The sequence below is a fragment of the Protopterus annectens genome, chromosome 3.part1 (genome assembly GCF_019279795.1).
Source record: "Protopterus annectens isolate FY-2018-M chromosome 3.part1, PAN1.0, whole genome shotgun sequence".
Lineage (NCBI taxonomy): Eukaryota > Metazoa > Chordata > Ceratodontiformes > Protopteridae > Protopterus > Protopterus annectens.
In genome coordinates this window covers 493,681,630-493,753,718 of record NC_056732.1, presented here as the reverse complement: position 1 = coordinate 493,753,718, position 72,089 = coordinate 493,681,630, and positions in this window count along the sequence as shown.

Here is a 72,089-nt window from a genome sequence, read left to right as displayed (position 1 = left end):
TATTTTCTGTTACCCATCCACTCATCAAGGATGCTCTTGAAGAGTGTTAGTGAGGGGCTCTGCCTAATGTAGTTTGAAATTTTGTTCCAAAGCATGGGGAGTCTCTGTGACAGGAATCTATCCCTCCAGCATGTTCTATTTATTGTTGTGGCGAGGTTTAGCTCACTAGAGCGCGTGGCTCACAGTGACTTGGATTTTTTAGGTGGAGCATGTCCATCAATTCTGAGTGGGACATGGCTTTGTAAGTCAGGCAGAGATCGCCTCTGAGTAAGCGATATGCCACTGAGTACAGCCGGAGCTTTTTCAGTCGGGCTACATAGGACATATGTTTGAGGCCAGTAATCCTCTTGGTGAGGTACTCTTGTGGTCATTCCAGCTGTTGCAAGTGTCTGATGAGATACATCCCAAATGGGGCATTGTACTTTATGATGGGTCTGATGAGTGATGAGTAGAGGGGCACTATAACCTCTTTATTTCTAGATGCGAACCCTTTAGTAATTAGATGGGCCACATAGAAGGATTTCTAAACTACTTTGGCAATATGATTGTCAAAGGAGAAATTACTATCTACCTGGGTCCCCAGATCTCTTATTACCTCTTCTGTATTAAGAGGGCTGCCACCTATGTGGTAATTTGTGGATGTTTTGTTTTTCCCAAATGGGATGACTATGAATTTTTTGGCATTTATCTTGAAGCCATGACTTTGACACCAGGTGTCCATCTCAGTAAGGCCGTTTTGGAAGATGTCCATGTCAGCTGGAGAGTCAATTATGGCTCCAGTTTGCATTCATCGGCAAACTTGATTAGCCATAGTCCTCCTGTGTTTGCCTGTACTTCTAAGAAGTATATGCCAAACAGTAGGGGGTCCCAGGACTGAGCCTTGCGGGACACCACTTGTGACTGGTTTAGAGTCGGACCTGGAGCCCACTATTCTTACCGTGTGAGTTCTGTCTGTAAGCCAGTTGGCAGCCCATCTCATGACGTAGGGGTTTATGTTCAGGCTGGTGAGTTTTTCTGTAATACTCGAGTGGGGAATGATGTCGATAGCCTTGGTGAAGTCAAGGTAGGCTGTGTGAACCACCTTTCCCTCATCTATGGCCTTAGTGACTATCTTGAAAAAGTCAACCAGGTTCAGTAGGCATGATCTGCTCTTAACAAAGCCGAACTGGGTCGGGTCAAATGTTTGGAGGTTCCCAATGTCTTTGCTAATGATGCGCTCCATAGCCTTGCAGACCAAGCTAGTCAGGCTTATGGGGCGATAGTTACCAGGGTCTGTTGTGGCCCCTCCTTTGTGGAGAGGAATAACCATTGCTGTGTGCCATTCTATGGGCACATAGCCTGTGGAGAGGCTGAGGTTGAACAGTGTGTTTAGGTGAGGGTTAGTTTGTTCTGTAGTTCATGCAAGACGCAGCCTGGGACACCATCTGACCACACTGACTTTGTGTTTTTGGCTTTTGAAAGGGCTGTTTTTACCTGTGCGTCTGTGATTTCTGGGACACTACACTTTTCTGGTATTGTTGTAGGCCCTTTTGGGGGTGAGAGGGGGTGAAGTTTTCACTGAATCTATCTGCCAGGATGTTGACAATATCAGTAGGTTTGGTATATTTTGTGCTATTTTGCACTAGTTCAGTGCATATCTGCAAGTTGCCACTTAGATTCTTAACATAGCTAAAGAAAGCTTTGTGGTTATCTTTTGAATCCTTGGCTATTTTTCTTTCGAAGTTAGCCTTGGATGATTTTATGAGGGACCTTAGTTTCTTACTGATACTGATCAGGGATGTCTTTCCTTCTTGGGATTTGCTTTTTTTTGAACTACTTTCCTCCTTCTGTTGTATAGCCTGTTTATTGCAGGGGTCCACCAAACTGGTTTCCTTCTCTTAGAGGAGTGAGTCTTGGTTTTGCTAGGGATGACACGATCCATGCATCCTTGTAGGTGCTCATAGAGTGCATTTGTAAAGGTTTCTGTATCTTGGGCAGCGTTATCCTTTAGCATGGGGGCTGTGAAACTTACCACCTCTGTCTTAAGTAAGGTGAAGTTTGCTTTAGAAAAGTTTTTTACTGTGGTTTCCTTAGTTGGGGTTGGTGATAGGGTGCAAACATCCAGAGTGATTAGTTTATGGTCTGATCTAACCAGTGATGGGTTGACCTCCGGTGTGGAACACCTGTCGTCCATGTTGGTGATGCCCAGGTCCAATATGTTTTTCACCTCTGTTAGGGGAGTTTACCAGCTGATCCAGGGCATTTGAGTTCCAGGAAGCGCTGGCCCTGGGAGTTTGTACTCGAGTAGTTTTCCCAGTTAATGGTAGGGAAATTTAAATTGCCCAGTGTCAGGGTGTTTGGTAGGACCTTCATGTTTTCCAGTGTCTCCAGAAAGGTGGAGTGGTGGTCCTTGGTCATGGAGGGTGATCTGTAGCAGATCACAATTTGCATTGCAGATTTGCCCAATATTAGTTGCACATGGATGATCTCAGAGGTAACATGCTGCACCACTAACCTGGAGGTGTAGGTATCCTTGATGAATATGGATACACCCCCTCCTTTTGTGTTTCCGTCTGTGTTCTGTGGCCAAAATGTTTGGTATGAGTTGTAGCCCAGTAGTGCTGGGGTGCTCTCTGGAACATTAAACCAGGTTTCAGTTACTGCACAGATGTTGACGTTCTCCATACTGAGGAGTGCTTCGAGCGTGTGCATTTTGTGATTTAAACTCCTGGCGTTGAGTAGCATAACCCTCAGTTTTTGTCAATTGTGCTGTTTATGGAGGTAGGTTTGACTTTTGAGCATTGCCTAAAAAAGGCACTATGGGGATAGCAAGAGCCTTGGCTAGTATTCGAAAGCCTAGGGGTGATAGGTGCAAGCTGTCTCTTGTGAAGCAACGCAGCTTGTCGACCATGTCGTCCCAGGCTGACAGATACTGGATCCCCTTTGAATGACACCAGAAGCTTAGCCAATTGTTGAAATTGATCATTTTTTCTTTATACTGAGGTATCATTATTGGTAGTTGTTGCCATTCTAGGGGAGTCCAATATGTGTCACCCGGGAAGAAGATAAATGATAGACCAGCCTCCTTCGCTAGAAATGACTCTGTATACCTCTTGAACTATGGCTTCTACAGACTGGCCAAAACCATTACTTCCCCCATAATGCTTTCTTAGGCCAAGTCTGATTACTGGACATTCATAATAAATAAAAACAATGCAAATCCAAATTCTGACCACATCATGATTGCACTTCTCAGTACCAGACGCCCTAATAACAAACTGCCTGATCTTAACATTCTACTCCACCGAGAACACATCCATGTCTGTGTTGTAACTGAGACTCAATACAAGAACAGCTGGATTCAGCACTTACCATGCCTTCAGACCTAAGACACACTGTGGAGGAATCTCCATATTTGTCAGAGGTGATATCTCTTCTAGGCAAATCCCTTACAACCCTAATACTGAAATTACTGAACTCCAACTTACCCATAATAAAAATGATGATGATAGATTTCTAAATGTACTTAGTGAACTACCCTTACTCAAAAAAACCTTAATATTGGGTGATTTCAATTATTCTTCAATTAACTGGTGTACCTGCACCTCTAAAGTTAGGCAGCCCACTAGGAGTTGGAACACTATGCACTTGATCCTTATCAGCATTGGCACCAAATGTGGCCTTGTTCTATGGTACAGAGGGATGGAACCCTGACTGTGACCCAGGTGACAGGGGATCATTTAGTTTCCCTGGAAGGGGAGGAGCCAAACAAGAAGGGAAGGAGTGAAAGACCATAGTCCACTAACCTTGCCTCTCCTCATGGAAGGGAGGGGATTAAGAGCAGTTGGGGGCACAATGGCAATGCTAACTCTCTGAAAGAGATGAGTGGAAATTGCCACCTGTGCCTCCAAGGGAGAGGCAGGGCTGCTTGGAGGCAACATCCCATGTGAAAATTAGGGAATGTCCTCCACTATCAGTCTATTCCATTGCACTCCCCACAGATACCTCACTAGGTGCATGCCTGTAGAGAAGGGGAGAAAACAAGAACCCCATTCTCACTCCACCCCCCATTAGTCTCTGAATGATAACTTCTCTAGGTCATCCATCAACCCAGTGATGGAAAACTAATGGGCTGATTATCTTGGAGTGGTAGATGATGGACAGACAGTGGAGTCAAAAAAGCAAAGCAAGAAGAACCCCAGGTATGCCAAACCTTTAGTATAAGGCAAATCATTCCAACTGATCAGTTTGCCACACTTTGCCCATGCTCCCACTTTTTAGTAGTCTGCTTTACTTTGCACCTACAAATACTAAATTTAGGTACCTACAGAACACATAGATCTCTGAAGGCTGTTTCAAAATGGTACTGTATACTGGCATTGTATCATCATATCCTGCTAGGTCTCCACTGGCATCTGAGAGCTTCTGGGTCAGTGTATAAGACATTGCTATTAACATACCCAGCCATGGGTACTGTATATTACAGCTACATGAGCTACTGACACCCTTTTAGCCTGTATGTCCCTACCAACTAGATGGTCAGGGTGCTGCTAGTGACCTCAAGATGCACCTGGATGCGTCTGGCCATCATTTAATTTCATACTAGGTGATGGTTTTGTGGGACTCAGTACCTATAAGACACAGGAGTACACCTCAGTGGCTAACTTCAAGGAGCTCTCATTACTTTTTATTTCAGAAAGTTTATAGTGGTTACTCTTATCTAACTTTCATCACCTAAATTTTAACACTGCCATTTGGGTTTTATTATTTATAGCTTAAGTCAGTTGTTTTATCTTTCCTTCTTATCCTGTTAAGTAACTAGATTTAAACAATGAAACAAACTTGACATATCTGCATAACAGATATGCTGACAGCATGTATCATATGCTTCCATACTTGATTTTGAGTTGAACACATGACAGCTTCTCATCTTTGAGAGATCGATTGCCTTAGCAGGCTCATAATCAAGCTTTGAACATCATAGGCCAGATTCATTAATGCCTATTCTGAGGGCACACTACAATCTGTATTCAAGAACATCCCTACCACATTTTTTGTGCTTTCTAGTCACCCAGAAAGGTTTCACTAGGTGTACATCTAGTCTACACTTTGGGATAACCTTTATGAATCCCCGTCAATATTTAAGGCTGCAAGAAAATCAGTAGGAAAACTAAAATTAGGAGGAAGAAAGTGTGAGTTCTGCTAGTGTGCTCTGTTCACTCACAACAGTGTGAACTTAGCACAGGCATTAATGAATCATGGGGTATATGGAATAAGCAGGTTGATAATAGGCAATGCCAATGTCCTGATACCACTGCAGACAATCTGTCATGGTGTGGAATTTTATCACTTCTTTTGAGGTAAGTTATTCTTTTCTGCCTTGCATGTTGCCAGTTGCCTTTGGCACTGGTAGAATTACAGAAGTTCCATGGAATTACAACATACATTTGCCTGTAACTGGTTGTGCATCTGTGTGTAGAAATCTGTGATTATAGTTTGTTTTCCAGTAATTCGTTTGCCTGAATCCTTGAATATGCACCGTTTGTACCTGCTGGTTTCTAAGAAGTGTGAGTAACTAATCTAAACACTGCTGTACTAAGTCAGCTTTCAGTAGAGGTAAGTCTGCATAAGGTATTATTGGAATGTATAATGGTGTATAATTTTCTTGATTTGTTTCACTGTCATTTTGTTGTTCTCTTAACTTTTCAATGCTAGTCTGTTGGTGGGCTACAGGTACTAAACAAATCAATGGTTCTAAACAAATCAATAGATCTGCTCCTTACTATCTTCATGATCAAGGCTACTGTAATCTTCAACTTGCCACAAAGTCACAACATTTCTCTTCACTCAGAATCCTTTGGTGCACAACCAGTCTTTACCAGTGCCTGAATTGTTTACTATCATCTCGCAGCCATATTCATAGTTTGCATGACATTACTCACCACCCCCTCCGTATTTCTAATATAAAATTTATGATAGGCATTGTGACAACCCACCGCTGGACCAGTAATCAAGGAGCATCAATCCTCACCACTGGCACCAGTAGGGTATGTACACTGGGAAGATAACAAGTACACACACAGTATTTCCAGATGCAGCTCTCTGCTTCAAGTGCAATTTCCCTTAAGATCACACAGAGACCACAGTCAGTCTGGGGCTGGTTTCTCCCTCTTTCCCCAGATTCCCAATAAGACTCCCTACTGGCACAGCTATAGAGTTGAGATCTCAGCTGAGTGACCAAGCCAAGACCTACCAACACCCTCTCTGTCCAGCCAGTGCTTCGTGTCCATGCCCAAGTAGTTGACACACACACTCTCTTTGAGGTTTGATTTACACACACATACATACATACACACACACACACACACACACACACACACACACACACACACACACACACACACACACACACACACACACACACACACACACACACACACACACACACACACACACACACACACACACACACACACACGGGAGAGGTTGGCACAGGTTTACTAGCTATGCCCCCCCTTCTGCCCAGACTATAAGGTAGTTACCACTGCCACCAGTCAACTTCTTATCAGCTACTTTCCCATCTTACTGTGTAATATTAATATTAATGCAAAAGGTGGTTTGACCAAGAGCAAGGCAATTAGGAGTAGCCCACACAGTGTCATCAAATAAATATGCAAGTACTCTCAAAACTTAAATATCTCTACACAGATCAGCCACAATGAAAGGTTTAAATATATTTAATAAATAATAAAAGAACAAGACAATACTATTTATTTATTTATTCCAGTTTGATTATCGGGGAGGTCCACTGGGCTTGAGGGCCCGTTTTCAGTGGAGGCCCGGGGAGAAAAGCTCCACAGAACAAAGTTTATTAACATGAAAATTTCAAAGATAGTTTGCAATACAAGCAACAGGTTTCTTCAACAAGAATAAGGCAAAACAATTTCAATTTTGTTCAGGGGGGAAAAAAAACAAGCATATAGCATAATAGCTAGATTTTACTATTTAGTTACATATACGAATCTGCAATTGAGAGTGAGGTTAGGAAGGTCAAAAGGTTAGCCTGGAGTGAAGGGGGAGGAGAGCTTGAGAGGTATGGGCTGAAGAGAGCAGCTGTATTTCCTGTTTAGGTAGAGGTAGGAATGAAGTTGAGTTTTGAAGTTATTTTGGTTGTTACAGGTCCTTAGAGAGTCACAGTGACATCACAGTTCAAAAGCACAGGGAATATTTAAAACAACATTGAAGGACAATTTCAAATAAGTAAAGAAAAATATCTAAACTAAGCTTCAATATATTCCTCACTGAATCTAAGAGAATTATACTGTTCTGTAGAAACTTACTTCATTAGAGAAAGGCAGATATTGGGGTGAATAGTTCTTGTCGGGTCAAAGGCAGAATACAAAATGCTCTGTCTCTCTAAGAGACTTATCAAATTAATATCTCAAATGTTACTGCTGGGATAGCTTGCAGAATTACATAATTTCTTGTCATCTGACTCTTATTCCCAGGTGAAACAACCATTGATGAAGCTGGCAGTATTTAGCATCTACCTGTGAAAATACACTGACCTTGGATCTTTGGCAGATGCTGGAAGTCATCAAACAATTGCATTGCTTCGTGTTTTCAGTGGTAGCAATTAGTTCACTCTGAAGACAATACAAAAAGCTTCTCAGCACAGACTCTGTGTCTCTAGCTCATTGAACACTGAAAGCTGCCACCTTTTATTGCATAGCCATAAAGTAACTTAATTTCAGCTATTTTTTTCTGAAGTTAACCTCCTGTATTCCAGTTTCCACTGTTAAAATATATGCATTTAAACAGTTACAATAGTGGATGTACATTTCTGTTCTAGTCCAGTAGAGCACACTGTGGTTACATTTCAAACAGCACTTTGCAAAAACCTTTTCAACACACACTTTTCTACCAGCAGTTTGATATACACATGACATATAGTTCTAATACATTTGTAACACACACATCTTTTATAAATCATGTTGTTATTCACAAATAACATATAATTATTTACAAAATTCCAGATAACTGTACTGACAATATCTCGCTTTGTCAAAGCCATATATAATTGTCTCCAAACCTGCTTAATAACCCATCTCTTAACTACAATATTAAAATTTTCTGCCCTATCAAGTTCCTTCCCTGACTTACATTTCTTTGCATTTTTATTATGTACCCCACCTCTTAACTATGTTATTAACATTTTCTACCCTACAAAGTTCCTTCCCTCGCTTCCATTTCTTTGAATTTTAATCAGTAATCACAATATCTATTAACACTTTGACTAACCCACTAATACACTTCTTTAATTGTTCAATATTCAACAGCTATTGAATATATAAGTATCCTTTATACTTAATTTCATATGAATGTAAACTAACAAATGCATGCACAATTGTATTATGTAATATCTGTTCATATACATTATTACTGAATGCCTGTTTAACAATGTTTGTAATATGTTAGAGCATTTCTCCTTGGGCCTCCACTGAAAAGGGGGGGGGGGGGTTAATGAAACCTAGTAATATAAACCCTGTAAACAAAAACAAAATAAACAAAAACAAAGTAAATAAGATAAATAAACAAGTTTCAGGGTTGCTGTTGCTCTGATATGACCATTAATTCCACCAGTACCTGTCAGATATCTCCTGGTGAATAAGGTCATGATGCTTCCTTTCTGGCACAGAGGGATAAAGTCAGAACTGTGCCTAAGATGACCAGAGTTTAAAGAGCGGCTGCAGTGCTGGAGGGGTAGGTAGGGGACATATAATAGTTCCAGTGGTACTATGTCATCCTTGTGGGGGCAATAATTGGCTAAGACACCACTGCAAAAGCCCAGGTCAGAGAAAATTACATCATGCAACCAAAGGAGAGGATTAGGTGAATAATACTGCTGTCTTAATTACATCAGGATGAAGGTGACCTGTTGCAATGACTCTACACCCTCACAAAAACCTAACAGATAAAGCTGTTTCACAAGAACATTAATCCCATCCAGAATGATCCCTTAAAAGGTGATGTAGTGTTCTAACACTGTCAGACAGCCTGGCAGCAGTAAGGTTTATCACCAATAAGGCTAATCCTATCCTGAGTCGGGAGACCCCCCCCATCAGAGGGTGATGTGAGAGGGTTATACAGTCAAGTGGGTAGATGAGAAAGAATGAATAGGGCAGTACGGGTATTTTTAAGAGGTTTACTGGTCAGAGGGGTGAGATTTCAAGTTTAAATTCAAATGCATTTAATGCCTATTAGCTAAGTAAGCCCATCAGTAAATTAAAGGCAGTTTTGGCAAAATGTTTCACTGAAAGCACTTTCACCAACAGTGAAGAATTACCTTTTCTCCACTGTTGTGCAACCTCAGAGTAGGAGCATTTAGGTTCAGAGGGTGTCACTCCACATGGGAGGTGCAGGATGGCTTACTTCCCCTGCAAAAAAAAAAAAAAGATTTACTCCTAAAATATACCGAAATTGCTTTCAATGAAACATTTCCTGAGTTTTTGATTTTGTGAGGAAAAGTGTCGATACATCAACATATTCCCAGCTAAGAACTATTACAATGCCTAAGAATAATAAAACAAAACTGTGACAGCCTAAAATGAAAATGAGACTATACAATTATAAAAATTAGAAAGCTGTGTTCAGTCAGTCGGTCCATCTTACTTCTAGGTCCTTCCAGCTGGTGTGAAAATTATCAGCCTTTATGTTGTAATTTTGCCATCCCTGCCTGTGCTTACATCTGCTTTTTCAGTGTATCTACACATCTCTGCACTTGTCAATGAATTTTTTCAGAAAGAATTCTGTGTGCACTGTAACATACATCCCTGAATCATACTCCCTTTCATATATGAGTAGTGACATGTCATGCTCTTGCTTATAGCACACTTATGGACATGGGTAATGATTTGCCATATGTAAACACAGTACCATCTACTTTGCATTTCTGTCCTTCAATGAATCACTGTATCATATAACTATACACAGCATAAGTGGAAATCATTGATGTATCCCACATCTTATTTCTGAATAGTGCCTATTACACAGAGTTAGATTTCTGCATAATTCCACTGTTTTTTATGTGACATTACAGAAATCAAACAAATTACAGTGGACTTGTGTGAATACTGGTAGAGATGGGTGAAGGCTGCCAGCCTAGTCAAATAGAATTTGGTACATAATTCTATCATTTGTAAATACAGTAAAATGTTGAAATGCAGGCTTGCTTCTTTAATGAAAGAATATTTTGTGAAAGGTTGAACTTAAAACAATGTGGCAGCATTGCCATCTGCTGTAAAGAAAGCTAAGTCAAGCATTTCTTGTTGGTCCTTTGAAATTAAAATTACTTCATCACTGCCTTTGATATTTACAAGTCGGCTCCAGTTTGACTAGATGAAGGCATCCTGTCTATTGTTTTAAGGCTAAAGTTAATGACTAGAATTTACATGTGGAATGTCCTTTATTGCTCTAAGTGTAAAAGAATGTAAATGCAGTTTCTGTCTTTGTTCTGGGAACACCAGAAAAGTGTGAAATGATGTAATGTTTTATCAGAACTGCAGTTTCAATTTAAACAGAGAGAACCAGAAGGCATTAAGCATTTTTGTCTTGAACATCCAACTCAGCACTGCCTTAAGCTCTATGTAAGTAAGTTATTTTAGAAGTGTGTTTTCTTGTAGCAATAGCTAGGAATTAGAAAGTTTAGACTAAGTGTTTTTCTATGATGTCAGAACTCTACTACTGATTTATTTTAAGTATTTCTGTGTGATCTCTGAACTCTTGACTAGCACTGACTGTGTAGTAGAAAGTATTGTTTGGTGGTTTTAATTATTTATTATTAAATATTTTAAAACCTTTTTATTGTGGCTGGTTTGTGTAGAGATAATTTAAACTCTAGAGTACATTGCATGTATATAAGGATCCTGCACCAAGTTACTCTAATAAGCCTTGAGACTGTTTAGTCACATCTACCAACTGGATAATAATATTGCACAGTAATAATTGGACACCCTTTTAAGGGCCTTTGAGTAGATGATAAATATTAGATGGGTGGTGGCAGTAATTACTAACGTATAGTCCAGGTAAAAAGGGCACAGCTGAAGAACCTGTGCCTTCCCCAGGAGTGTCTGTGTGGCTGTATAAACTTATCTCAAAGTATGTGTGTCAGCTACTTGGGCAGGGACACGAAGCACTGGTTGGACAGAGAGGGTGCTGGAGATTTTAGCTTGCCCAGCTAGGCTGAGATCTGGACCCTATATCTGTGCCAGTGGGGAGTCTTATTGGGAACCTGGGGAGCAAGTGAGCGAAGGCCCTGGAGTGACTGCGATCTCTGTGTGCTCTTAAGGGAAATTGCACTTCACTGTGTGTATTTGTTATCGTTTTCTCATATATGAGATGCCCTCTCTGGTGTTAGTGGTGAGGATTGAGGCTCCTTGATTGCTGGGCCAGGGCATGGTCATCACATATTAATTGGTGGCAGTGGTTGGGATATCCTCACATATTAATTATTTGGCAGTGGTGGGATAGCCACATCACATATTAATTAGCTGGCAAATACTAATTGGCTTGCAGTGGTGTGGGTAGAGTGAATCCTGTAGCGTGTGTACAGTGAGCTTTGAAGGTGTTTAGTACACTAAAACAGCTACGCAGTGAATACTCAGAGTTCAGATCACAATTGTTTTATTTCTTTTGTTAGCTTAGTTAGTCAGGGTGAGCAGGCAGCATGTCAGCAGAGGAGTATAGAAAGCTGACAAGGAGCCAGTTGGCGGAGATGTGTCAGGCTAGGGGACTGGCGCATGGAAACCTGACTAAGGCAGACCTAATTGTAGCCTTGGTTACAGCTGCATCAGAAAACAGCAACCAGGAGGACAATCAGACTGGTAGTGGAGATAAAATTCCCTCAGAGAATGGACAGCTCAAACTTTCTGCAGTGGACTTAAAAATCCAACTGGAGCTAAAGAGACTTGAGTTGGAGGCCAGGTGTGTGGAATTAGAAACAAATGAGAGACTGTGATGTTTGCAGGCTGAGAAGAATGAGAAACTGTTATGTCTACAAGCTGAGGAACAAGAGAGGCAGACGCATCATGAGAAGGAGCTGCTGACTCTTCGCCAGAGTCATGAAGGTAATGGGGAAGGGAGTAACTGGACCCCAGAAGCACAAAAGGTCAGTAAATTTCTTCCGTAGTTTAAAGGGGGGATAATTTTGATAGTTTCATTAATATGTTTGAGAGGATATGTAAACAATATGAAGTTGACCAAGAGCTCTGGGTACGGTTCCTGACCCCCTTACTCCATGGTAAAGCTGCAACTGCTCTGTCCAAAATGTCTGACATTGCATGTTTTAATTATACTGCTGTAAAAATTGTCTGTTAGAACTGTTTAAGCTAACACCTGAAACATATAGGAAAAAGTTTTGTGAGCATAGACGCAAGGCAGATGAAACTGTGTGTGAATATGTTGCTGAATTGAGCACTTATTTCCATAGGTGGGTGAGTGAATGCCAGGTCACCACTTTTGAAGGGCTGGCAGACCTTTTGGTGAGGGAACAAGCCCTTAACACTTTGCCTGAGGACATGAAGATCTGGTTAGCTGATAGACAGTGTGCTACTTCAGATGAGCTGGGGAAGAAGGGAGACCTATACCTGGCAGGCAGGGCAGCCCTGCACAGGAAGGGATCCCCAGTACTGCTCATGGGTGTAAAGGAACCCATGGTGGGCAGCACAGACTGCCACAACAGAATCTTCCAGTAGCATGGGAAGCCACTATTCCAAGTACACATCCAGGAGCTAGGGTTAAATGTTTTGAATGCAACCAGTGGGGCCTTGTGGCATACAGATGTCCACAGAGGCAAGGTGGGGAACCAAAGGTGAGGGAGCCAGTAAGTGGGAAATACAATATGCCAATAGTAGTTTGTCTTGAGACAACAGGGGTACCAAACTACCATATTGCAGATGTCCTGAGAGGGAAGGATTTGGATGAGGCAGTACCATGTGCTTTATGCAGTTACATGCAGTCAGGCTAGGAGACAAGCATATGGGTCTGGTAGCCTGGGGGAGACCCAGACAGACTGCATACTTGCAGCCAGGACTGGTGAGGTGGTTACTTCAGGGAGGGAGCTACTCTGTAGCAGTGAAACTGAAGGTGAGCCACAGCTGCTTGTTGGTACTGATGGTCCCTTGGACAGAGTGACTGCAAAGGTAGAGCTGAGTAGTAGTACCTAGGCTAACAGTGAGGCACCACTGTCAGAGGATGCCAGACTTCCTGTGAAAGGGGAGCTGGGAAGGGTTACAAGGAGAGAATTGAGACAGGCTCAGCTCTCAGACCCTAAATTGCAAGGCCTGAGGCAGGTAGCTAGGGAGGCACCTGATTCTCAAGTAAAGGGGGAATCTGTATACTGGGACAAAGGGTTTCTATACAGAGAATGGACCACTGAGGGAGGGCTAGAAGGTGACAGTACAGCAGTTGATAGTGCCTGGACCTTACCATCTGGCATTTCTAACCATAGCCCATGATATTCCCTTTGCAGGTCATATGGGCATAAAATGTACAAAGAGCTATATTATGCAGAACTTCTATTGGCCTGGAATTTCCAGAGATGTAACAGGGTACTGCAGGAGCTGTGAGCAGTGTCAAAAGGTAGGCAAGGCAGGAGACAAGGTGAGAGCTCCTTTGATGCCTTTGCCTGTGATTGAGGAGCCATTTCAGAGGATAGCTATGGATATTGTGTCCTCTGAGTACCCCAAGTTCCACAGGGAACAAGTATATCCTAGTGGTAGTGGATTATGCTACATGATACCCTGAGGCAGTGGCTTTGTCTTCCATTGAGGCAGAGAAAGTGGCAAATGCTTTGTTAAAGATTTTCAGCAGGGTAAGTTTCCCAAAAGAAATACTGACTGAAAGAGGTGCCAATTTCATGTCAAACCTGCTGGCTTGTCTGTGTAAATCCTGTGGGGTGAAACACATGAAGACTACCCGCTACCATCCCCAGACTAACGGTCTTGTTGAGAGGTTAAACTCTACAATCAAGTCCATGTTACAAGCATCAGTTTAAGAGGGAGTGGGACAAATATTTGCCCCATGTGTTGTTTGCTTACAGAGAGGTTCCCCAGGAAGCCACAGGTTTTTCACCCTTTGAGTTGCTGTATGCACATAGGGTGAGGGCACCTCTAGATTTAATTTGAAATGAGTGGGAAGGTGAGTATGAGTCTCACAAGGAGTCTGTTGCGGCATATGTCCTAAACCTGAAGACAAGGCTCAGGGAACTCATGGGCTTGGCCCAGGAGAACCTGGCAGATGCCCAACAACATAGAAAGGTGTGGTATGATAAGAATGCTTGAGCTAGAGAGTATGCTGTGAGGCAGCAGGTAATGGTTCTCATTCCTGTCAGACACAACAAGCTGCAAGCAGCTTGAGAGAGTCCCTAAAAGGTGGTAAGAAAGTTAAGTGATGTTAACTACATGGTGGAACTGCTAGGCAGAAGGCAGAGGCACAAATTGTTCCATGTTAACATGATGAAACCTTAACATGATAGAGAGGCCCTTGTGCTGAGCATTTGCAGTGGATTGCAGGAGGAGTCTGAGGGAGATCTGGGGACTGATCTCCTCAGTTAGACTCGGGCTGACACCTCAGTGGAAGGGGTAGCAATGTCCCAGCAGCTATCTCCTACCCAGTTTCGAGAAATCCGAGCAGCATTGCAGGAATTTGGGGACATGTTCACTGGGAAACCAGGGTGCACTCACCTGGTGCAGCACCAGGTGGATACAGGACCCCAATGGCCTATTAGGCAGGCCCATTAAACAGTGCCTGAAAGAGTCAGAGAGACTCTGAGGGAGGAGGTACAGGAGATGTTGGAACTAGGGGTGATTCAAGAGTCTAACAGTCCCTAGGCCTCCTCAGTGGTGCTGGTGCTAAAGAAGGATGGCAGCACCAGGTTCTGTGTGGACTACAGGAAATTAAATAGTCATACACAGTCGGAAGCTTACCCCATGCCTAGGACAGATGAGGCCCTAGAACAGCTTGGTGGGTCGAAGTATCTTACAACCATTGATCTTACCAAGGGTTACTGGCAGGTGCCCTTGACTCCCAGTGCTAGAGATAAGTCAGCCTTTGTGACTCCCTTTGGCTTGTATGAGTTCACAAAGATGCCCTTTGGAATGAAGAATGCCCCAACAACTTTCCAGAGGTTGGTAGATAATATCCTAGCAGGAGCAGGAGGGTTTTCCCTTGCTTAGATGATATTGCCATCTACAGCCATTCCTGGCCAGAGCACCTTCAGCATGTCAGGGAGGTGCTGGACAAACTACAGAAGGCAGGGCTGAACATTAAGCTGAGCAAATGTCAGGTGGGTATGGTGGAGGTCTCCTACCTAGGACATAGAGTGGGGAGTGGTAAGATAAGGCCAGAACCTGCCAAAGTGGAAGCCATTCAGGCATGGCCTGCACCTGTTACTAAAAAGCAGTAGGGGGCATTTTTAGGGACAGCGGGGTACTACAGAAAGTTCGTCCTCGGTTATAGTACCATAGCTGCTCCCCTCGCAGACCTGACAAGGAAGAACAGGCCAGATAAGGTAGTGTGGACCCCAGCATGTGAGCAGGCATTCCTGAGGCTTAAAGAAGCTAGGCTTAAAATGGCTCGCAAGGGCAATTAGCCTAGTACTAATCAATGAACCTAATAAATCTATGAACCTAATCTTTTGTGTTACTTTATGTCTTGAAATAGCATAGTTCCATTGTATGTTGTTTGGGTTTTTATTTATGAATAATTAGTTTTAAACTATGTAGTTATTGTATTCAATGTTTTTAAATTATTATATATTTGTATGTATCAGGCTATATTTATAGTCTTTTGGTGTGAGTTTCTTTTAATGAGAATACCACTTTAATGAAATGAATGAATTATTTACATGTTGGATTAATCAGTTGTTTAATTGGTATACTATGAAAGTATAAAAGTAGAATTGTTCTTGTCTTCCAAGTTTTAATGGTCTGAGGAAGCCCGAAGGGGTGACAGCGGTTACCAGTGCACAAATAAACTGAGTTTTTATTTCGATAACAGCATAAACAAGTGCACAGAACCAAAGGAGCCGTAACCCTGATGACAAAGTCTGAGCAAATAAATAAACCAAGGAAGACAGGGTTAGGTAGCGGAAAGTCTACAATGTAGTTAGTCTCAAAACGAACCAAAAAACAAGGCAGCTCATTCACATCCAGTAGTACTCTCAGTTGTTCAACAGAAAAACGAACCAAACGTAATAGGACAAATACGTTTAATGCATATACGTTAGCGCTTTCACCCAAAAGGCTTCTTCAGACGTTCAGATGCATATAAAAACAGAGGTATTTATATTAACAAACTGTAATCTGATTGGATGTCACCACTACGCAAACTTATTTAAAACAACCATGCTCATACAGTCTTAAGTCATGGTATACCATTAAAAATAATAACAAGATAAAGACTAAACTGCTCTATAATGCATTATAAAGTCCTATACATACTATATAAGCCATTTTAAAAATATATATATTTTAAAAATAAATATAAGACATGCACTACATTACATTCTACATGTCTATGTGAGTACATAAATACATACAACAAGAAGAGGGAATACACTAAACTAAAAAATGTATAAATGTTATACATGACAAATGGGGTCCCAAAACTACAATAATATGAATATATAATACAAAACTGGAATAGATCTGTGGTGAGAAAAATGGATATCAAATAAAAGGGTTTAGCCCAAAATGCATATCATAGAAAGGATGTGATAATAAATGCATCACATGGCGTACTTTAATTACTTTCTTGGCCTGTGGCACTTCTTTTCTTTAAAATAGGTTTGATGTTAACCTTATCATTAAGGCCAGGAGGCGGTCCGCTTGCATCTAATTATCCACCTCAGTTCGTTCCAATGTGCAATTAAATAAATCACCACCCCTAATACTCTCAAATACTTCCTGTATCACTAAAAATAGAAAAGTGTGATCGGGTCCAGACTGTTTGACATGTTTGGCCAGAGCATTAGTGTCAGAACCAATTCTGATGTGGTACAAATGCTCTCTGATCCTTTCTTTGAGCATTCTATTGGTTTTTCCTATATAATAAGCGGTGCAGGCTTGGCACCTAGCTAAATATATAACATTCTTAGTTAAACAATTAGTTCCTGTGTTAAAATTGTATACAAAATTATTATGAGGATTAATAAAAGTCATGGAGGAGTCGATCGCATCACATTGATTACATCCACCACAGGGTTTGGTGTTATATTCAATATTCCTAGACTTAACCCGTGTATCAAAAATGTTCCTGTAGCACAGCATATTCCTAAGGTTAGGTTTGTTTTTATATATAACCTTAGGTCCATCACCTACCAGTGCACTCAAATCCGGGTCTAGCTTTAATATATGCCAATGTTTATTCAAAAAATTCCTAAAATAAGTGGCATCTCTGGTGTAGAACATGGGAGCCCTTAGTGTTTGAAATGTATCCTTCACTGCAACACTATCCCTCACAGTATGTTCAGAAAAGTAGGGTTTAGCAGTGGAAGATCTTAATCCATCTACTTCCCTGATTTTCATATCTAGTGCATCAATAGAGTAACCTCTCTCCTCAAACATATTCCTCAAATTAGTTAACTCATCTCTGTAACCTGTATAACTAGGATTCAACCTTGATGCCCTCATCAACTGGCCTTTCAATACGTTGTCAAAGACATATCTGGGATGCATACTCTGGCGGTGGAGAAAGGTGTTCTTATAACAAGATTTCCTGTATCATGCGTGTTCAATAGGCCGCTCTCCAGCCTATAGACACGAACATCCAAGAAATTAATAGATTCAGGGGAATAACACAACGTAAACTTCAAAAAACTAGTTGAGTGGTTGATCTTTTCAACAAATGACAAAAGATCATGAACAGTACCATGCCAAATAAAAAAGAGGTCGTCCACAAACTTCTTGTAACAACCCACATGGTCCTTAAATTCACTAGTATGGAAAAGAAACTCCTTCTCCCAGTGGGCCATCACTACATTGGCGTAGCTATTGGCACAAGGAGTGCCCATAGCTACGCCATCCTTCTGCATGTAAATAGCATCACCAAATACAAAAACATTCTTCTGTAAAATAGTCTCCATAAAGAGGCAAAGCATGTCTATCTTCTCTTCTGACAATGTGGACTGATCATGCAAGAAACATTGCATATACTTGACCCCTGTCTCATTAGGGATCACAGTGAAAAGGCTCACCACATCAAGGGTAACTAATAAGTAATCACCAGGGTCAGTCATCTCTTTCAAATACGTGTATAATTCCAATAGGAATTGCTTGCTATCTCTCAAAATATGAGGGACTTTATTAATCAAGGGTCGTGTAAAATGTTCTATATACACTGACATTGGTTCCGTTAACCAGCCTTGGCCTGCAACTATCGGTCTCATAGGTGGTTTAGTAAGAGATTTATGAACCTTGGGGAGGCCTTGAATCACAGGTATCCTAGGGTTAGTGACCTTTAAATAATCATATAAGTCTTTGGATATCAAACTCGATGCAACCAAGTCATCAAGCATAAAATAAACTTCAAAGACCATGTCAGTTATCCTCTTCATATCTACCCTTTGATAGAATACCACTTCGCCTAATAATTCCATCATAGCATCTATATACATAGTAGTATCCATTATTACTATAGACCCACCCTTATCAGCTGGTCTAATAGCTACACTAGTGTCCGCTATCAATGTATCCAGAGCTCGTCTCTGTCTGTAACTTAAATTAGACGAATTCTTAGGTTTATTGCCTTCCTCAAAGTATAAATGAATCTCATTTTCAACCAACTTAGAAAATACATCCAATAAAGGATGTAACTGAGGTATATACAGGCTATTATTACGAAAGTCCCTACCATCATATACATCATTCCTCTGACCAAAGTCAAGCTTCAACTGTATATTCCTAATGTATGCCTTCATATCTATGATCGAGTCAGCCAAATCTGCATTTCTGGTCGGAACAAAACTAAGTCCTTTATTCAAGACTTGTTCCTCATATGTAGTTAGAATCCTATTGGATATGTTAATAACTAGCGTGTCACTGTTCTTTCCCACATTTTCTTGATTGTTGGGCCATAGGTTTCGTTGCCAGAACCCTTCCTCTTCTGGCGGCCCCTGCTCATAGATCTGTTCCTCCCTGTCCGTTGTTGTTGAGCTATAGGGAAAGGAGTATAAGTGTTCTGTCCAATGGGGGTGAGTGGATTAACCTCACTTATATGTGTCCTTCTCCTCACCACCATCTCCTCACTAGAATCACTTCTTATATCATTATTGCCACTATTAATGGCTCTAATCCCTACATTGACAATACTACCCTTTTGTACTGATGCTTGTATTTGTGCATTCTCAGCTGCAAAGCGTTCCCCACTATCACAAGCATTCTCAGCAACAAGGCGTTCCTCACCATCACAAACATTATTATTCAAGGTACACATTTCATTAGATAAACCATTCACATTATTAGCAACCCTCTTGTCATGTCCAAGTCCATCAATTATCACAGTAGATGTCTTGTCGTCTAGTAACAGAGCCATTATGTTCCATTCTGTCCCTGTTATCCTGGAATCTCGGCCAAGTAAAAACGTTGTTATTTTTAAAATCAGCTGTGTCCCTCATTATCTTGGTTTTCTTTTGCTCTAATATACGTTTCTCAAACAGAGATACGTTATCGAGCAACCTATCAAGTCTAACGTCTGTTTGTAAATCAGCGTATCTCATTCTAATGTTATCATACATATCATTCACTGATTTACGGAGCAAGTTCTCTTCAGAAGAGTGAAAGTCATTAAGTAAACGCATGTAATTGAAACTCAACTCAAGGTTGAGTTTCTGCCATTTAAAAAGTAGTTCTGGATGTGCATTACCTGAAGTAGGCATCTTGAGCACACGTAATCCACGAGGCACAATCTGCTTCACCAAGCAGACTTCACTCCTTGTGCCAATAGCTACGCCAACGTAGTGATGGCCCACTGGGAGAAGGAGTTTCTTTTCCATACTAGTGAATTTAAGGACCATGTGGGTTGTTACAAGAGGTTTGTGGACGACCTCTTTTTTATTTGGCATGGTACTGTTCATGATCTTTTGTCATTTGTTGAAAAGATCAACCACTCAACTAGTTTTTTGAAGTTTACGTTGTGTTATTCCCCTGAATCTATTAATTTCTTGGATGTTCGTGTCTATAGGCTGGAGAGCGGCCTATTGAACACGTGCGTATACAGGAAATCTTGTTATAAGAACACCTTTCTCCACCGCCAGAGTATGCATCCCAGATATGTCTTTGACAACGTATTGAAAGGCCAGTTGATGAGGGCATCAAGGTTGAATCCTAGTTATACAGGTTACAGAGATGAGTTAACTAATTTGAGGAATATGTTTGAGGAGAGAGGTTACTCTATTGATGCACTAGATATGAAAATCAGGGAAGTAGATGGATTAAGATCTTCCACTGCTAAACCCTACTTTTCTGAACATACTGTGAGGGATAGTGTTGCAGTGAAGGATACATTTCAAACACTAAGGGCTCCCATGTTCTACACCAGAGATGCCACTTATTTTAGGAATTTTTTGAATAAACATTGGCATATATTAAAGCTAGACCCGGATTTGAGTTCACTGGTAGGTGATGGACCTAAGGTTATATATAAAAACAAACCTAACCTTAGGAATATGCTGTGCTACAGGAACATTTTTGATACACGGGTTAAGTCTAGGAATATTGAATATAACACCAAACCCTGCGGTGGATGTAATCAATGTGATGCGATCGACTCCTCCATGACTTTTGTTAATCCTCATAATAATTTTGTATGCAATTTTAACACAGGAACTAATTGTTTAACTAAGAATGTTATATATTTAGCTAGGTGCCAAGCCTGCACCGCTTATTATATAGGAAAAACCAATAGAATGCTCAAAGAAAGGATCAGAGAGCATTTGTACCACATCAGAATTGGTTCTGACACTAATGCTCTGGCCAAACATGTCAAACAGTCTGGACCCGATCACACTTTTCTATTTTTAGTGATACAGGAAGTATTTGAGAGTATTAGGGGTGGTGATTTATTTAATTGCACATTGGAACGCGAACTGAGGTGGATAATTATATGCAAGGCGGACCGGCCTCCTGGCCTTAATGATAAGGTTAACATCAAACCTATTTTAAAGAAAAGGAAGTGCCACAGGCCAAGAAAGTAATTAAAGTACGCCATGTGATGCATTTATTATCACATCCTTTCTATGATATGCATTTTGGGCTAAACCCTTTTATTTGATATCCATTTTTCTCACCACAGATCTATTCCAGTTTTGTATTATATATTCATATTATTGTAGTTTTGGGACCCCATTTGTCATGTATAACATTTATACATTTTTTAGTTTAGTGTATTCCCTCTTCTTGTTGTATGTATTTATGTACTCACATAGACATGTAGAATGTAACGTAGTGCATGTCTTATATTTATTTTTAAAATATATATATTTTTAAAATGGTTTATATAGTATGTATAGGACTTTATAATGCATTATAGAGCAGTTCAGTCTTTATCTTGTTATTATTTTTAATGGTATACCATGACTTAAGACTGTATGAGCATGGTTATTTTAAATTAGTTTACGTAGTGGTGACATCCAATCAGATTATAGTTTGTTAATATAAATACTTCTGTTTTTTATATGCATTTGAACGTCTGAAGAAGCCTTTTGGGTGAAAGCGCTAACGTATATGCATTAAACGTATTTGTCCTATTACGTTTGGTTCGTTTTTTCTGTTGAACAACTGAGAGTACTACTGGATGTGAAGGAACTGCCTTGCTTTTTGGTTCGTTTGGACACTAACTACATTGTAGACTTTCCGCTACCTAACCCTGTCTTCCTTGGTCTATTTATTTGCTCAGACTCTGTTATCAGGGTTATGGCTCCTTTGGTTCTGTGCACTTGTTTATGTTGTTATCGTTTTTCTGATTTTGTTGCACGAACCTAGGAGGATGGCGGATACTGAAATTGGTAATATTGAGCTGCCTTATGTTCCGGTGAACGTTGACCAGCCGAACCGGAAGGGTGAACGCTTCAGGAATTGTGTATTGGGTACGGAGAACTTGTTGATGTCGTATGAACCATTATTGGAACCGCATGGAGATGTGAACAGTAACGCTAATCTAACTGAAGATTTGGGTCGTTTGGAAGCTGATTTTTTGAAACTAAAGAAGCTACAATTGCAGCGCCAGCATTTTGAAGTCTGCTTGGCGAAGCAGATTGTGCCTCGTGGATTACGTGTGCTCAAGATGCCTACTTCAGGTAATGCACATCCAGAACTACTTTTTAAATGGCAGAAACTCAACCTTGAGTTGAGTTTCAATTACATGCGTTTACTTAATGACTTTCACTCTTCTGAAGAGAACTTGCTCCGTAAATCAGTGAATGATATGTATGATAACATTAGAATGAGATACGCTGATTTACAAACAGACGTTAGACTTGATAGGTTGCTCGATAACGTATCTCTGTTTGAGAAACGTATATTAGAGCAAAAGAAAACCAAGATAATGAGGGACACAGCTGATTTTAAAAATAACAACGTTTTTACTTGGCCGAGATTCCAGGATAACAGGGACAGAATGGAACATAATGGCTCTGTTACTAGACGCGACAAGACATCTACTGTGATAATTGATGGACTTGGACATGACAAGAGGGTTGCTAATAATGTGAATGGTTTATCTAATGAAATGTGTACCTTGAATAATAATGTTTGTGATGGTGAGGAACGCCTTGTTGCTGAGAATGCTTGTGATAGTGGGGAACGCTTTGCAGCTGAGAATGCACAAATACAAGCATCAGTACAAAAGGGTAGTATTGTCAATGTAGGGATTAGAGCCATTAATAGTGGCAATAATGATATAAGAAGTGATTCTAGTGAGGAGATGGTGGTGAGGAGAAGGACACATATAAGTGAGGTTAATCCACTCACCCCCATTGGACAGAACACTTATACTCCTTTCCCTATAGCTCAACAACAACGGACAGGGAGGAACAGATCTATGAGCAGGGGCCGCCAGAAGAGGAAGGGTTCTGGCAACAAAACCTATGGCCCAACAATCAAGAAAATGTGGGAAAGAACAGTGACACGTTAGTTATTAACATATCCAATAGGATTCTAACTACATATGAGGAACAAGTCTTGAATAAAGGACTTAGTTTTGTTCCGACCAGAAATGCAGATTTGGCTGACTCGATCATAGATATGAAGGCATACATTAGGAATATACAGTTGAAGCTTGACTTTGGTCAGAGGAATGATGTATATGATGGTAGGGACTTTCGTAATAATAGCCTGTATATACCTCAGTTACATCCTTTATTGGATGTATTTTCTAAGTTGGTTGAAAATGAGATTCATTTATACTTTGAGGAAGGCAATAAACCTAAGAATTCGTCTAATTTAAGTTACAGACAGAGACGAGCTCTGGATACATTGATAGCGGACACTAGTGTAGCTATTAGACCAGCTGATAAGGGTGGGTCTATAGCAATAATGGATACTACTATGTATATAGATGCTATGATGGAATTATTAGGCGAAGTGGTATTCTATCAAAGGGTAGATATGAAGAGGATAACTGACATGGTCTTTGAAGTTTATTTTATGCTTGATGACTTGGTTGCATCGAGTTTGATATCCAAAGACTTATATGATTATTTAAAGGTCACTAACCCTAGGATACCTGTGATTCAAGGCCTCCCCAAGGTTCATAAATCTCTTACTAAACCACCTATGAGACCGATAGTTGCAGGCCAAGGCTGGTTAACGGAACCAATGTCAGTGTATATAGAACATTTTACACGACCCTTGATTAATAAAGTCCCTCATATTTTGAGAGATAGCAAGCAATTCCTATTGGAATTATACACGTATTTGAAAGAGATGACTGACCCTGGTGATTACTTATTAGTTACCCTTGATGTGGTGAGCCTTTTCACTGTGATCCCTAATGAGACAGGGGTCAAGTACATGCAATGTTTCTTGCATGATCAGTCCACATTGTCAGAAGAGAAGATAGACATGCTTTGCCTCTTTATGGAGACTATTTTACAGAAGAATGTTTTTGTATTTGGTGATGCTATTTACATGCAGAAGGATGGCGTAGCTATGGGCACTCCTTGTGCCAATAGCTACGCCAACGTAGTGATGGCCCACTGGGAGAAGGAGTTTCTTTTCCATACTAGTGAATTTAAGGACCATGTGGGTTGTTACAAGAGGTTTGTGGACGACCTCTTTTTTATTTGGCATGGTACTGTTCATGATCTTTTGTCATTTGTTGAAAAGATCAACCACTCAACTAGTTTTTTGAAGTTTACGTTGTGTTATTCCCCTGAATCTATTAATTTCTTGGATGTTCGTGTCTATAGGCTGGAGAGCGGCCTATTGAACACGTGCGTATACAGGAAATCTTGTTATAAGAACACCTTTCTCCACCGCCAGAGTATGCATCCCAGATATGTCTTTGACAACGTATTGAAAGGCCAGTTGATGAGGGCATCAAGGTTGAATCCTAGTTATACAGGTTACAGAGATGAGTTAACTAATTTGAGGAATATGTTTGAGGAGAGAGGTTACTCTATTGATGCACTAGATATGAAAATCAGGGAAGTAGATGGATTAAGATCTTCCACTGCTAAACCCTACTTTTCTGAACATACTGTGAGGGATAGTGTTGCAGTGAAGGATACATTTCAAACACTAAGGGCTCCCATGTTCTACACCAGAGATGCCACTTATTTTAGGAATTTTTTGAATAAACATTGGCATATATTAAAGCTAGACCCGGATTTGAGTGCACTGGTAGGTGATGGACCTAAGGTTATATATAAAAACAAACCTAACCTTAGGAATATGCTGTGCTACAGGAACATTTTTGATACACGGGTTAAGTCTAGGAATATTGAATATAACACCAAACCCTGTGGTGGATGTAATCAATGTGATGCGATCGACTCCTCCATGACTTTTGTTAATCCTCATAATAATTTTGTATACAATTTTAACACAGGAACTAATTGTTTAACTAAGAATGTTATATATTTAGCTAGGTGCCAAGCCTGCACCGCTTATTATATAGGAAAAACCAATAGAATGCTCAAAGAAAGGATCAGAGAGCATTTGTACCACATCAGAATTGGTTCTGACACTAATGCTCTGGCCAAACATGTCAAACAGTCTGGACCCGATCACACTTTTCTATTTTTAGTGATACAGGAAGTATTTGAGAGTATTAGGGGTGGTGATTTATTTAATTGCACATTGGAACGCGAACTGAGGTGGATAATTAGATGCAAGGCGGACCGGCCTCCTGGCCTTAATGATAAGGTTAACATCAAACCTATTTTAAAGAAAAGGAAGTGCCACAGGCCAAGAAAGTAATTAAAGTACGCCATGTGATGCATTTATTATCACATCCTTTCTATGATATGCATTTTGGGCTAAACCCTTTTATTTGATATCCATTTTTCTCACCACAGATCTATTCCAGTTTTGTATTATATATTCATATTATTGTAGTTTTGGGACCCCATTTGTCATGTATAACATTTATACATTTTTTAGTTTAGTGTATTCCCTCTTCTTGTTGTATGTATTTATGTACTCACATAGACATGTAGAATGTAATGTAGTGCATGTCTTATATTTATTTTAAAAAATATATTTTTTGAAATGGCTTATATAGTATGTATAGGACTTTATAATGCATTATAGAGCAGTTTAGTCTTTATCTTGTTATTATTTTTAATGGTATACCATGACTTAAGACTGTATGAGCATGGTTATTTTAAATTAGTTTACGTAGTGGTGACATCCAATCAGATTATAGTTTGTTAATATAAATACTTCTGTTTTTTATATGCATTTGAACGTCTGAAGAAGCCTTTTGGGTGAAAGCGCTAACGTATATGCATTAAACGTATTTGTCCTATTACGTTTGGTTCGTTTTTTCTGTTGAACAACTGAGAGTACTACTGGATGTGAAGGAACTGCCTTGCTTTTTGGTTCGTTTGGACACTAACTACATTGTAGACTTTCCGCTACCTAACCCTGTCTTCCTTGGTTTATGAGTTTTTATTTCAGTTTGGACTATTCCTGTCTTTGATATGGGTGTGGAAGGAAGTTATATGCTTTTAAGTGTTTTGCAGCCTTTGTTTGCTCCTTTACCACCTTTATTTTACTTTAAAGCGTTGCTGCTTTTTTTGGTAAGGAGCATTTACTCTCCAGTATCATTGTTTGGTGTCTATTTTAGTGTGTTTTCTTGTAGCAATAGCTAGGAATTAGAAAGTTTAGACTAAGTGTTTTTCTGCGATGTCAGAACTGTACTTCTGATTTATTTTAAGTATTTCTGTATGATCGCTGAACTCTTGACTAGCACTGACTGTGTAGTAGAAAGTATTGTCTGGTGGTTTTAATTATTTATTATTAAATATTTTAAAACCTTTTAACTGTGCCTGGTTTGTGTAGAGATAATTTAAGCTCTAGAGTACATTGCATGTATATAAGGATCCTGTACTAAGTCACTCTAATAAGTCTTAAGACTGTTTAGTCACATCTACCAATTGGATAATAATATTGCACAGTAATAATTGGACACCCTTTTAAGGGCCTTTGAGTATCTGATAAATATTAGCTGGGTGGTGGCAGTAATTACTACAGTATAGTCTGGGTAAAAGATGCACAGCTGGAGAACCTGTGCCAGCCTTCCCCAGGAGTGTCTGTGTGGTTGTATAAACTTATCTCAAAGTGTGTATGTCAGCTACTTAGGTAGGGACACAAAGCACTGGTTGGACAGAGAGGGTGCTGGAGATTTTAGCTTGCCCAGCTAGGCTGAGATCTGGACCCTATAACTGTGCCAGTGAGGAGACTTATTGGGGACCCAGGGAGCAAGGGAGGGACCAGCCTCTGACTGACTGTAATCTCTGTGTGCTCTTAAGGGAAATTGCACTTTACTGTGTGTATTTGTTATCCTTTCCCCATATATGAGATGGCCTCTCTGGTGTCAGTGGTAAGGATTGAGGCTCCTTGATTGCTGGGCCAGGGCACGGGCATCACTACTTGCATTAATGAAAAATTTGAAACACTGCAACTGTGTAGCATCAGGATCTTTAGTGTGATGACTTTTAAGAAGTGTTCAGACAGCCTACTCATGCAAAGGCTGACAGAGAATACTTCATAGACTTTTCATTTATACTACTTGTATAAAGAGCCACATTTCTGTGAGACTGTAGTGACTACCAGAGCTACTTCCTTGTTGATGGCTGTGATTGATTCTATAACCATCTGGATAAACACAGCTGATGTAAGTATACTTTTTTGCACTTGATCTGTTTCAGTGATAGTTAAAAATGTGTTGCATTTATTTATTTGCTTGGTTAAATATTGCTGGTCTCTGTCTGAATTTTGTTAACAAAACTGTGCTGCATTTATTTATTTGCTTGATTGAATATTGCTGGTCACTGTCTGATCTTGTTAACGAAACAGTACTGCATTTATTTATTAGCTTGACTGAATATTGCTGGTCTCTGTCTGCATTTTGTTTCTCAGGATCAGTGCAGCACTTGAGCTCAAAGCCAGCTGGTTTGACAGTGGGGTTTGCTTTACATTCTGTGAGGCAGCCCATCCAAGTTGTGAGTGTTTAGCTGATTTCCTGAGTGTCTAACTTTTCTTTTGTACTACTGGTATAAGGAGTTACATTTCTGTGAGACTATACTAAGTATCAGAGCTGCTTCCTTGTAGCTGGCTGTGATTGATTCTTTAACCATCTGGATACACAACACTGATATAAGTATATTTTTTGCACTTGACCTGTTTCAGTGATAGTTAACAAAACTGTGTTGCATTTATTTATTTGCTTGGTTGAATATTGCTGCCCTCTGTCTGCATTTTATTAACAAAACTGTGCTGCATTTATTTATTTGCTTGATTGAATATTGCTGGTCTCTGTCTGCATTTTTTAACAAAACTGTACTGCATTTATTTATTTGCTTGATTGAATATTGCTGGTCTCTGTCTGCATTTTGTTTTTCCTCACCTTCCCATCCAAGTGTTGTTGTATTCTTAAATTTGGTGGTCTTGGGATTGCCTGCCCCTGCAGTAAATTTGATTTTGGACATTCATCCTAGTCCTATCTCATTTTCTCACTCAGCTGAGTACAGTGACATTATTTGGGAAGGACTACCCCCTTGCTTCTTTGATTTTTGACATTCAACCCAGTCCTCTCTCATCAGCTCTTTCTACTGTGTACAGGGAGAACATTTGTGAAGGCCAACCTCTTAGTTTCTTAATCTTGAATTATCTTCTGTTTCCTCCCTTTCCACTTAACAACAACGGCAATAAATTACACGTTATTCAGCTGCTTTTACTGTAATTGTGTTCTTCCTACTTTATTACCTTATTTGCTTTGCTGCTTCCTCTTAAGTGTTCAAGTGCTTTTATTTGTTACATTTATTACTGCTTGTTAGTAGCCTGATTAATTTTATCTGTAATTCTAAGCCTCTTAGTTTTGGTTTTAGCACTTGTGCTTCAGGCCAGTTACTTTACATATAAGAAGGTTTTTGTAGTCTACACTCTTCTGGACAAACCCTTATCAAAATCCTCTCTCAATAAGTCCACTCAAGTATTCAGAACACTATGTGTGGACAATTCCCATCAGTTTCTTCTGCCAGCCTGGTCAACATAGGCATACTGAAACAGTGCAGCAACTGCCTCATGTTCACTGACACCCCTCTTCTCCTAGTACATAATTCCTCTACTTGGGAAAAATGCATCTACATCAGTAACCTGGAATCCATACTCTCTCATGCCACAGTGAGTACTCCTGACAAAGAGTAGATTGCCAACAGAAAAAACACACCACTTACATTACCTAGCCAAACACAACACACCCACACCTATGCAGAGGTCCTCAATAGAAACTTACCTAAACAGCAGAGACCTCCAGAACACACTCACAAACATTCCATACACAACATAAAACACTTTACAAACAGCAGACAACACACCAGTGTCTCACAAACACAGCCCATAAGGCATAATAATAAACCAACACTGCCCATAAGGCATAACAATAAACCAAACATACTAGTCATTGTAGACTCAGTTGTGAGACACACTGATGTTCCCCTCACCAGGCTCAACAATGAGAAGGTAATGGTCACTTGTCTGTCAGATGCCAGAATCCACCACATTACACATGCACTTAAGTCTCTCCACAACAGATACATATATAACTCTGTCATTGTCCATGTTGGTGTGAATTACTTGAGATGTACCTTCCTTAACTATAAGAAGAGAGACATGATTGCGTTCTCATTGTATATGTCCCAAGCAGGTACAACCTTAGCCTAAAGCAGCATCCTGCATTCACCAAGAATGATACCACATACCAACAAAAAATAATTGACTTCAACAATTGGCTTAGGTTCTGGCATCATTCCAAGGGGATCCAGTATCTGTCTGCTTGGGCTTCAATGCTTTGCCAGAGATGGCATCCACCTGTCATCCCTGGGATTCTAGATTCTGGCCAAGGCTCTTGCCTCTCCTATTGTGCCTTTTTAGGCAATGTCCCAAAGACAAATCTTCCAACATAAAAGATCTGCCAAAAAGGAAATTGAAGGTCATGCTGCTTAACGCTAGATCATTAAACTGAAAATGCACTCACTGGAGTCTCTCCTCACTCTGGAAGATACCAGCATCTGTGCAGTCATGGAAACTTGGTTCAAGGCTGCGGAGAGCACTCCTGTCTTAGCAGGCTATACCTCATTTCACACATTTCAACCCCAAAATGAGGTCGGGAAGACTAAGGCTGGTGGAGTATCTATCTTCATTAAAGACGAGCATGCCTTCAGTCTGGTTTGCCAGCATGATGCACTAGAACTACTCCAGGTGCAACTGACAGTTGGCAAGACACCCATCCAAGTTATAGCCAGCTATAGACCCCCCTCCATGACTCACAACACCCACTCCTCCTACCTGGACATTACTTGACTCCAAGATGGTATCCCCTAACACACCGTTACTATGAAAACAGAATTGCAGCAGATAGTAAAGGCAACCACAAGGCCTTCTATAGTTATGTAAAGAATCTCCAGATTTGCTCTTAGCTACTGCACAATGGTACCTCCTATACTGAGCCAACAGATATTGGCAATATACTGGCCGACAGATTCATTCCCAACTTTACCCCTGCCCCCCCCCAAAGGACCAATCACAATACCAGTAGATTGCCAGGCATCCAGTATTACTGCTGCACAGGTAAAACAGCACTGTCCAAGGCCAAGAATACAGCTTCTATGGGACCTGACAATATCCCTGGCTGTGTTCTACATGAACTACAGAGTGAACTGGCACCACACCTGTGTGCCCTGTTCAACCACAGCCTCACCTCAGGCTTTGTCCCTACTGAATGGCACACTGCTACAGTCATCCCTCTCCACAAAAGAGGAGTGACTACAGACCCTGGGAACTATTTCCCCCATTAGTCTGATGAGTCTGATATGCAAAACTATGGAACACATCATCATGGACCTAATAAATAAGGATATATGGAATATCCAAAGTCTGGATCCCACACAGTTTGGTTTTGTGAAGGGTATAGATCATGCCTGCTCAACCTGGTCAACTTCTTTGTGTCAGTCACCAGAGCTGTGGATGAAGGCAAGGTGGTTCATACAGCCTACCTTGATCTGGCCAATGCCTTTGATACCATTTCCCACTCAGGAATCACAGAAAAACTCACTAAGCTAGGCATCAACCCCTATATCACTAGATGGGTTGCAAACTGGCTCACAGATAGAACCAACAGTGTGAAAGTAGCTGACTCCAAGTCAGACTGCAGACCAGTCATGAGTGGAATCCCACAGGGTATGGTCCTGGGTCCTCTCGTGTTTGGTATCTACTTCTCTGAAGTTCAGGCCAGTATGAAGGGACTCTAGCTGACAAAGTTCACAGATGATTGCAGGTTGGGAGCTATTATTAACTCCCCAAGTGATGTTGACATCCTGCAAAAAGGCCTCACTGAGACCAACGACTGGTGTTAGAACCATGGCCTTAAGCTAAATGCCAAAAAATGTGTCGTCATCCCCTTTGGGAAAAACTAAATTCCCATGAATTACTACATCGATGGTAGTTCACTTAACACAGAAGGCGTTATAAGAGATCTGGGAACACAGGTTGACAGCAACCACTCTTTTGACCACAACATTCCCACTGTGGTCAGAAAGTCCTTCTATGTGACACATCTCATTACTAAGGGTTTTTCATCCAGGAAGAAACAGGACATTGTCTCCCTCTGCTCTTCCCTCATTAAGCCAATCATCGAGTACAATGTCCCATTTGACATGAACCTCACTAGACACTTGCAACAAAAGGAGAGGCTACAAAAGTATCTCACAAAGATGATCCTAGGCCTTAGACACTTGTCCTATATGGACAGAGCAGATTCAAAAAACGTCAACTATTCTCGGTCTCATATCGCCTACTTAGAGGCAATCTCTGCTTGACTTACAAAGCCATGTTTGACCCAGCTCTGTTAGAAATGCTATATCTAAAGAAATCCCAATCACTCTGCACAACACGCACCAGAGACCTCATCCTCATTACCACAATCAACAGAACATGCTGGACAGACAGGTTTATAACCCAGAGACTGCCCATACTATGGAAAAGACTTCCCATACATGTCAAACGGAGCACCTCACTGGCTCTCTTCAAGAGAAATCATGATGAGTGGATGGGAAATAGAAAATTCACCCTGGGGATCACTCCAGTGGTTCTACTCAACAGAGGCACTGGGAACTAATGTTGGGTGGCACAATGCCAGGGTAATCCTATGGGTTAGGCTTGTAAAGGCTCCAGAGTCATTAGCCTAGTACACACCTATGAACCTATGAACCCCACCATAGACTGGGCGAACTATTCCTGCAGTAATGCATGCACCCAACGATTCCTTGACTTCATCAATACTAACACACTAGACCAGCTTGTCTCATCCCCCACAAGGGGAGACAACATTCTAGACTTGGTTCTTTCCAACATGGGTGACCGTTGCACCACTCCCATAGTAAGTTCTTCCCTGGTGATATCAGATCATCAGTCTGTCTCATTCGAATTTTCTATCCCGCCCAACTCCATCCCAGCCGTAACCAGGCCAAAAAACTTCTCAAAAGCTGACTACAACCTCCTAAGGGAGGGTATCAGTATCTTCACACCCCTGCCCCCATCAGATGATGCAGACAGCTGTGCTGAACAGTATTCCAATACAGTATACAAGCACCTATACAACTGCATGGACGCAGCCATACCCAACAAAACTAAATCCTGCTCCTCAAGGAAACACAAACTTGTTTGGTGGACATTCTCTATCAACAGGCTTTACAACAAAAGGAAGAAACTGTTGTCTAATGGTAAAAAGAAACAAATTCCAAACTGGAAAAACTCTCTGGTTAGCCTCATCAAGCAAATTAGATCACTAGTGAAAACCTCCAAAGCCAATTATGAATCAAAACTAGCCTCCAAAACAAATGGAAACCACAAAGCCTTTCTCAGTTACAACAGGACGCTCCATGGCAAAGCCCAGGTTTGTTCCAAACTAGTACTTACCAGTACCACTTACACTAATCCTGTTGACTTAGCCAACCTGCTAGCAGATAGGTTCAGTGCAAACTTCACCCCCCTGTCACCCCCAAAGGCTCATTCAGCATAACTGATACTTGTCCCGCACCTCACATCTCCATAGATCAAGTGTTACAGGCCCTATCCAAGGCAAAGAACACAGCTTCCATGGGATCTGATAGCAACGCAGGCTTTGTTCTGCACCATCTCCAGCAAGAATTAGCTTAAGCATTGAGCACCCTATTCAACCACAGCCTGTGTACAGGCTACATTCCAGCAGAGTGGAGCACTGCCATTGCCATTCCCTTGCACAAAGGTGGTGCCACTGCTGACCCTGGAAACTATTGCCCCATTAGCTTGACAAGTCTGATCTATAAGGCCATGGAGCATATTATTATGGATCTCATAAACAAAGACATAGGCAATCTCCAAGCACTTGACCCCACCCAGATCGGATTCGTCAAGGGCAGATCTTGCCTGTTGAACTTGGTTGACTTCTTTGAGGCTGTCACCAAGGCCCTGGATGAGGGAAAGCCAGTACATACAGCATACCTTTACTTGGCCAAAACCTTTGACACAATCCCCCACTCGGGCATCATCAAAAAGCTAACACAACTTGGCATAAATACCATTCTCATTACATGGGTGGCCAACTGGCTTACCAGTAGGACTTACAAGGTCAAAATAGGCATCTTCACCTCTGACAGCAAACCTGTCACTAGTGGTGTTCCCCAGGGATCTGTCCTGGGACCGCTACTGTTTGGCATCTACTTCTCAGAGGTTCAAGCAAAGACAAAAAGCCTGTGATTGACCAAGTTTGCAGATGACTGTAAGCTGGGTCATGTCTTTGACTCCCCATATGATGTCAATATACTTCAAGAAGGTCTCACAGCAACAAATGACTAGTTCCAAAGTCATGGCCTTAAGTTAAATGCAAAAAAAATGCATTATCATTCCATTCGGCAAAACATAGCCCCTACTGATTACCACATCAACGGCGCCCCCCCTAAGCACACAACCTGTGGTGAGAGACCTGGATACACAGGTTGAAAGTTGACAACAATATCACATTCAACCATGATGTATCGCAGTGGTCAGGAAAGCCTTTTACTTGGTTCATCTCATAAGTAAAGGGATTGCATCCAGAAAAAAGGAGGTTATTACCTCGCTGTACTCCTCCCTCATTAGGCCAGTAATTGAGTACAACACCCCATTTGGTATGTACCTGTCCAAGCAACTGTACCAACTGGAAAGGCCACAGAAATACCTGAAAAAGAGAATCTATAGCCTCTAAAACCTGTCCTATGCGGACAGGCTCAAATCACTATCACTCTACTCGGTATCATACAGATGTCTCAGAGGTGAGCTGTGTCTCACTTAAAAGGCAATCTTGGACCCTGCCCTACTAAAGATGATTCATATCCGTTAAGTCTAACTCCTTGTGCATTACCTGCTTAAAAGACCTAAATCTAATATACGGCATCAACAAAATCTGCTGGAGAGACAGGTTTGTCTCCCAGAGGTTGCCCTGTCTCTGGAATAGACTTCCCATACACATCAAGCAGAGTACCTCCCTGATCCTTTTCAAGTGCCACCTTGATGAGTGGATGGAAAACCACATACTTGTCACAGGGGTTCCACCTGTGTCCCTCACTGACAGTGTTGACAGTTGCTGACTGTGGTTTCTTTTTTGGGGATAAAATCTTGGCTAAGCTTGTAAGGGCCCCAGGGCCATTAGCCTAGTAATCTCCTATAAAACTATGATCCTATGATCCTATGATAAGATACAGAGCAATCCATGTTACACAACTTAGTGCACCTCTTTGAGTTTGAACTCAATTTTTTGTGCACCAGCTATTCACAAGTGCAAATAATGTTGTAGTACCTGTATTTTAGGGAAGGGATGGCTTGATGATAACTGCCAGCTTCAAAATCAACCATGCACTTTGTTAACCAGAGATCCACATTTTACATATGGAGATCTAAGAAGTAGGTACCACATAGCAGAAGTCCCATCACAGATTCTTGAAGGGCCTCACTTGTCACCTTTATGCTCTTAGAGGGTGCACCCTCTACCTTTGCCACATGAATCCTGTCTCTTTTCCAGCTGGCTGTCCACCTAATCACAAACAGATCAATTCTGAGCTCATTCAGCTTATTTATTATATTTGCATGAGGTACGGTAGACAATGCCTTAGCAAGGTCAAGGTACACTATGTGGACAGTTTGTCCACAGTCTTACTGCTTGAGTAACCCTCTCAAAGAAGTTCACTAGATTCATCAGATGAGATGTAACCTTAACAAAACAAAACTGCTGTGGGTCAAGTCTGATAAGATTTGTTTTTATATCATAGTTAATTAAGTTAGTTATAATGCATTCCAAGGCTAAACATACAAGACTTTTTTAGACTAATGGGTCTGTAATTCCCAGGGTGAGTCATGAAAACACCCTTGTAGAGTGGTATCACAATAGCTATGCAATACAGCTGTGGGAAAATGCCTGCTACTAACCTCAAGTTAAAGGTAACAAGGAGTGGGTCCACCAGTGCTTGTTTGGAGCTATTTATTAGGCAAATGGGTATGTTGTCAGACCCCATGGATGAGATGTTTATCATTTTGTAGAGAACTTTCAGTACATGTTCTTTTACGATGATTTATAACTTGATTGCATCTGGGATAACTGGACTTGGTATAGATGTGTCTTGAGCAAAGCTGGCACTAAATTTATTTGAAAGTATGTTGGCTACATCCACTGGAATGGAGTACATAATACCATTATGAATAAGTTATGAACAATGTTGAGTGCTGTTCCTTATTTTCTTGTCATGGACAAAGAAGGACTTTTAGTTGTCTTTGGCTAATTTAGCTAGTCTGAATTCTTGGGATGCCATCATTTTCTCATTTCCTTTTTAGTTTCTTATCTAGTTGTTTGATGTCCCCTTAATTTGGGGGTCTTTTGTTCTGCAAATTAGTTTCAGGAGTTTCCTTCTTTTACTATATAGTTTATTAATGCTTGTGAACCACCATGCCAGTTTGTTTTAAGCTTCACCATTTGTTTGGATCTTGCTGTGTCTGCCAAGTTGATACTTTTATCTAGGTGTGAGCAGAACTCATCTGCATAACTCTTTACAGTATCAACATTATGGGTAATACCATTATACTTGAATTTGGATCCCTCCTCATAGAATTGTTGATCTGTACATTTCAAGTCCTTCAGTTCTGTGATATGATATTCTAATAGTTTGTAGATTTTGATGGAGAAGGTCATTTGTTTGTTGCCTGACTTGCCCACTCAGCAGGGATGCCCTACGGATGGTACATACAGATGCTATGTTTGTTAGGATCAGGTAAAGAATATTTTGCTCTCAAGTGAATTCTTTAGCAATCTTGTCCTAGGAGTTCCTCTTTATAGTCTAAGAATTTTTTGTTCATATCCTACACTAGTGGCATTGGTCCCCCAGTTTATCACTACACAGTTAAAATCACTGAGAATAACAGTGTTCCCACTTATAAGGAGTTCATCAAGAATATTTAGGAATGTTGCATGATTTTCTGGGGACATAGAGGGGGTCCTGTCACATGCTATGATCTGGTATCTGATTTTCTTTAGTGCAATTTGAATCTTTATAAGCTCTGCTTGCTGATTTCTAGGTATATGTCTTAAGATAATATGGTCTCTGACAAATACATTACACTAACAAAGTTTTGATCAGGTCTAAATGACTGGCAAGCATAAAACAAAGATACTGATGGTGTATTCTTTGGGGTCTTAAGCCATCTTTCTGTAACAACACACACACAAGGATGCACTCAAAATGCACAAGGGTCTCAAGGTCACATAACTTGTTGTTTAGACTTCTAAATTTAAGTAGATCCACTTTGATGTGCTCCAGTAGCTGTTTCATTTGGTAGTTAGGTTGGGAAGTCCATTATCTTGACCCTGCCTAAAAATGCACAAGGGGGCAGCAAAATCATTCACCAGTATGTGGAAGTCTTGTAATTACTGGTGTAATCCATCCTTAGCAAAGCAAGTATGGTTGTCAAGCATCTCATCTCATGCTGACATACTGTATCCCCTTAGAATGACATCAGGTATTTAACTATGATGCTTTTCTTTATACTTCAGCATCATTCTTGGTAATAGAAGGATTACACTTAATATTAGGGTCTTTTCTGCATGTGTGGCATGTGTGTAAAGCTCTGTCATATTTCTTTCTGTATATCCATCAGGATTTTGCATGCCAGGTCATTTACCCCAACATGGGGCACCACCATGTCGTAATTATATTTGTCTAGATTAAGGGTCCTCAGGGCTCTTGTAATGTCAGTAATCTTGGCTCCTGAAAGATAATTTACTGACACCCTGCTTTGGCCCAGTCTGAGTAATACAAGAGCTTTCCTGCTTTTTTTCCCCCTTGAGGTTAGGTTTGCTGCTGCCTTCAGTGCCCCGTCCAGAAACTAAATGAAACTGCAGTTTAATGAAAAAATGGGAGGGGTGAAAAAGCACAGGGAGGGCATTTGGTTTAACAAACTGGAGATAGCTTCTAACACAGTAACAGCCAGGCAACTGCTGTAAACACAGTATTAACAACTTAAATAAAAAATCTATAAAATACAAATTAATGTAAAAATGGAAAAGCGCAAAAACAACAAGTAGTTTAACAAAACAGATATGCTATCTAATATAAATACAATATAAGCACCTTTAATCAAATAAATTGTAAAATTGTTAAATATTCCATAAAAATAGGATATAATACAGAAAACACTAGGTGAATGCATGTTCAATATACGTTTCTAAATTTCTTTCTTGCGGTTTCACTTTAAAAAACAGAACATTTGTTCTCAACACATGTGATACTTGCACAGCTCTCCTGAAGCCTGAAAAGACACCAGGCAAACATTGACAAGATCACTAAACCAGAGGAGATAAAGTGAAAGACACAATAAAATATGAGCTCAAACTCCAGCTAGCAATATCCAACACCTCAGCAGCAAATTATCCTCTGCCATAGAATTGTTAATACAGCCCTCAACAAGCTAACACCCTGACATGAAAAATGACTGATATTGCAATTTAATGGTAAAAGATGGGGGGAGGGGAGTAGAAAAGCACAGAAAGAACACCTAATTTAACAAAATGGAGATGCTCTAACACAGCAACAATCAAGCAATCCTTGTAAATACAATATAAGCAACTTCAGACAAAAAATGTAAGAGTGGAGCATTCCAGTAAAAATAAGCTATACATACATACAGCAAATTTAAGTACAATGTAATACAAGTACTTTCCTGCTCTGTCCTAAAGTTTGAGCCTAAAAAGATAAAAAATCTCTTCCCAGCACATTTGCTACTTGCACAGCTCTCCTGAAGCCATTAGAAAAGGCATATGAGGAATCTGACAATGTCTATACCAACAGAGCAATAAGTTCAAAACTGTATTGTGCTATTGCTTGCCACAATAGTAATCAAAGAGATTTATTTCTGAAAAAAAAAAATTAATGTTGTAAGAGATTTGTTTTATTATAGAGAAAATGTGTATTTATCTTAGCTGACTACTATTCAAAGCTCCACAATTAGTCTAGGTATATCAATGTACTGAAAGTGGTTTTCTTTCTTTTTTAAAAAAATATTAATTTAACATATTTACAATATATACACAGAAATGAAGAAATTCAACATCATATATTGTTATACAATGGTAGGAATACATTGAATCATCAAGGTAATCTTGCACAATTAACACATTGACAGTTTTGGTATTTGAGTAGCAACATTTCAAGGTTATCCTAACCACTAAAAGTCTTAGTATGATTTATAGATCTTAGTCTGATCACTTCTTTTTCAGCTTTACATAATACTAATGCTAAATTTATAAATTCTTTGAATGTAGGAACTGAGTTTGATTTCCAATTTTTTGTAATAACTTCTTTAGCAACTGCTAAGAGAGCCCAAAACATATTTTGCTCTTTGGCTTTTACAGATACAGGAAATAGAACATTCATTAGTATTATTGATCTAGTTAAAGAACAATTATCAGACCATAACCCCTTAAAAAACATACTTATCTCTTTCCAATATATATTTCATTTTTCACAGTCCATAAACATGTGCGTCCAATCAGATTTTACATGGTCTGAGGAAGCCACAGTTAGTGGTGAAAGCGCTTACCTACTAATAAAGGAATTTTTGCTTGTATCGTGTGAAACTTGAAAGCTGTATTTTATGAGAATTGGAGCTATACTTCGTGTCACAGTTGCCGTTTTCTTTTCTAAGAAATAATTTCATATATGCAGAGTCTAAAGATTGAAATTAATTTCCTTCTAAGGTAAATTTTGCAAACCAGATGAAAGGATTATTACATATTTCTAATTTATCATCTTTAATAAATGTATAAGAATTCAGTATAATCTCTTCCTTTATGTTTTTCAATTCACTACTGAAGTTGAGTCTGTCCAGAGTATAATTGAGTTAAAACTTGAAGCAATAGATTAATTCTACACCCGGGGAGCTAATACTACCATATTCCAATAATCTTATATGATTTCTATATGCAATTTGTGGCTTTTTAGGATATCATAAAAATGAAGTTAACATTTTTTCCATGTTTTTTAAATGTTTTTATTTTTTGGTCAGGTATTAAAGCTATTGAATGTAATATATATAATCTTGTGTAATATAATCATTTTAATAAGTACTAACCTATCCTCAAATGTAAAAAAATCAGTTCATTTTTAAATAAGTAACACTTCTTCAAATACTTTTTCAAAATTATTATTAATAATCTTACTCACATCTTGACATATTTTTATTCCTAAATATTTTAGTTCTTTTCCTTCCCAATTATATTTACATTTATCTTTAAACTTACTATCTAGTAATTGATTAAACATTAAAGTTTCAGTTTTATTATTATTAAATTTCAGCAGCAGATACTTCTTGAAATGTTTCAATTTCCTCCCCTTTGATCAAATAATTTAAATGTCCTCTAGTTAGTAAAATATCATCTTCAAAAAGTTGTATTTTATATTGACAATCTCTATTAAATGAAAATCCATCAGTTTTCCCATTGCTTTTATATGACTAGCAACAAGTTCAATAACAATGCAAACAGTAAAGGGGACAAGGGACACCTTTGTTTTGTGCCTTTGTTTAAAGTGAATCCCAGAGAAAAATAAGATCCAATTTTAATATATGCTTTGGAGTCTCTATACAAGTTTTTTTTTTAATATTCCAGTAAACTGTTCTGGAAATGCAAATGCTTTTAAAGTGTTAAACAAGTAGTTGCAATCTACAGAATCAAAAGCTCTCTCAATATCTAAGCTAATTAAAACCAATTTCTTGTTCATTCATTTTGCTAAATACAAGATAGTTACTACTCTTTTTATATTATCATATGTTAATCTATTTGCTATAAATCCTTTTTGATCTTTATTAATTAATCTACTATATCTCTTAATCTTGTGCCAAAAATGGAAGTAAATATTTTATAGTCTACATTTAATAATAAAATAAGGCTATATGAGGAGACTAACTTACCATTTCCTTGTTTAGTATAGGTGAGATTATGGAAAATTTCCATAAAGGAGAAATTATTTTGTCACTTTGAATTATATTGAAGATGCCACTCAGCAATTCTAAAATATATAATGGAAACAGACTATATAATTCAATACTTAAACCATCTAACCCTAGAGCCTTACCATTTTTACCTTTTTTTAAGCTTCTTTAACTTATATCAGGGTAATAGTCTCATTCAGCTGAAATATTTGTTGGTCATTAAGTTTATTAGTAACATTTTTCTTTAAATAATTGTCAATTTTGCAATCTTCTTGGTTATTATTTTTATCGTTATTAAGATCCTCATTTTTTTAATATTAAGCATTTCATCTAAATCTGAAGGAAGCTTAGTGTGAGGATTTTGGATATTATTGATTTGTGCTTTTTTACTTAACATCTTACTTTTTTAGTTAATCTATATAGAGTTTTTGAAGTCACTGCATAACCATACAATTTTATTTTTTTCTAAAGCTGTCTCCACTTTATGCATTAAAACTGTTTATTTTGTCATTCATTTTTAATTACTTCAGTCTTACCTAATTTCTTTGTTTGTTGTCTATCCTCAGTTTGTGTATTTCATTGTCTATTTCTAATTACTCTTTATCCCATTCTTTCATTTTATTACTAGCCCATCTTCCCATTCTATCTTTAATATGCATTTTTAATGAGTTCCATAGTATGACTTTACTAACCTGACCATTATCATTCAAAGATAAAAAATTCTTGATTTATTCTTTATGATAACTGTTAAATTCTTTTCATTCCGTCATATATGCAGGGATTTTATAAATAATCTGACATTTCCTTATATCCATTACTATATCAATACTTAGTGGATTATGATCCGATAAAAGACAAGAAATAGTTTAAAATAATTTGCTTTATTAATTATTATTACTGACACTTGTTAACTGGGTTAGTCCAGCTGAACCAAGGGCCTATTTTCAGTGGAGACCCGAGGAGAAAAGCTCCAGAAATAATACAAGTAATTATAATATTTACAAAATATTAAAGTAGGGTCACAGAAAAATAGCACAGCAGTACAGTGCATAGATAAAATAATAGTAAACAAATACAATTTCCAAAATCTGAAAACAACAGTATATAGCATAGGCCAAATAACAATTAAATGGTTTAGAGAATATTACACAAAGGAGTATAGTATGAATACAGTTTGCTAGAGCAAATACCAGGAGGAAAAAGAGTTGATAGGGAAAAGCAGATAAGGTGAGATGAGAGGAGACTAGTTCAAGTGGGGGTTTGACAAGGGTATGACCAAGTCTTCAGGTGTAAAAGTTAAAATTTTTTCTTAAACAGGTATTTATGTTGAATGCTTCTAATGCTGAGAGGGAGTGAGTTCCAAGCATGGGTTGCAGAGTGTTTGTAAAGGGTCATACCTGAAGGAAATGTTTACTGGCAGTTCAGAGTTGATGAGGGGGGGATTACAGAAGGAGACTAAAGTGGAGATGGAGGGACAGGATGAGGGTTCATATAGGATGGAGTGTGCAATATGTAGCTGGGGTATAAGTAGTATTTGGAAAATTCTGGCCATTGGAGTGACCTAAGGGCAAGACAGTGGTGAGGTTTGTAAGGAAGGTCAGTGACATATCTGGTAAGTGTGTTATACATTTGCTCTAGTTTAGTGATAAGAGATATTTGAACATGAATAAGGACAGGGACGGCATAAAGAAGGCATGATAGGAGTAGGGCCTGAGCAAGGGAGGGTTTGGAGGAGGGTGACAGAAATTTTTGATTACAAATGAGAAGCCCAAGTTTCTGGTGGGTCTTTTTTATACTTTGTTGTTTAGTATGGGGTTCAGGTTTAATAATGGTGTTGTGTAGAGAGGATATAGAGAAAGAGGCTTTGTGCTGAGCAAGTGTTTTTGGGAGGAAGAGGAGGAGTTTGATTTTTTTTGGGGGGGTGATTTAATATTTGTTGGTTATCAGAGATCCAGGTCTCGACAGAATAAAAGGTTTGTTGAGTGACATCTAGTAGAGCAGGGATGTCGTGGGCAAAGGTAGTGAGGGTGGAGTCATCAGCGTACTGTAGAAGTGTAGAGAGGTTAGTAGCAGAGTGAAATTTATTAGTGAATATATTAAACAGGAGGGGGCCCAGAACTGATACTTAGGGAACTCCAGGATTAACATGGAGGAATGGAGAGAGGACAGTTTGCCAGTGGACAGATTGCTGGCTGCTGGAGAGATGGTTAGAGAACCAGTTGATGGAGGAGGTAGAAAGATGTAGATCTGAGAGTTTAAGCAAAAGTTTAGAATGACAGACAGTATCAAAAGCCTTTGAAAGACTGAGGAAAAGACTGGTGACTAGGAGGTTATTGTCACGGGCTTCAGCTATTATTTGGGTAAATGACAATAATGCAGTAGAAGTGCTATGGTGGAGCCTAAAGCCATATTGGGTAGGAGTGAGGAGATTGTCATCAAGAAGGTGTTTGAGTAGCTGAACATAGATGCACTTTTACAAGATTTTGGATAGGGGGGACAGCATAGCAACTGGTCTAAAGTTAGAGGGATCTGTAGAGTTGCCACCTTTTTGAATAGGGATAGTATAGAAGGATTTCCAAATGTCAGGGACCAGGGCTTCTGAGATGGAACAGTTAATAAGAATAGAGACAGGGTAGGTGATGGATTGTGCAGGTATTTTTAGGAAATGAGGGGGTAGTTGGTCTGCTGAGGGAAAGCAAGGTTTAAGTTTGTTAAGGAGAAAATTAACTGTAGTAATTGGGACCGGCTGGAAAGAAAAAGCATTGGGGAGAGTTTTGTTATAGAGGAGTGGAGGTGTTGAGTTAGATATACTGTTTTGTGTATTAAGTGTGAGGTTTTGTATGGTTTCTATGAAATAGTTTCTAAGGAGGGAGGCAGTATCAAAAACAGTGTTGTTTGGAAAGGGGTTGGGAGCAGTGGGGTTACCTGGGTGGAGAAGGTTGTTGATGCTGGGCCAGAATTTTTGTGGATTTTTGTGTGAGCTACTTTGGTCAGAGGAAAAAAACTCTTGTCTTTTTTGATAAGTTTTTAGCCAGATTTCTGAGCTCTCTGTATATCTGCAGTAAGAGAGGGGGCTTGTTTTTAACCCAGGCTTTCCAGGAAGAATCACTTTTATGCGTGATTGCGTGGCCTTCTTTTGTTAGCCAGGGGGCGTAGTTGGATTTGATTTCGATTTTTCTGGATGGAGCAACAGAATCAAGTGTATCAAGGAAAATCTGATTGAAGGAATTTACTGCCTCACTGAGAGGTAGGTGATAAAGGAAGGACCAATTAATGCCAGATAGTTTGGAGTTAAAAGTGTCTGGATTGAAGTGGGTAAGGTTTTGGCATACCCTGTAAGTAGGGTCTTTAGGTGAGTGTTGAGTGAATCTGTGTATGAAGGTTGGAGAGAGGTCACTCAAAATATGGAGGCATAAATCCTATCAATTCTAGTTTGCATCCCATGTGCATAAAAATAAGTAGTGAAGATCAATAACTTATAGTCTGCTTTTAATAGTAAATCAACTAAATTATCACTACTAATCCATCTATTTAGTTCTTTAGCTGATGTCAATAATATTTTAGCTTTCCTCTGTTCATATGTATATGCTATACAAGATATGCAGTTAAAATCCCTTCCTAAAATTAAACTACCCTTCCAATGACTTTATAGTAAGTTTAAGTGATCTTCAGCCACTCTTGCACCTATTCCAGGGATCCAGTAAAAATTAACTAGTGTATAGAGCTGGCCATTATATTGAATTATTACAAATGCATTACATTCCTTTGGGATCATTAATGAACTAAACTACTAAAATTAAAAAAAAAAATAACAAAAACAAAGATAAGTTTACAATGATAACTGTATATATTCCTAATAAAATGCAACCTAACTTAGATACCAATGTTCCTAGTGTGTCTATCAAATGGTCAAACTACTATACTATCAGTCTACATTGCAACAAAACAAAATAAAAATTCATCAAAAAACTAGCTAAAAGCTACTGTGACTTATAAATAATTAATATAATATTAACTCTAGGTCAAAATAATAACAGACTATTAATTTAGTTATATATTTTTTCATTTAAAACTATTCCTCAATTACTATATACAAGTTTAATAATCCTCTTCTTTTAATCATATATATTAAATAATCCAGCAAATAGTATACTATATATCTATTTATAGAATAGTAGTATCAATTGCCCATTCAATATTCCTAAATTATTTACTCATTCAACAATATTATAAATACATATCTAAATAAATAAGTATAACAGAGTGGAACCTGAAGAGAAAGACATCTGTAAACTTATAGGTATCAGGTAATGCTATCATACTAAACTATAATACAAAAGAGAGATCAAAGTACATATATTATCATTTTAAAAAAGCATGACAAAAGCAGTCCATATTGTATTCACAAGTTACAGTGTTCAATTTAAATCCCATTCACCTTTCCCAGATTCAAACAAATTGAAAAATCTACTTTACTTTCTGTCAAAATGGATGTGCTGATTCAGCAATAAAACACTCAAGTGTTAGCTTTGACTTATGAAATGAGTTATTTCAGGTAGTCTCAGAGAATCTAATAACATGCAACATGTAAAAAAAACTCAAAGTTCACATGACCAAGCTTTAAGTTTTAGGGCTCAGATTATTTTGAAATATTTTATATTATTTCTATGAAAATTATATAAGATCCTGCATATTCATATTTCTGTCATATACAGGTATATGTAATAGACATCTTTCTTAAAAGCAGCTTGTTATTTAATATATTTTTTTTTCTTGTTTTCCCACTAGTATTCTGCCTTATTCTACATATCTTGCATTTCTAAAATCTCCCAACAAAGAGCTATTTAATCACCAGCTCTCTATTACAAATTATAGTATGTGTACATATTTCTTAATTTATTGATACTGGTCTTTTATTAATCTTACATAGTATATCCTGCATTCCTTGTGTATATGCATATTATTCATAAGATGTTTACTCTTATTAATTCTAATAATATTATTCACTATATATATATATATATATATATATATATATATATATATAAAATTCCTGCTTATTTAATTTGAGTATGTGTTTTTAGCCATTATGAACTGTTGTTCTGATCTAAGCTTTACATACGGACATCAGAATCTGGCTACAGCATGAATGATGCCACAGTATAAACAAAAAATGCTCAAGTTCAATAATTGGCTTTATTTTTGGTGTCATTCAAAGGGGATCCAGTTTCTCTCAGCCTGGGATGACATGGTCGACAAACCTCACTGCTTTGCCAGAGATGGTTTGCACCTGGTACCACTAGGCTTTTGGCTGCAGACAAAGGCTCTTGCCTCCCCCATAGTGCCTTTTTAGACAAGGTCTCAAAAACAAAATTGCTGATGTGAAAATTGTCAGTCATAACAAAATAAGGGTTATGTTGATTAATGCTAGGAGCCTAAACTAAAAACTGCACACCGTGAAAGCACTCCTATCACTGGCGGAAATAGATGTTTGTGCAGTCATTGAAACTTGGTTCAAGGCCTCAGAGAGTACCCCAGCCTTGCAAGGCTACAATGCCTTCCACAACTTCAGACTGCAAAACGAACGTGAGAACCAGAGGAGACAGTGTCTCTATCTATATTAGAGATAAATTCACCTCCAGACTAGTTAGACAGGACACATTCATGGAGTTACTCCAAGTTCAGATTACAGAGGGTAAGACCCCCATTCAAGTCATAACTAGTTATAGATCCCCCTCTGTGAATCATGATGTGCATAAGGCCTACCTGACCAAACTGGAGTCAATCCAAATATTTCCAAACACTCTGTTCATGGGGAATTTCAATTGTCCCATAGAATCAAACAAACAACACAAGTATGGCAAGGTGCATGGCTGTGAAAATACAAATTAGCAAAACAATATCAGCCAGCACACAGTCTTCAGTGATCAAAAACCACAAACTCCAAAGAGTATTTCCTTTTCAAAGCTCTATTCCTGCATACCAGTTTCAGCTATTCAGCCTTCATCACTGCATCTGATGCTGTTGTTTTGAATTTCAATTATCTCACCATCAACTGGGAAACCTACTCTAGCCCTAACTCAATAGCGCAAAAGGTCCTTGACTTTGTTAACTCAAATGCCCTGGAACAAATTGTTCAAACTCCAACACAAGAAGCACACATACTAGATCTGGTCCTCACTAACATGACAAACAGATGCACCACTGTAATTGTCAGACCCTCCTTAGTTAAATCTGATCTCAAATTAGTCACCTTCAAACTGACACTAACATCAGAACTCACAAAGGGCCAATTCAGACTATAAAACTTCACCAATGCAAACTATACCCTCCTGGGGAAGGCATAAAAGCATTCCAAGCCCCACCCCCAGCTGGAAGTGGTAACTACATCAAACCTGCACTAAAGCCATGTACAATCACTTGTATAAGTGTATAGACTCAGTTGTTCCAGAGAGAATCAAAGCCAGAGCCCCAAGTAAAAAACAAGCTGCCCTGATGGACATGCAGCACCAACAAACTTTACAACAAATGCAAAAAATGTGCTGTATAAGAAAACTAAGGAGGGGTGGCAACAATGGAAAAGCACCCTCCTCAGCCTCAACAGACAAATAACACAACATGTCAAAGCCCTTAAGGGTAACTTTGAGTAAAACTTAGCAATCACAGCTAAGGAGAGACATAAGACCTTTATCAGCTATGTATGCAGCCTAAAAGGTAGGACTCAAGCATGTGCCAAATTAATGACTAATGGTATCACACATACTGATCCTGCAGAAATAGCAAACCTGCTGGCAGACAGATTTAGTGAAAATTTCACTGCTTTCTCCACTCTAAACTTATCACAAACCTTACCCCAACTCCCACCCCAACCCTATGTATCCAGATAGTAGGTCAGTAAAGCTTTGTCTAAGGCAAAAAAAAAGCACAGTCTCTATGGGGCCAGACAGCATCCTAGGCTGTCTTCTAAACAAACTAAAACATGAACTAACATCACCATTAAGTACACTATTCTATCAGAGCCTAACCACAGGCTATGTTCCTGCAGAATGAATAATAGCAACAGTTATTCCCCTCTACAAAGGTGGGTTAGCAACAGACATGAGGAATTATAGACCTATAAGTCTGACCAGCCTCACCTGTAAGGCCATGGAATGTATCATTTTGGAGGTTAGACACAGACAACCTCCAAATGTTGGATCTGACCCAATTTGGCTTTGTAAAGGGATATCCTGCCTGTTAAACCTGGTGGATTTCTTTGAAAATGTGACCAGGGCCATTGACAAGGGCAAGTATCTGCACACAGCATACCTTGAATTGGCCAAGGCCTTTGAGACAATCCCACACTCAGGCATTACCAATAAACTTAGCAAACTGAATGTAAACCCCTTTGCTGTAAGATGGGTTACCAAATGGTTCACAAACCAGTCACACACTATCAAAGTGGGTGACTCCACATCAACCAGCAGACCTGTCACCAACAGTGTGCCACAAGGGTCAGTGCTGGGCCAGCTACTGTTTGGTACATACTTCTCAGAATTTCAGACCAAAACTAAGGGGCTGTGGCTTATCAAGTTTGCTGACAACTGCAAACTGGGTGCAATTATTGAGTCCCCAAAATTAAATATCAGTATACTTCAGTATGGTCTTACACAGACCAACAACTGGTGTCTTAGTCACAGTCTCAAACTAAATGCAAAGAAATGCATCATCATTCCCTTTAGTATAAACAATGTCCTTTCACACTATCAAATTAATAACAATAACCTATGTATCTATGAAGTGCTAGAGATCTGGGATCACAAGTACACTGTGACCTTAACTTTGACAACCATGTGTCTACTGTAGTAAGGAAGGCTTTCTATGTAGCACACTTGATTAGCAAAGACATCACCTCTTGAGCAAAGGAGGTTATAACCCCTCTATACTTGTCACTAATCAGGCCCATAATTGAGTATAATACCCCTTTTGGCATGTACTGTACAAAGCACCTGCAGCAATTGGAGAGACCTCAGAGATTTCTAATGAAGAGATCAAGGGACTCCAGCACATGCCTTACACAGACAAAGTCCCTGTCACCATACTCAGTATCACATAGACGTCTTAGGGGAGACGTATGCCTGGCTTATATTGCAATCTCCAACCCAAACCTAATGAATTTGCTGCACATCCATAAATCAAATGGGACTAGAATCACCCATTCCAGGGACCTAAATATGGCCTGTGACTTGAATAGGACATGCTGAAGGGACATATTTGTCACCATTGACGACTGCGTCTTTGGAATAGGCTGCCAATTAATGTGAAGCAGAGCATCTCTATGACACTGTTCAATAGGAATCTGGATGAGTGGATGGGGCACCATAAATTCTCTCATGGAATAGGCCCACAACCCTCCTAGGCATGGGCAGTGATTACTAAATACAATCCTGGGTATTGACTAGAGTATCATTGGTATTACATTGGGATGAAATGGCTAGGCTTGAAATGACCTCCAGGTCAATAGCCTAGTAGCCTCCTATGATCCTATGATCCTATCAAAGTGGCAACTCACAGCACACAGCACTTGCTAATTTCCTCTGTAAGTTTCTCATCCTTCTTAGTTCTTTTGAGCTGTTCTAATTATTAACAAATATTGAATTTTACTTCTTTCTATTAATATGTACAGTTAGTATGTATAGTTAAAGTTAATAACACTGCAGCATACGCTGCATGTAAAATGTTAGCAAATTATATGTTATAACATCCCATTATTAAACATTACTATAATTTTTGTCTTACCAATTCTTCACTTCTAAGAAAAGAAAAGAAGTGCTATTTTGAATAGATTTCTCACATATATACTTGAGAAAAGGAAAAAATAAAAAAGTTATTTTCTTCTTTCATAGTCAAAAGTGATGTCCTTTGACCTAGATTTTCTTCAGCACAGCTCATGGCAGAAAAAGTCCAGCATTCTGAAGAAGTGGGACATTCTTTTGTTCACCAGTTTCTTGTTGTTTCATAAATTACCTGCAAAAGGAATGTGTTATACAGGAACAAAGAAAACAAAATCACCAGCATTTTAACACTTTCAATTAGTATATTACTTAGATCTGACATTCCATTAACTCAACAATGCACATAGTAAGCAATGTTGAACAAATAAAATAAAATTCTTAACTTATATAGCTTTACAGTTACAAATTCTGTTGCTTATAATATAATGACATTCTCTTACAGGAAGTATTTGCTCAACATTTAGAAACACACTTATAGGTTTAGTTAAATGAGATATATTAAGTCCTTAACTGTACATATAGTAAAATAGTAAAACTAATCCTCTATATTCCTCATCATGAAAAAAATGTTTTAGCTTAAAATATACATGCATATTTACATATGTTTTGAGTCTTAATGTCTAGTACAAACCTTTTTACTCACAAGGCAAATCTATTGTTTCAGAAAATAATAGTCCTGCAATCAGAGAATAAGAGTCACTTGTTTTAGGTTTTTAGTTTTAGAAGCAGTTTTCCAAGAATTCAACTCACTCTGTCTCTTCAGTGATATACCATTCCACTCCACTTCTTTGATATTATTAAGGATTTTATTGCTGTTGACAACAGTGGATGTCTCCTCCAGCGTGTTAAATATTTTGGCTTCTTCAGAAAGGAATAATTTGATTTTTGCAGGAAACACCAAACTGGCTTTAATATTGTGCTTTTTAAGTTTCTTGATCAGTGATAAACAGGATTTTTTTTGCTCATAACTTTACTTGAATAATCATTATCAAATCTGACTACATGTTCATCTATTTTAATAGGTTGTCTCGACCATGTTGCTTTTAATAGTTGATCTTTTTCCAAGCTAGACATGAACTTAACTATAATTGAGCATGATGGTGAGTTTTCCATCTTAGAAGGTGATCTCAGGGGGTCTATATTATAACACTGAAGTCTTAAAACTTTGAATGTTATAATATCAAACCCATTCGATCAAAACACCAGAAAATTGAACAGTCAGAATAGCAAATTTTTTCCCAGGGAAAAAAATTGCTGCTCCGACAAACATACACACAACACAAGCACACCAAAATAAATAATCCACACACATACACTTCACAAAACCCTACACTAAACCATACATACACTACTAGCTATCCACTTACCTTAACCCAACCCTTCACTATTTTTAGCGTTTGGTGCATTGGGTTCGATATTATAACATTCTATGTTTTAAGACTTCGATGTTATAATATAGACCCATCTCAGGGATCTATGTGCTCTTTCAATTCCAAAAGATAAAGTTTTGGGATAGATTAAATATTTTATGTAGTCAAGTAATTAAGAAGTTTATTATATTGTCTCCCTCATACTTTTCAGGTATACCATAAATTTTAATGTTATTTTGTCTCAGTCTATTTTCTAAATTGTTGAGTTTTTCTATGTGCCAGTTATTTTGTTTTAAAAGAAATTCATTCTGAGTCTCACCTTCAGTTATTATGCATTCATGATCTTTCAAAGTCTCTTCCATACTGTTGATTTGTGCATCTTGTTATTTCATAAGAATTTCAAAATGTTCCATCCTCTTTCTGGTCTCTTCTTTGAAACTTTCTAGTTTGGTATCCAGTTTTTCTATTTTAAGTAATACATCCTGCATACTAGATATTAGTGACTGGATTTCTTTTTTTAACATAAGAATCCTGAGTACCATTTCTTGAGTGACTCACACTGAAGTTTCTTCTCTCCTAATCAAACAGTTGAAATTCTGACAGAAAAATTACAGCTTTTGAAGATCTTGAAGCTATAAATCTTTTCTCTGACTATTAATGAATAAAATTAGCTAACAAGTATCTTCAAATTTTAATTTTTTGATTACATTTTCTGTCAGATAAAAGTTTTCAGTCACAAAGGTTTCACCAGTTGCTGCTCTCAGTTTTCCATCTTGGAAGCTATTTTCTTAAAGCATGGTACACGACATGTGCATACTGGTTGGCATTACAACTTGTTATTGCCAGTCCATGTTATGTACACTGTAATAAGCAAGTGAAAAAGAGAGTAGGAATGGTAAAACTTCTGATGAAGACATGGTAGATCATTAAAAGTGGCTGTTATGTAGACTTTCACGTAGGATTACTGGAGTATAGAAGCAATCAACTGCAAGGTGTTGGTCTAGAGCATGCTCAGTTATATATGGAATGTGGACTAAAAGAAATGTTTCCTGACTCTCTTGCGACATAGAAAGATAAAGTCATAACTATGGCTCAGATGACTCTACTTCAAATAGTGATCCAGGTTCTAAAGGAACAGATGAAGGAAGATAGGAGTGAGCAGACCATGCTGGTTCACCCATCCCTAGAGGAGGGATGAGGTCCAATACTACTGTAATACTAGTAGCAACACTACTGTATTGCCAATAGCTATCAAATAAGCAGGTATGTAACAGGCAGTTCTATGGACTTGAATGTACTTGGTCTTGCCAGGATGTTCACAGTAATCTTCAAGTAGCATATATAAGGGAGTGTGTCTGCATCATTGGGGAATGCATAGCAGGCCCTTGCAGTTGTATGAGCACATGCATCAGCCATCATGAGTACAGTTAGTTTAAAACAGAAATTCCCCAATCTCTGCATCATTAATGATACAGTGCAGGGGCAGAGTTTCCAGGTAGTTTCCAAGACTGGTGATATTTTCACTATTAGCGATACATAGCCCCCCACACACACACACACACACACACACACACACACACACACACACAGATTTAAGCCAGACATCCAGACAACTGACAGGAAGAGAAGGCAGTATAAACTGTGGGTCTGCTAAAGTACTGATGCAGGTTAAGGGCACAAGCAACCTCATTACTGCCCAGATCTTGGCTTCCATCTGTAACTTTGCTTCACCTTTACTGGCATTCTTTGTAGAGATGTGATAAGTGGGGAGTTTGATGGAATTCCAAAACGTACGGGAGGTTGATGTTTGATAAAAGCAAATGGAAAAGTCATACAAAAAGAAGGATTCATACACCTTTTTCTTTGTTAGTTCCTGAAAAAGGTATCTGGTTCAAGAGAGACTAAAACAGGACTGGACAAAATGGAGATTCTCTATACTGGGCCTCTTCTGAAAGTAAATGAAGGAAATTAGGTAAAAAGTCATCATATTCCCAGTAAGAAACACATTGAATCAGTTGTTTTAAAGAAATGGAAGCAACCAGGGTCATTTTTTCATAATGTTGATGGAGAAATTTTGAAATTTTGAGAAGAAATCACAGACATCTGTTCAAAACAAATATGTTTCAAAATCAGAAGAACAAAGAAAGTTTGTCCACAATGCTTCCAGAAGTGCTGGAGTATCTACATATCCAGAGAAACATCCAATAAGGTATCCTAATAGACATTTCCTAAGGTGTTTACAAGAATGGAGTGTCCAGGTGAACATCAAAAGACTCACATAACAGCAGCATGATGAGATCCCTAGTGGTCAATGTCATCTGTTAAGACCATCAATGAAGTTTTATTCCCATTTTTTAAACTTGGAAGATTACTTATAAAGCTAGTTAGCTCTAAGACGTCTAAACTGCAATGCTAGCTGAAATGTTAATATAATGCATACTGAAATGTCAATTAAATACATATATAGAATGTATTTTCTTAATAAATATCTAGTGATGCCTCAGAAACGTATCTATATTCAGAGGCATAGCTAGAGTAGGGTGAAGGGGCAACATCACCAGGTGCAAAATGTCTGCAGCATAATCTTCAGATGCCGATCAGTCTTCAGTGCATTACCAGCATTCAGAAATGACAATATTGTACTTGCAGTCAGAACTGAAGCACTGCAGTGCTCCATGAGGTTTTTTCTTTTTTTTTTTTTTTTGCTCAGGCACTAGAATAGCTAGCTACACATCTGTCAATATTCATAATAATGCAGCTATGGAAAGGTCACTGGTGGAAACAATTTATTTAAGGGTATCAGGTCACAATGTTTCAAAGAGATGTGTGATGTTAAAAGTAGTATGTATTATAGTAATTCACTGTGCATGCAGTAACAATAAACAGTCTCTGAAACAAGGATTTCAATTTTAGGTTGTGATTTATTTACAATGATGAGCATAAAAGTACTTAGGTTAATAGGTAGTTACTAGGCATGCAGTGCAGGAGAGTACTGAGTAGCTTAGCTTGATTTCTAAGTTGCTCCAAGGCACTGCCTGGTTAAAAGATTTGCTCAAGGTCTCACAGCAGGGCAAATGAAGGTTGAGGGAATCAAACCATGTACCACAGGACACAGCTTATGAATAGCTCATAGACGTCATCCTCTGTGCTAGCTGTCAGATAATTTTCTTGCAAAGAATTATGTAAGGTAATCAAAAAGAAATTCATAGGCTCATGGGTTCATAGGTAGGTACTAGGCTATTGGCCCTAGGGCCTATATAAGCCTAGCCAAATGGTACCATGGCTTTCGCCACCCAAGAAAATTATTTTCCTGTGCCTCTGTTGAGCAGAGCCACAGAAGTGATCCCCGGAGTGAATTTCCTATCTTCCATCCAATCATCAAGATTTTTCTTGAAGAGTGCTAATGAGGAGTTTTGTTTGACATAGATAGGTAGTTTGTTCCAGGGTATGGGAAGTCTCTGGGACAGGAATCTATCCCTCCAGCATGTTCTGTTTATTGTGGTGACAAGGTTTAGGTCTCTAGAGCGTGTAGCTCGGAGGGATTGGGATTTCTTTATGTGGAGCATGTCCAACAGCTCTGGATTTGACATAGCTTTGTATGTTAGGCAGAGATTGCCTTGAGTAGGCGATATGTGATGGAGTAAAGCTGGAGTTTTTTGAGACGGTCTGTGTAGGGCATCTGTTTGAGGCCAGTAATCCTCTTTGTGAGGTATTTCTGTGGCCTTTCCAGTTGTTGATGTCTTGTGAGGTACATACCAAAAGGGGTGTTGTACTCTATAATGGGTCTAATGAGTGATGAGTAGAGGGGAACAATGACCTCTTTTTCCTGGATGAGAAACCTTTTGTGATGAGGTGTGCCACGTAGAAGGATTTCCTGACTACTGTGGCAATGTGATTATCAAAGGAGAGACTACTGTCCACATGTGTCCCAAGGTCTCTTATTACACTTTTGGTGTTAAGTAGACTACTGCATATGTGGTAGTTCATGGGTACAGAGTTTTTACCAAAAGGGATGACAATGCACTTTTTGGCATTGAGCTTGAGGTCATGGTTTTGACACCAGGCATCTGTCTTAGTGAGGCCCTTTTGTAGGATGTCCACATCGTTAGGAGTTTTGATTATGGCTCCTAATTTGCAGTCATCTGCGAACTTTGTTAGCCAAAGACCTTCTATGTTAGCCTGTACTTCAGAGAAGTAGATACCAAACAGGAGAGGACCCAGGACTGAACCCTGTGGTACTCCACTTGTCACTGGTCTGAAGTTGGATTTAGAGTCTGCTACTTTCACAGTGTGGGTTCTGTTGGTAAGCCAGTTGGCAGCCCATCTTGTGACATAGGGATTTATACCTAGTTTAGTGAGTTTATCTATAATTCCAGAGTGGGGGATGGTGTTGAAAGCCTTAGTGAGATCTAGATAGGCTTTGTGAACCACCTTACCCTCATCTATGGCTTTGGTGACTGCTTCAAAGAAGTCTATCAGGTTTGGGAGACATGATCTAACTTTTACAAACCCGAACTGGGTAGGGTCCAGAGTTTGGGGATTACCAATGTCATTGTTTATAAGTTCCATGATGATACGTTCCATAGCCTTGCAGACCAGGCTTGTCAGGCTAATGGGGTGGTAGTTCCCAGGGTCCGTGGTGGTTCCCCCTTTGTGGAGTGGGATAACCATTGCTGTGTGCCGTTCAGTGGGCACAAAGCCTGAGGTGAGGCTATGATTGAACATAGTACTTAGGTGGGGGAGCCAGTATGTTCTATAGTTCATGTAGAACGCAGCCTGGGATGTTGTCAGGTCCCATGGATGCTGTGTTCTTGGCTTTGGAGAGTGTGTTTTTTTACCTGTGCAGCTGTGATTACAGGAACTTTGCATTCTTCCTGTATAGAGATGGGTCATTTAGGGGGTGAGAGAGGGGTAAAGTTAGCACTGAACCTATCTGCCAGGATGTTTGCAATATCAGTTGGTTCTGTATATTTAGTGCCATTGTGCTGTAACTCAGAGCAGATCTGAGTGTTGCCATTGAGATTCTTGACATAGTTATAGAATGCTTTGTGGTTGTCTTTAGAATCAGTGGTGATTTTGTTTTCGTAACTAGCTTTGGAGGATTTTATGAGGGATCTCAGCTTCTTACTGAGGCTGACCAGGAAGTTCCTCCAATCATGGGATTTTACTCTTTTTTTGCAACAGTTTCTTTCTTCTGTTGTAGAGTTTATTTATGGCAGAGGACCACCAGATTGGCTTCTTTTTTTTTGAGGATAGCATCTTGGTTCTGTTAGGGATTGCACGATCCATGTACTCGTGTAAGTGCTTATAAAGTGCATTTGTAAAGGATTCAGCAGTCGTACCTCAATTGTCCATCAGCATGGGTGTCGTGAAGTTTGCCACTTCTGTCTTAAGAAGCGTGAAGTTGGTTTTGGAGAAATTTTTTATGGTGGTTTCCCTAATGGGGGGTGGGGGTGGGATGTGGATGTCTAGGGTGATTAGCTTGTGGTCGGATCTGACCAACGAGGAATTGACCTCTGGTGTGGAATGTCAGTTGCCCATGTTTTTAATGACCAGATCTAGGATATTGTTGCCCCTGGTGGGGGTGTGGATAAGTTGATCCAAGACATTGGAATTTATGAATTCCAGAAAACGTTGAGCAGAAGAGGTGGTACATGAGTAGTTTTCCCAGTTAATGGTGGGGTAGTTGAAATTGCCCATTATTAGGGTGTTAGGTTGTACTCTAATATTTTCCAGTGTATCAAAAAAATGAGGAGTGGGAATCCTGGGGCATGGTGGGGGATCTCTAGCAAGCTACAATTTGGACTGCGGTCTTGCCCAGAGTTAGTTGCACTTGGATAATCTCGGATGCATTATACTGAGCAACTAGCCTGAGGTGTGGATATCCTTACTGAATATGGACATGCCTCCGCCTTTAGTGTTTTGGTCCAGGTTAGGTGGCTGAAAGGTATGAATTATAGCCTGGTAATGCAGGGGTGCTCTCTAGAGCCTTGAAATTGGTGTCTGTCACTGCACAGATGTCGATGTTCTCCATTTTAAGGAGTCCCTTGAGTGAGTGCATTTTGAGGTTTAGACTTCTAGCACTGAGTAGCATTACCCTCAGATTTTGCTTGCTTGTACCTGTTACGATGGTGAATTTGTCATTTGAACCTTGCCTAAAAAAGGCACTATAGGGGTGGCAAGGACCTTAGCCAGTATCTGGAATCACAAAGGTGACAGGTTCAGGCCATCTCTAGCTAAGCATCATGGTTTGTTGAGCATGTCATCCCAGACAGACATATACTGAATCTCCTTAGAATGACACCAGAAGCTTAGCTAATTGCTGAAGTCAATCATTTTGTCCTTGTACTATGGTATCATTCTGGGTGATGGCAGGATGCTACTCAGGGCTAGGGTCATACATGCCTGGGGTACAAGATCGGACAGCTCCTCCTTGTCTCTTTTCATGTAGTCCAGGGAGGTAAATCTCAGGTCATTCACACCAACATGGACAATGACAGAGTCATATTTGTACTTGATGTGGAATGACCTGAGTGTGTGCATTATGTGGCGGATCCTGGCACCTGACAGGTAGCTAACAGTAACTTTCTCCTTGTTTAGCCTGGTGAGTGGAACATCAGTGTGCCTGACAATAGAGTCACCTATGACTAGAGTGTTGGGTAGATTGTTATGCCTTATGGGCTGTGGTTGAGTGGCACACTGAGTGTGTGGGTTATGTGTCATTTGGGTTGTGTTGGGGGGTGGAGGTTGCTTGTGTTTCTGCTTTGGAGATCCCTGTTGCTTGGGTAGATTTTTATTGTGAGCCTCTGTGAATGTAGGTGTGTGTTTTGTGTTTCTATGTGTGTGTTTTGATGGTGTAGGTTTTGGGGGACTATGTGATGAGTGTGGTGTGGTGCAAGTGTTTACCTTCTCCCCTTGGCTGTCTAGTCCAGTCTTGGGGGAAGAGAGCTTTGCTTCCAGTTTGGCTATATAAGTGCATCTCTCACAGGTTGTAGTGTTGGGTGGTAGGAGGAGAGGGTTGTCTGTGTACATGAGGCAATTGCTGCATTGCCCCAAGATGCCCAGATTCATCAGGTAGACAGGGTAAAACACTGGGAGTTGACCCTTAGACATGCCTGGATAGGTGCTTATTTATTAAGTACTAAAAACTGTTTTCCTCTAGACAAGTGAGGAAAGTTGAGTGCTGTAGTAATGTGTATCTTATTTAGTGCTTACAATGAGTTCTGAATAAGTGCTGAGCTCAGAAGATTTGTAAATTAAAAAAAAAAAACTAAAAAAAATAAAATTAAAAAAAAACAATTCTAGAAGAAAGGCTCTGGGGCTCACAAGGCTTGGGGGGGCTCAGATAATAGTCCTGGATACAGCAATCTGTATCTGACTAAGAGAGAGGCACAAGAAAGAAAGATTTTTTTTTTTTTTTTTTTTGAAAAGGAAAAGGAAAGAAAGGAAGAGCAGAAGTGGGTTGGCCTTCTCAAATGTTCTTCTCCTGGATTAGGTAGAATGAGGTAATGACACTAGACTGGGAGGAGTGTCCCAGATCAAATTTACAGTAGGGGCGGGCAACTGCAAAGCCACCAAGTATAAACATAGGATACCAATAGGGAGGGAAGGTGGAAAACAAAAATCAGAACAAACAACCCAACCAGATGCTTAACAATTATAGAAAATTTCTAGTTAATACCTCACACACACTGAAACTAGCTAGAAAAGTATTTGCAGACAATAAAAGTGCTATAAATTACTCATAAAAATAAGCAAAAAAACAGGATACTTAATGTTATATATCACAGATCAGCTTCCTTCCTCGGAGTAGCTCAGTGTGAAATGGCAGAAACACTCACAAGTTAACTTCTTAAGTAACAAAGTTAAAATCTGAAACAACTTTAAAAAAAAGCTCGAAAGAACTAATGAGGTGCTTACTCCAAGCTGTAGTCCAGGTAACCCCAATCAGCCAATGACCATAAGCACTTCACTCTCACTGAAATGCTATACTGGCTTTGGCTAAACTAAGGTGGCCTGGAACATGTGCTCAGACACACAGCCTCTACCAACAAACAACTAGGCCCAAAACACAAGCCTGAATATGGAAAAATCAGAATAAACAAACCCAACCAGATGCTTAACAATTGTAGAAAATTTCTAGTTAATACCTCACACACAGTGAAACTAGATAGAAAAGTATTTGCAGACAATAAAAGTGCTATAAATAACTCATAAAAATAGGCAATACTGATCAGTTTCAACAAACACTTTTCTAACAGCTGTTCTTATAAATCCAAGTCCACAAAATCTAGTGTGTTTATAACAGGACACACAGATTATTTCCAAACTTCAGCTCAATGTGACCTCTTTTCAGTCAACTCAACTTCAGCATTCCTTCATAGCAAGTATGAAATTTATTTCCCAAAGCTGGGCAGTAAAACAAAAAAACAAACTTACGAACAGTTGTCTTTTCTTTTCACCACTCTTAACAATGCAATCAGTGGTAACTCCATTAGTTTCTCCTTTGCAGGGCACAGGCCTTATACCCTTTCAAAGTTCCAGGGGCACTTTGCAGAATATTGTCATACTTTATAGATAGTTCCCCCAAGATTACTCTTCAGAGTTATCTCTAGAACCAAAGGTCAGGAATCTAACTCCCTAAAGAGGTACTGCTCATGATGTATCCATACAGGCACCTGTTCCCTATTAACTTACCATAAAGTGTTGCCTTTCTCTGCTTTGCCTCACTACTTCAGACATAGAAACTCTCTTTGTTTTGGCTGCGTACCCCAAATCTAGAAACATCCCTGTATTTCCCTTCTGTGACACACCATCTGGTAAAGGAAAAGTACAGTTTTGTACCTACCATAAATGTAGATGTTCGAGGATCCACATTGCTGCAGTCCTAACTATTGGGTAGTCCGCTGTCCAGTCGGCCCGAATACCAAAGTATATGGCTGGTCGGTCCGCGCATTAGACTGACGTCAGTACGTCAGGGTACTAATGCGCATGACCGACGTCATATCCTCAGTCTTTTCTTGCCCCAGATGTCAGAAGACCCTGAAAAGATAAGGCCAAAACCAAAAACTCCCAACATATCTGCACCAAAATATATATATACAAAATTTACAAAATTAGCAGAATATAACCTCACCTACACAACCACCCCTAAACACAGAGGGGAAGGAGGGAGGGTAAATTGGACTGCAGCAATGTGGATCCTCGAACATCTACATTTATGGTAGGTACAAAACTGTACTATGTTCTTCATTCCACATTGCTGCAGTCCTAACTATTGGGTAGAATCCCAAAGCAGAGGTAAGGGAGGCTGGCAAATCATAAGGAAGCAGGAGCTGATAACATGCCTTGCAAAATAGCTGTGGCAAAACCAGCCCTAGACTTAGAGTAGAGAGGAAGGTGGTAATGCTTAGAGAAAGTATGCACTGAACTCCAAGTAGCTGCCTCCAAAATATCCTTAGTTGCCACCCCCCTTAAAAAAGCTGTTGAAGTGGCAGTAGCCCTAGTGGAATGAGGCCTAATCCCAGCTGGAATCTCCTTGCCATGATGGGAATAACAAAAAGAAATGCAAAACCCAATCCACCTAGAAATAGTTTGTTTTGACACAGGCTTGCCCTGAGAACTCAAAACAAAAGAAACAAACAACTGCTGAGACTGCCTAAAATCCTTAGTCCTGCTCAAATAATAACGCAATTGCCTGTGTACATCTAAAGTGTGCAAAATCTTTTCCCCTTTATTTTGGGGGTCTGCATAAAACGTAGGCAAATGAATAGTTTGGTTTAAAGCCACACTGGAAACCACTTTAGGCATAAAGGAAGGATTAGTACGTAATGATACCCTATCCTTATGAAAAATCAAAAAAGGCTCAACCGCCATAAGGGCCTGTAACTCAGAAACCCTTCTTGCAGAAGTAATGGCCAACAAAAAAGCAGTTTTCCATGACAAGTATTTCAGTTCAGCAGTAGCTGCAGGCTCAAAAGGTTGTAGAGTAAGTTTCTCCAACACAAAATTGAGATCCCAAGCAGGAGTAGGAGCTCTACGTGGGGGTCTTATATTCTTTGCCCCTCTAAGAAATTGCTTGAACAAAGGATGTGAAAACAATGGTGGGTCACAATCATAGTGAGCTGAAATTGCTGCAGCATGAATCTTAATGGAAGAGAAAGACAAACCTTTGTCCAGTAACTCAGTAAGATATTGAAGAGCCACACTCAAATTAGGCTCTGAAATCTCCAAATTCTTTGCTGCAGTCCAAAATAAAAATCTCTTCCATTTTTCTGCATACACTTTCCTTGTACTAGGTCTTCTGGCTTCCATAATTACATCTAAAACTTGTTGAGGAAGTTGAGACCTGCTGTCTTTCAAAACAGAATATGCCAAGCTGTTAGATGAAGAGAATGAAGCTTGACATTGAGCAGACGACCGTCCTTCTGAGACAACAGATGTGGAATCAAGGGTAAAGGCCATGGAGGCTTCTTTACCAGACTCCTCAGTAATGGGTACCAGTGCTGCCGAGGCCAATCTGGAGCTATTAAAATCATCCTTGGCTTGTCTTGTCTGACCTTTAGAAGCACCTTTGGAAGAAGAGGCAGAGGTGGAAACGCATACACATGAAGATTTTTCCAACTGAAAGAAAGAGCATCCACTTTCCAAGCTGTGTGATGAAACCTCTTTGTGCAAAACTTTGGCAGCTGGTGGTTTAGTGGAGAAGCGAACAGATCTATGTCTGGAGTTCCCCAGGACACTGTCAACTTTTGAAATACATGAAGATCCAGTTTCCACTCGTGGGGATCCATGATTTGTCTGCTTAACACATCTGCTAAGGAGTTCTGTGCTCCCGGCAGAAACCTTGCCTGAAGAGTTAGTTGCAAGCTTAGCGCAGTCTCCCATAAAATCATTGCTTGCCTGCACAATGGGTAAGAATGTGTTCCCCTTGTTTGTTGATGTACCACATGACAGTTGTGTTGTCTGTTAGAATCAACACCTGCCCTGGAAGAAGTAACTCCTTGAAAGCCATTAATGCAAACTGGACTGCTAACATCTCCTTCATGTTGATATGTAGATGCTGTAGTCTGGCAGGCCACTTGTCTTGTATCCACTTTCCATTTAGATGAGCTCCCAAGCAATGTCTGAGGCATCTGTCGTTAGAATTTGACTGCGCCTCTGGCCGGTCACAGAGAGTCCCTTGTTTAGGTGACATTCCTGAGCCCACCACAAAAATTCCTTTTGAATGCAAGGTATTATTTGAATGACAGTGTCCAAATCCAGGCAGTGCTGTGTCCATAGATTTTTGAGATACCATTGTAGCTTCCTCATATGCAGTTTGGCATTGGGAAGCACCAGAATACAAGATGCCATGAACCCTAAGGCTTGAAGGACTGTCCTTGCAGTCAGCCCGGACTGAAGAGATAGTTGCTGGAAGTAACTGGAAAGATTCTTTTGTTTGTCCGCGGTTAAAAGGCCATCTGGGCTGCTGTATTCAGTCTCACACCCAGAAAGCACATGTCTTGAGAGGGTACTAGACTGGACTTTATTTCGTTCACAGAATACCCTAGGCATCTTAGCACTGCTATGACATATTCCAGATGCTGTAGAAGGTCTTCCTTTTCTTGAGGCAGAATCAGGCAATCGTCCAAGTAAGGATAGATTTGAATTCCTTTTAGCCTGAAGTAAGCTATCACTGGAGCCAGAACCTTTGTGAATACTCTGGGCGCAGTAGATAAGCCAAAGGGCAATGCAGAGAACTGATAATGAAAATTTCCAGCTCGAAAACGCAGATACTTTCTGCAACTCAGTCTTATAGGCACATGAAGGTAAGCTTCCTTGAGATCTAAAGTTACCATCCAGTGATCCTTGCCCAGCAGAGGTAAAAGCTGTTGTAACGTCAACATTTTGAACTTGGGAATGTCCAGATAAGTGTTGAGGATAGATAAATCCAAAATTGGTCTCCACGTGTTCCCCTTCTTCGGTACTAGGAACAGGCGAGAATAAAATCGTAGGCCCCTTTCTGACACAGGAACCGGCTGAATGGCCCCTATTTGGAGTAACTGAGAAATTTGCTTGTGAGCCTCTTGTCTTTGTAGAGGAGGAATGTCTGGCATGCCTTTGAAAGGAGGCAAGGTATGGAAATAAAACCTGTAACCGTGGTGAACGATATCCAGAACCCATTTGTCTTGGGTAATTAAATCCCAATTTTCTTTGAAAAGAGACAGTCTTCCTCCTAGAGGTGCCGCCAGGCGAGAAGGTACTGGCAGCTGAAAAAGCAGGTCATTGGGTCTGCTTACGAAAGGACTGACCCCTGCCCTCACCAGAAGTCTAAGCAGGTGAACTCCCTGTCCTAGGCCTAAAAGCACCTTGAGCTCTGCCCCTACCACGTCTAGACCTACCCCTAGACTGGGAATCATAAGCAGGATAAGTCCATCCCTTAGCAGGCCAATTTCTACTAAACTTCGGAGGCTGCACCTGCAAAAAATCCTTAACAGTTTGCATTGACTTAGCCTTGTCCTCCATCTTCTTTAAAACTGCTTCCACAGGCGAACCAAACAACACATCAGACTGTAAAGGAGCATCCAAAATCCTTGTCTTAACATGCTCAGCTAAGTTCTGATCTCTCAACCAGGCGTGCCTACGAAGAACAGAACCAGTGGCAGCCACCCTGGATGAGGCCTGCACAGCATCAAAACCACATTGCAAGGAATGTTTACCCACTTGTTCAGACACATGAACTAAATCCTGCAACTCTTTACACTCAATACCTTCCGCCAGAGCATCCACCTTAGATTTCAACTGTGAAAGAAGATAATTCTGATATTTTAACATGTGAAACTGACAATTCAACGCCCTCATGGCTAAAGTGGAAGAAGTATACACTTTTTTTTCCCCATCTATCCAAAGCCCTTGCCTCTTTATCAGGAGGGACAGGATTTTTAACAACTGAGGCCTTCACACCTTTAGGCCCCTGAGAGACAGTTTCCGGGTCTGCCCTAGGACTCTTAAAAGATACTTATGAGCTTCAGGCACCCTATAATACCTATCCGGTTTAACTGGGGCAGGAGGCAAAGAATCCGGATTCAGGGAAGCCTCTGCAAAAACATCCTCCACCACATTCAAAACAGGAGGTATAGGTAAAGGCCTGTGCTGGGGTAAAAACAAGAATTCCCTAAGCCTTTTCCTGGAATCAGAGAAATCTTGACCTTCCCATTTAAAATGTTCCCTCATGGAATGCAGAGTCTCTGAAAATGAAAAATCCTCAGGAGGGGAAGCTGAAGGAGTAGAATCATCCACATCAGAATCAGAATAAGGAGGGTACTCCTGCAAGTCTTCAGCCGAAGACTCAGAAGCCTCTGAGCATTGCTCAAAACTCTCAAACTCAGATTCCACCCTAGGCCTCTTATCAGGAGGGGGCATGGAACCCCTTATCATAGTAATCAAATCCTCTGCCATTTTAAGCATATGTTTCTTAGGCAAAGACCCTGAAGTACTAGGAGAAACCCCCACTGAAGCAAAACTCGGCCTGCCCCTCAAAGAAGCCTTGGAAACAGAAGGGGAAGCTCTGACCACCTTAGGAAGAGAGGGAAGAACAGCCACCTGAGAAGCCCCCTCAGCCTGGCCTACTTCCTGAGAGGGTACATCCTGTAACAGTAAAGTCTCTCCCTGAGACTCCAAAGAAACACCTGGCAAAACCTCCGGCTCCACTGAGCCCTCTAAAGAACCGACGTCTGGGACTGTCGGTTCCTCCACTCTAGGCTTTACTGTTTTGTCCTTGCGTTTTTTAGCCGAAGCGGCCGGAGCATCCAACGGCATTTTATAATTACAACGCTTCCCAAACACTAACCTGGCACAGTCTAACCTTCTCTTAATAGTGCGTTTGTTAAATCTAGCACAAGAGCGGCATCCAACAACGTCGTGCTCAGGCCCTAAACAAGGTATACACAAAGTATGGTAATCCCTATGAGGTATCTGTTTCCCACAAGAAATACAGTTATTCACTTTTTCTGACATCCGGTTAAATACTGAGGCAAGAAAAACCAAAATATTCCCCAGCAGTACTTAGCCAACTTTGATTCGGTCTGAAACCCTGGCTTCAGAAACTTTCAGAACGCCAACCTGCACTCGCAAAATTGCTTCTGCATCGGACCATGCGGCAAAAAAGACTGAGGATATGACGTCGGTCATGCGCATTAGTACCCTGACGTACTGACGTCAGTCTAATGCGCCCTGACCGACGTCAGCCATATACTTTGGTATTCGGGCCGACTGGACAGCGGACTACCCAATAGTTAGGACTGCAGCAATGTGGAATGAAGAACATCCCTACCTGGTATACAAACAACAGATACTACATCACAATAGTATAACAAATTGTGCACTTCTCGGGCTGAGCAATCACCATGTTACAAGCCCCCACCCTCAGTACAGTCATCAGTTCTAGTACTAGTAGATAGGATGCATGCCTCTCAACTGTCCAGATTTTTGCCTCACATTTTTGGTCTGTTGCTCATAAAATTTGTCATTTTATAACAAATTGCTGAGGAGTGAAGTCACTATATAATGACACACATTTGAGTTCAAGACTTTATATCTTTCAGAAAATGCATGTTAACACAAATCCTGCAATTCTAGCAATTTTTGAAGTTTATAAGAGCAATACTAAAAATCTGTCCCTATTTTTGGGTCTTTGCCTCACCCATTATTTTAGGCCTTGCCCAGACTTTTTGTGCTAAGAGGTTGAGAGGTATAATGAGATGTAGTCATGATACAACCTTGCAGCCCATGCACAGTCTTCTTTTTTCATTTGGTAACTGAGTAAGCTGATTGGACACATGTATGCCTTTTCAGGGGTGACCTGGGAGAACTGGTAAAGTGACTTGCTCAGAGTCACACCATAGGCAAATGGTAGAGTAAGGAATGAAACCCTGTACCCTTGACCACAGGAGGCAGCTTGTTAACAGATAAAACCTTAATCCTCCACATTAACTGCCAAACTATGCTTATGCATATGTTGAAGTGACTGCCATATGGACAATGTTGGATTTTATAATTTTGATTCTGGAGGGTCACATACCATCTGAATTAGTCTGGCCTACAGTTAATCTTAAGGTAGAGCCATTGTAAAAGTGCATGGTCAGTGATTAACACAAATTCATTACCTAATAATCAGTACTTTATGGAGGAGAGGGCCTATATTAAAGCAAGGCATCTTTCTGTATAGCTCAATTAACAAATGTCAGAGTTGGTGAGTTTTCCACATGGTCATGAGAATGGATACTCATTTCTATTACAGTCTGAGCCAAGAATGGGCCTATGATTACTTCATTTGCATCTTTATTTTCTAAAATTGCTTGGGAAAGTCTGGAGCTGGTATTACTGATTCTAAACACAGCAAGTCCTTTAACTTCTTTAAAGGGTTGTTCTGCTTTGTCAGATTACTCATTGTGTAACCAATGGTAGCAAAGCCAGGTCTTTCAGAGCTTTAGACTGTGTTATATTGGTTGGTGTAAGCCACTTTTGTGCTGCTTCAATTTTCTCACCATGTGGTTTTATTATCCATTAACCTCCTATTACATAGCCCAAACATTGGGCTTCTGCTATGCCTAACTTGCAGTACTATGGGTTACCAGTCAGTCCATGGAGTATAAAATGGCTTTAAGTTTATTTTATTTTGTACTATTTATTTATGTTTTGGCTGCCATGGTAGAGCACTGATCCCAGCATGACCAATTGCAGGTTCAGCCATGGTGACATTTGAAAGAGTATCACCATAAATGTAATAATTTCTAACAACATTTGAACACAGTGGTAATACAGACTGGTCACAAAAAGAGAGAGAGATAATGTGTACAAATGTTACATCATGCTGAGATATACATTTTGCAAACAGAAAAGTGGAATCAGGGGAGAAGCAAGAAAAGACATATAAGCAGGATTTGCCTTGGTCGTTGCAAGGGGCAACACGGGTGTTTAGAGGACAAAGCATGAGATAAGTCATGGCAAAGATACAGAATCTAAGGGGAGAGCACCAACTGCAAATTATCCTAAATGGGAAGTACACAGCTTATGGCAAAATCTTTTGAGTTTTTGTTTCAGTCACATTACTGTGGTGCCCTTTGTGCTACTGTGCTTAGCTTTGAATAGTCAGGTAAGTCTACTTTTGAACAATCCGAAGAGTTGAATGTACAGTGTACAGTTGTCATGAAGGTAATGAAGAGTAATATATACAGTCTCCTTTTCTATAGTCTGTTGTCACATGGGAACTTTGTGAAATAGGAGTTCCTATGCGGTATATTTAGATAATACTCAGGTCTGTACACTTTTCTTGGCATAGTATCAAGGTTCAAATCCGGATGTATACCAAATTGTTTTTGAATGCTTTGTATGACTCCTGTGGGTATAACTATTGGCCACAACTTTTCTTAACACAACATTATCCTACTGCTGTAATAATGTAAGTAAAGATAACTATAAGTAGAGATAAAGAAAATAGGTAAGATGGGGTTAGAACTTACTAGAAATAACTGGCAAAGGAACCAGGTAATTGAGAGCAAATAGATAAAGAGGGAAAGGTAACAGAGTAGTACTAAGCCAAGGAGAAGTTTGGATTGCAGGTTAGGGACTGCCTTATCTACCAGGGATTGATGTCAGAATATAGGCAAAGAGAAAGGGATAGAGATGTGCCAAGTGAAAGATCAGCTCCAGTACAGTTTTAGTCATATCTAGAAAAGATGCTGCTGTTAAAAATGTATAATTAATAGGACATATACAATATTGCATAACAACTATAATAATCAATTTGAGGACATTAAAGAGGCTTGGTAAGAAAGAGTGGAAAGACAATTTACAAAGAAGCAAAAGGAGGACATCTATATGGCTGCCAAGTATGCAACAAAATCCAGGTGGTTTAGGTTTTTTACTTAGAAAAGTTTGCATAAGTACTTTTATACCCCAAACAGACTTGAATTTTTCTCAGATAACTAGCAAATACTGGAAGTGTGATGGGAGACAGTGTAACTGAGAACATGCTTTTTGGGAGTATAACAAGTTGGCAGATTTTAAAACTTCCCTACAGAGTACTCTTGTCAGAAATGTCTGATAACACAGATATATAAACCACATGCTTGCTGGCTCACTTTCCTCTGCATCTTAGTGCACTGCCTATAATATAATGGGTCTATATTAGAACATCGAAAGTTTGATAGTTCGAATCACTAAAGGTCGACCTTTATTGATCGAACTATTAAAATTTTGAATGTTCATAAAAATAAATAAAAAAAAAAAAGAAAATCTAAAGGATGTAGGCAGGGGGTAAGCCCCCTTGCATCCCCTATGTGGGGGGCTGTGCCCCCCACACCCCCGCTACTTAAATATACCAACTCTGAGACCGCACTACATTGAAGTAAATGGAAATCTCCCCTTACAGAGATTTCCGTTTACCCGTTCGATGTTCTGCACTTTCACTATTCTCGTGTTGACAATATCAGATCCGATATTGTCGGTCTTCGAGAATATAACATAGACCCTAATATAATATAACTCACTTCATCCCAATATATGATGCTGTCTCCCCAGACACTATACTAAAGACAACTGTCAAGATCCACTTAATAACATGATAAAAGTTCTTGAAGTTGAGCCAACCCACAGCAGTCATTTGATCACTCCCAGTTCTCTATCTCTTTCCAAAAAGCACAGAGTTCACTGACTGAGCACTATTAAATAACTGGCATGTTAATCAAGCTGCTTTAATTCTTCCTTCTCCACTTTCTAGCATACATAACCAACTACCACACGCCATTCTACACCAATCTTTTATTCATTGTCCACTCCATCATTTACTTTAACAATGACACCTATAACTCATTCTCTATAGCCCACAGCCCTTAGCACTTATATCACATCCATCTATTCAAACAAAAATATATACAAATAATAACGCACATTACAAACTGCTTACAAAAAATAAATTCAAATCCAAGTGCCACCCTTTATTCGAGTTACCCTCACCCCTACAGTTATGGGGAGACATATACCCCAACCCAGGGCCAAATCTTGATGCAACTATCACTGCCCCAGTGACCTTCAAAACCAGCAAAAGTCTAACACCTTCCTCCTGTAACTCTGGCAAAACAAGTCTAAAATGTATAACCATCGACCTTAAAAGTGGATGTAACAAAGTAACAGAACAACATCCATTCACATAACATCATAACCCTGACATCCATGCTGTCACAGAAATGTGGCTAAAACCAGAGATCAAAGGCACTCAAATCCTCTAATCAGGATATGGCATCCTTCAAACAGTCCATAAATCCATAAAAGCAGGTGGCATAGCTATAATATACCCAAATAACCTGAACATGACGCTAAATCAGAAAAAGCAGGCCTCATTCAAAAATACTCAGATGCTTTTTGTACTACTTAAGCGAAACTCTTATAAGACCATATGTATCATTGTCTCATATATATCCCCAGGTAACAACAGTAACACAGCAGGGGACATACTATTCTGGGCATCCTGTAATACAGCCCAAGAGATTATCAGCACTGGTAACGTGAACATGGACTGGGACCAAACTGCATCTGACACCCTGTCTACCAGTATCAAGCTATACAGTTTTCAGTCATAAATATTCCCACAAGATAGAACAAATCCTCCTCTAAAGCCTCTACTGTGGATTACATTCTCCCTTGAATGTTTCATTTTGGTGCTTGTGCATACTAGGGCATGTTACTGAAGGGATTGACTGGGTGAATGTTTCATTTCAGTGCTTGTGCATACTAGGGTATGTTACTGAAGGGATTGACTGGGTGAATGTTTTATTTCAGTGCTTGTGCATACTAGGGCATGTTACTGAAGGGATTGACTGGGTGAATGTTTCATTTCAGTGCTTGTGCATACTAGGGCATGTTACTGAAGGGATTGACTGGGTGAATGTTTCATTTCAGTGCTTGTGCATACTAGGGCATGTTACTGAAGGGATTGACTGGGTGAATGTTTCATTTCAGTGCTTGTGCATACTAGAGCATGTTACTGAAGGGATTGACTGGGTGAATGTTTCATTTCAGTGCTTGTGCATACTAGGGTATGTTACTGAAGGGATTGACTGGGTGAATGTTTCATTTCAGTGCTTGTGCATACTAGGGCATGTTACTGAAGGGATTGACTGGGTGAATGTTTCATTTCAGTGCTTGTGCATACTAGGGCATGTTACTGAAGGGATTGACTGGGTGAATGTTTCATTTCAGTGCTTGTGCATACTAGGGTATGTTACTGAAGGGATTGACTGGGTGAATGTTTCATTTCAGTGCTTGTGCATACTAGGGCATGTTACTGAAGGGATTGACTGGGTGAATGTTTCTTTCAGTGCTTGTGCATACTAGGGCATGTTACTGAAGGAATTGACTGGGTGAATGTTTCATTTCAGTGCTTGTGCATACTAGGGCATGTTACTGAATGGATTGACTGGGTGAATGTTTCATTTCAGTGCTTGTGCATACTAGGGCATGTTACTGAAGGGATTGACTGGGTGAATGTTTCATTTTGGTGCTTGTGCATACTAGGGTATGTTACTGAATGGATTGACTGGGTGAATGTTTCATTTCAGTGCTTGTGCATACTAGGGCATGTTACTGAAGGGATTGCTTGGGGAAATGTTTCATTTTGGTGCGTATGCATACCTGGACATGTTACTGAAGGGGTCGCTCAGGTGAGTGTTTCTTTTTGGTGCTTGTGCATACTAGGAAATGTTACTGAAGGGGTCGCTGGGGGAGTAATTAATTTGTGAGTCAGGGAAGGGCTTATGCAAACATGGTGAGACTGCTGAAGTGATCACTGGGAAAAATAATTTATTGTGTCATTTTATTACTTGTGCATACTTAGTACAAAGTAATGAAGGGGTTCCTGGGAGAAATAATTCATTTGCGTGTCAGGGAGGTGCTTGTACATACTTAGACAAACAAATTTACGGATTGCAACTCTAATATCAAAGACAAAGCATTGCTTTTAACAATGGATGTATGTACTACAGGGATGTTAGACTATGAATTGCGAAACTGCCTCATTAGTATTCTGTGCTTTGCAACATTTCTCATTTGCAGCTCATTAGTTTTAAGGACTTTCACATCAGTGTAAATGGCTTCTATGTATTTTGCCTTTCCTATGCTAATTCGTAATTATCAGTAATATCCCTTTCATATTAGTGCAAGCAGCTGTGAATACTGGAGTAACACTTGCTCCATTTGAACCAGTTAACCTGGCTGACTTGAGGTTCTTAATGTGGAAGACAGTTTTACTGATTGCTGTGACCTCTGCAAGAAGGACATCTGACTTCTAAGCTCTTATGGTGAGTCAATCCTACTGCATTTTCCACAGGGACAGAGGTTATTTGAGAACTAATGTCTTTTACGCCTAAAGTGGTATCTGAGTTTGCTGCAAACCAAACTGTCCATTTCCTCATTTTCTTTCTGAACCTAAAAATCAGAGAGAAAGGATGCTTACTTTGGATGTCCACAGTCAACTCAGGTGCTGTCTTCACAGAGCTAAATCTTTCAGAACTTTGAATCAATTGTTTATTTCTTGTGAAGGTGAGAAGAAAGGGCAACCTGTGTCAAAACAGACTATTTCCAAGTGGTTGTCTAGGGCTATTAACTTTTGTTATATTCACCATAACAAAACTATTCCAGTGAGGGTCAAGCCCCACTCCATAAGGACTTTGGCTTCAGCTATGGCTTCTTTAAAAGGGCATGATTCTACAAGTATTCTAGAAGCTGCTACCTGGTCCTATGTATGTATTTTTATAAAGCACTATAAGCTTGATTCCTTCTCTAGGTCTAGATTAAGGTTTGGTAGCACCATTCTCCAGGGGCTCATGGACTCTTCTCCTTCCACCTCCCCAAATAGTTAAGCTATGGTAATCAACCCTATTGGCTAAGGCTACCACTGCAGTGATTAGAATGAAGAACATAGTATAGTTGTGTAAGTAAACTTTACAGTAACAGTAGATGTTCGAATGGTCATTGCTGTACTAACTGCTCCCTTCCTCCAGCCCCTTTTTTCTTGCTCTGTTGTTTTTGCCGGGGTGTGGACTTTTATTTTTTGTCATTTCCAGCCTTGTCCTTTTGGAGTTCAGCCTCCTTCTCTGCTAGTATGAAAGGTCTGCAGGGCTTGATGCCCAAACCTGTCTTTTTAGACAGCTCAGCTCAAGCTGAATGACAGTTTGGGTGCGTGGTGGGTGCCCTGAAGCTTTGGAGGCTGGCTGGCTGTTGCATCCTCACAGGATATAATCTTTATAACTTAGGCTGCTGGAGCAGTGATCATTCAAACATCAACTGTTATGGTAAGTTTACTTACACAACTGCACTTTATGAACTGGCAGTGTGATTTACACTCATACAGCCATCTGTATTCATTCAAACAAGTGTATATCTGAAAACAACTGCATACCTGTATAAGTGTAACTGTTAAGTTCACATTCTTTGTACACTGGCCTTATGGAACCAGAGGCCATGACTGTAAATGGTCTTTGGAGCAGCTCATTTGCCCAGTTAACAAACATCAAATAAAACAAACCAATAAGTAAATTGTCTTTTGAGAGTTCAGGGTGTATGGATAGATTTTGTTGTGTGGAATTAATTGACATATAGCAACGCTATCATTTGTAAATAGTATGACTTTAGAATGGCTATGGAGTTGGGGAATTTATGGG